The 60,434-nt window shown below is 32.5% G+C and overlaps 2 protein-coding genes across 4 annotated transcripts in view; both read right to left on the bottom strand.

Annotated features, from left to right (window-relative positions):
• Nucleotides 1-13,453: 13,453 nt before the first annotated feature.
• On the bottom strand, nt 13,454-40,483 carry LOC147073426 (lysosomal proton-coupled steroid conjugate and bile acid symporter SLC46A3-like). Of its 3 annotated transcripts, XM_085945105.1 has the most exons (10): nt 40,395-40,483; nt 38,878-39,041; nt 32,098-32,299; nt 30,475-30,768; nt 27,137-27,289; nt 25,975-26,164; nt 23,872-23,970; nt 20,744-20,881; nt 20,018-20,101; nt 13,454-15,034 (listed from the first exon to the last, which is right to left on the bottom strand). In XM_085945105.1, the coding sequence occupies exons 2-10, from the start codon at nt 38,961-38,963 to the stop codon at nt 14,769-14,771; spliced, it is 1,512 nt and encodes a 503-aa protein (XP_085801231.1). In that variant the 5' UTR covers nt 38,964-39,041; nt 40,395-40,483; the 3' UTR covers nt 13,454-14,768. The 3 variants fall into 3 exon arrangements, with proteins under 3 accessions (XP_085801231.1, XP_085801233.1, XP_085801234.1); XM_085945107.1 differs by lacking the exon at nt 38,878-39,041 and having other exon boundaries at nt 40,395-40,470; XM_085945108.1 differs by lacking the exons at nt 13,454-15,034; nt 20,018-20,101; nt 20,744-20,881; nt 23,872-23,970; nt 25,975-26,164 and adding an exon at nt 29,194-29,479 and having other exon boundaries at nt 27,165-27,289.
• Nucleotides 40,484-57,602: 17,119 nt separating this feature from the next.
• LOC147073425 (proton-coupled folate transporter-like) overlaps nt 57,603-60,434 on the bottom strand; it is an 18,083-nt gene continuing 15,251 nt past the window's right edge. Inside the window, exon 9 of the mRNA XM_085945137.1 lies at nt 57,603-59,221. Coding sequence (XP_085801263.1) covers nt 58,896-59,221 — 326 coding nt within the window. The 3' untranslated portion in view covers nt 57,603-58,895. The remainder of the gene's footprint in view (nt 59,222-60,434) is intronic.

The following is a 60,434-nucleotide window of genomic DNA, read 5'->3' as shown; positions in this document are numbered from 1 at the left end:
ATTTACGCACAAATCAACACCAGAATTGCTCCAATCAGCCTCAAGCAATATTATAAATCAATCAAAATTAGAGGTTCGCCGCGTGGCTTTCCCCTCCTCCTGTTGAGGTTAATGCGGTAATATTATATGTTACGCATAATGTCTAAGGATCGACCTATGCAATTATATATTTAAATTAAACATAAAGCTTAATATTGAAAAGTATTTGCCTGCTATATTGTATACGATGCGATCTGTCGTTTATTATTATAGGTATTTTTTTCTCTTCAAACGCGTGCCATGCAAAATCATCTCGCGTGCTACTGGTGGCTCGCATGCAATAGGTTCGCCACCACTGCCCTAGTATAATGTCATAATTATTCATTACATCACTACTTAATGGCGAAAACAAATTATATCGATGGAATACGAAATTTATTATTCATTTGTTTCTGCTAGAGACCTGCCGGAAAATAGACACGTCAATCACTAGAGAATGTTTTTGAGCCTAATTGACACTAATTTAAAGTTTAAGTATCCACAGCTGTAGAATAGTCCATTTTAAAACCAGTTATGGTGTCGGTTATAGTTATTTTGAATAGAGATAAATGTGCTAAATTATGGTTTTGAGAACGAAACATTTAAGGTTTTTGATGCTGTCTATTAATATAACATAATACTTATCATTTTATATGTGATAACTTAAGTGTGATATTAATCGAACGCCATTTTATCAGTCGGCAAATAACTTTGAATTTAACTGTAATGGTGTAAAGTAGTAATGGTAGAAATTAAGCCATTTGCTATGAACCAATGCTTTGACGCCAGGTCATAACACCCAACAAATATATAGATGTCTCAACGTTCTCAAATACAACCTACGAGTATATTTAATTTGGGTTTCGTTTACGTAGCAAACTTTAATGCATATTATGATACAGGCGTAGGTACCCATGTGTAATAACATATTATTTAACACTCAAGAATCAAGTTTAGTAGAGCATCAAGGCAACTCACTTCAAATTGCAAATCTGCCACTAACTAAACTAACTAAATCGAAATGCTTTTTGGTGATATGAAGCGCCTAGTTTCAAAAGCCCCTAAAACGATTTTAGGTAGTTCTGAGAAAAATGAGAAAAACTATTTTAGGTAGTTTTTAAAAAAAATAAGATAAAATCATATCTATTAAATCTGTGAACAATATGTATTTATTTTTTAATTCGTTACATTCTAAGGAGTATTTTGGCTTTCCATTTTATGGGTATTTGAAAAGCACACCCAACCATTTTAGCACGTTTTGAAATTTACTAATTTTCGATCATACATATTGGCGTTTTTTGGCGTTTTTTAAAGTTCAATCTTTGACCATCATATTGGTAACAAAAATATCCATGTAAATACAAATCTAACTTAAAATTTTTCAAAAACCATTTTAGGGGCTTTTGAAACTAGGCGCTTCATATGTTTTAAAAGGAAAAATATTGTTAATACACTACACCGCAGCACAGATTAATACATTAGAAATTAAAAATAAGATTTTATTGTATAATATTATTAGCATGTTAATCAAAGCCGAAGAAAAATGCGCCACAGGCGAATTCTTTGGCGTAGAGAATTATATTGTGTATGTTTGTAAAAAGACTATGTAAATTATTCGGTGTCTTACTAAAAGTGTCTGAAGATCATCATACAAATATGGCTAACTGAGACAAATCGTACGCGAGCTACTATAGTTCATGAGTCTCGGTTTGCAACAACTGATTTAGTGATAAGTATCGCAGTTGAAATCACAAACGCTGTCAAACTGAAACATTCTGCGATAACATTTGAACAGCCTGTTATTATATAGGACAGGGTATTTTGTAAGCACCTAGCTTCAAATCCCTCTGAAACGGTTGTGGAAATTTTGAGTTAGATAATATGTATTTAGATAGATATTTTTGTTAGCTATATGATGGCTAAAGATTGAGCTTTAAAAAACGCCAAAAAACGCCAATATGTATGATCAAAAATTAGGGTAAATTTCAAAATCCGCTAAAATGGTCAGGTGTGCTTTTTAATACCCATGAAATAGATAAATAAGTTAATCGCGCTGGCGCGAATCCAGTGGTTACAGATTCGAGTTCTGTCGGATGTATTTTTTACGTATCCGAGGTGTTTTTTAAATGATGTATATTCAATAAATTTTATGTTGTAAACATAATAATAACAACCACATTTTTTTTTCTCCAATAAAAATAACAACGAGACGCCTTTGGCGATTTCTTCATGCATTACTATAATATGTGAGTTTCAGAACACTCTAAAATGATAGGTAAGTTTGAAAGTCCCCTAAAATAAAAATCATTTGATTTTTAATTTATTCTCTTGGTGAAACATGCTAAAAGTGAGTAAAAGATATTAAACAAAATACTCTTAAGAACGTATGAATCAAATAAATTTAATCGATATGAGTTTTTCTCAGTTTTCTCTCAAAACTAGGTAAAATCGATTTAGGGAGTTTTGGAACTAGGTGCTTCGTATGTCCAATGTGTACACTTATAGAAACTACGTATGGCTTTAATATTATGAGATATATGAGGCATATGAGATAGTATTGAATAAGGAAGATACATTTTATTAAAATCATATACAAATTGGAATTAATTTATTGTCCTCTAATTACTGTCTTCAGTCGAAGGATGGCTAAATAATTATAGTACAATTTCCTATCCTGCGCCAGCTGTATTCATATTCATATATCAGCCTTTAAATGATTTCTTGGCGAGTTTATCAGAAGAGTACCCCAATTTTTCAAAACAATCTATTATTGTTTTACTTTCTTTTTCTACAACTTATTATGCGAAGCGGGATTTTCTTTTTATGCTGCAGCGAAGTCAAAGTGTAGGAATAGGCTCGACGCCACACCAGATATTAGAATGCAATTTACCAATATTGCGTCTGATATCAAGAAGATAAATGCAATTCAAGGACTCAAAATCATCAAAGTCATTAAGTACTTTATTTATTCATATTTTTATGTTTATATTTAAAAAATAATTACTAAATAAATAATGTGTAATAAAAACATTTTTTTTTAATTTTTACTAGTAGGAATTACCCAACCGAAAAAATAAGCTAAGTGTTCCGTTAAAATTTCCCGGGTTTGCGAAGTGTTCTATTGCAGAAAAAGTTTGGGAACGGTATGGTATCGTATCAATAAAGATTGCAGAAAGAACATTATAATGTAAAGCTGGGTACTCATTACTGAGCCATAACTGTAATAATTATTTCGCAAGCCTAATAAATAATTAATTCAAATCTACAGTTGTTTACAGTATCTGGAACGGTTACTGTTACGACTCGCAAATGAGTACCCGGCTTTAGAATTTTATCGCCATTGATTCATATCGCCGTCAACTATGTATTGTTATTTTTTCTGTTAAAATTTGCTCGCTAACGTATAGTAATGATTTACTGCTATATATTGTTACCTACTTGTGCGCATCTATTATATCACAAGACTGCTATCGGCGGCAATTACATGTAAATTGTACGTAAAACATTTCACCGTGGCACAGTTCGCCGTGAGCTTTCTTATCGGAAAGAGATGACCGTATACCATGCGGTCTCCAATTTTATTAGATTCAATATGAACATTAATTCAATTTTCATATCTGATTTTGACAAAATTCATGAATTCAAGAATGAAAACCTAATCTAACCTAAACTAACTAAACCAGTTTATCGGCTATTTTCAAAATTTGTTTGCTGCTGGCTTCCTGTAAAGTGTAAACCGACAATAACCCTGTTTAATTATTTAGACATGAATTTTATCTCAGTGCTATACGACCCAAAGAGGTTGGACGGTCTTCAATATACGACAATATCTTTCCGGTACAACATTTCACGATGAAGTGTGATACGGCAAACTGCATACGTACAAGTTTCCGGACACGATCGGCGGCTATCGAGGGTAGTTTTTCATATTTTCGTATTGAGATGCCTATTATAATTTTTACAATATTAAGTTAGTTGTAATTGATACAATAAGTGATGTGTTTGAACAGCACCTTTCTTGGCTGTGCTAATTTTTAGAGCGAGATAGACAGTTTTGACTATTTAGTTAGACGGCTCACTTATTGTAGCAATTATAATACTTCAATACAAACATAAATGATAAACTACCCTCGATAGCCGCCGACGGTAGTCGTGTAAATTAGGGGAAGTGGATTACTGTAGGAAAATATAATTCTAGAGTGGGAAGATAATATGGAATACACTTAAATAATATGTACTTTTCAATATTTTCTATAATAATATGCATGACATATTGGTAATGGTTGAGGGCACTCTGTGGGTGTTGTATTTCTTGCATTGTATGGCCTGATATTCATAAACTCATAAATCAAAACTGACTTCAAATTCTTGGTGTATGATGATTGACTTTTGAATATCTTATTAGTCTTTTCTGCTGTTATTGATGTTGTAATAGGGTTTTTTTTAATGAAAACAAAAATTATTTTCCTAGTCTTGGCGTCTGAAAATTCTGCGCATATATTATTTTTCTTACATTAGAAAGTAATATTTATACACATAATTTACCTATCTGAAAATATTATACAAATATAAAGTCGGTACACTATCTAGATATATATTATATATATATATATATATATATATTTATATCCGACCACATTTAGCGGCTCATGTGTGAATAGACGACCTTCGTCGATCACTATTTCACATGTCATATATAATGACATGGATGAGGTAGCAACTTGCTGTCTTTTTCGTTATATTTAAAACATGGTCAGCTATCACTTAACTATAAATATTATGTTTATACCCATAAAAATATCATCTATTTTTAATGTCTCTACATTGATCATTTTGATCAACACACTTGTTCGTTCATGCAACGTTGCCAAATTATCTTGAATTCAGAACACACAGAACTGAGAGCTAGCTTAGTTCAACTAATGTTTACAGCTGTTGTATTGTTATGATGAGAGTTTTTAAGACCATTTTATATTTGAATGTAAATTACAAGATAATAATATTAGAAAAATAAATTAAATTAAATTTTGTGTACTAACATTATATTGTATTTTGACAATTACAAAAAAAATCAAGTTGATATATTATTTTGGAATGAGTTTGTTGCTTTGAAAAATGAAATTTGACTATCGATAAGAAAAATATCTGTTTAGTCGGTATCTTGATAAAATCATGAATAAAAGTATTTAGAAATGATTAAGACGATAGGTATTGTACCTAAATGAATGATTTACATGTGTGGTGTACGGTGTGGTGTACCTTAATTATTAAGTACATGCAAAAAAATAATTCGTCCACACCAGGGATATGTACATACTATTGGAGAAGACAGATGAAGGTGTGAACTGTAATAATTCTAATTAGTTTTTCGGCAATTATAAATATGTCTCCAGTGCCAGTGGCACCCATACTACTAAATAATATTTTGTATGAATAAAATTATCTTGTGAAGTGCATGTAAAAACAATACATAGCATTATGACCACTGTACTGCTTGGGCTTATTTTTTTTCCACTAAACAATGGCTACCTTTTTTTGTTTACTAATAATTGAAAAATTACTCATTTTACGAGATTCTCATTTTATGCCGTGTTTATTCATAAAAACTTTTTAGATTTTAGAACTGTATTAAATTTTATATTTGGCGTTTTTTAAATCATTCTGTTATTATGCCTACTGTTAATCTTTTCGATGCACCCCAACTATTTTATAACTTATTAATATAAATTCTCCACCTAAAAGGTACATATTAATAAAATAACCATACAATTTGAATTTGTGAAATGATACCATCTTATTATTAATTTTTATTTTATGGTTATGTTTTTCACCCTATGATTATTGGTTTTTCTCTTGTGCAGCACAAATTCAAATGATTTTGAATAATTCATTTTTTTGATTTTTTAGATAAATAAAAATGTGTATAACGCGAAATCCAAATCTGTACCTTAGCGCCAACTTGACCCAAGATTTTATAATATTTGTATGTATGTGATGCAATTTTATGTGATATAATAAATTATCTAAATTTGATGATAATTCACATTTGGAATTTTATTTTATAGTTATCTGTAGTGTGTTTCCTGACTAATATAAATGGCTATTTATCCAATACGTAGAAGGGTCGCATGTTACTTTGTTACCATGAAAGGGGGTCGCGATCAATGGTTCATAATAAGCCAACAACTCAATAATTCAAGTGGATTTATTTGAAAATTACAAAAAATACACAGAATACCATTCATTTTATTTCGCCAAACCCAGGGATTCTACAGAATATCATTTGGGGATAATATGGGGAATACTACTGTAGAACATCATACTGCCCTTAACCTCAGTGATAGGTAAAGGGGCACGCCAAACATCCTGGCATGGGGCCCCGGTTCGGGATGTGGGAACCATGGCCAAAGCATAATAAAGCAAAAAAAAAAACTGTCTACGATGAGAATTTTCACATTCAATGACTAGTGTAATTTTGTCAAAGAATGCGGAAATTCATTGTATCAATGACGTTTCAGGTTTTTAAATCATTCGCATCTAAATATGATAACCCAACGCACCATTTAATTTATATTACAAAAAAACATTGTGTGGTAAAATAGTTCCCATATACAATATGGCGTGGTTTCACGTTTGAAGAGATGATTTTGAGAGACTCTTTTTATATAAACATCATTTGAAGAAAATGATTTTATGGTAGTTGGTTAACGACGAAATATAGAAAGAATTCCTGTTATTGTTCCAGATATACCTATAATAATTAAGAATCCAAAGAAATCATATTTCTAAATTAAAATATCGTGATTTAGTGACAACGCTAAATACATACCAGAGGAATACCAAGAGTATTTTCGTGGGCTTTCCAGACAGTGAAGATTATGCCTGTTTTGTACTATTATTTTGTTGATAAATGCAAACCTAAAAAACAACGAAGATCTTAATGTTATCTAGCTTATGTATCTACCTACAGAACCCAAATCATTAAAAAACAAGAGATTATAATATTATTTATCAATAGTTATATTTTTTGTTATTTTAACCAATATGCAATATTTGAAAAAACATGAGAGCCAAAATTTCTTAAAAACCCTAAATACAGTCAAATTTACAGGTACCAAAACAAAACATTTTTCACATCATTTTTCAATAGTGGACGAACTGTAAAATTTTTGTTTTTTCAAGTGAAAAACAAAATACCTTTTTGGTGATGCGTGTGTGTAAGTAAAGTGATTGGTATTATTTTGATTACATATATGTAATTATTTTCGTCGGAAATAATTTTCCAAATTTCCATGTCGCGCCAAGTTGCATTAAATCTATTAACCAATGGTTACGGGTTTAAATCTCGTCGAGTTTCGTATTTGTTTTCAAATATGATTTTTTCTGGTGGGTATATATCTGAGGTATTTTCAAGTTATGTATGTTCAATATATGGAATGTTACATTCTCAAAATCTTGTGAATTATTCATTGAATAAAAGAAATGGTTAATTCAAAGATTTATTGAGTGTATTTATGTATTCATATTGGATCAATACAAGCAAGCAAAAAATAAAACATCTGGTAGGTCGTGCCATTTATTTCAACTTTAATAGTATGCTTATAGTTAAGCACATATCTACTAAAATGTAGTTTATACAATTATTACGCACTTTTTTTGCTATTCAAATCATTTGACGACCTCCGTGGACGAACGGTTAAGATTCTCGTCTACGAATCCGGAGATCGCGTGTTCGAACGCGGCGTGCTAAGTCAATTTTATTTGATTCATATGTGTTATTTTACGTTTAATTACTATAAAATATTATAGTATTGTATACTTGCGGCAAGTTCCGGAGCGGTGGATACTCTCAATATCGTGAAAGACAACAATTCAGAATCGAAATGTTGCTTGAAATGACTTCTAGTCCAAATACTAAACAAAAAAGTATCAAAATACTAAAAGTATTTTGATATCCATTAAAAACCCACTTAGGGTTTTCAAAGTATTTATAATATTACAATTAATAATAAGTATACAAAGTCATAATATTGTTTCACCGAATAAGAACATGTATTCTGTCTTCATCTATACGTATAGTATTTAAGCAAAGGCAAACGGCCTATCTGAATAGTCTTTATAATGGTGTCACTTTATTCAGGTGTAAACAATGGACCCGTCTCCAGCACCTGTACCTACAGTAAAAAATATTTCTTATGCAGTTTACGCAAAGGATATTTTCGCATATCATTGAAATTATAAAATTTCACGCACCGTCTCACCTTCCTATCACCTCTTCCTTGCAGTGGCAACGTCGCACTCTCCGATCAGCTAAAGGCGATTAATAATGAACGGAAATAATCAACGAAGTCACGTTCTATATTCAGGGATAAAAAAGTATATAGGAGCCTATTTACTGCCTTCGAAATTATCACTTACCTTATCAAATTGAGTTATAGGTACCTACGGTACCAGCTCGTCGAGCTGGTCACAACTGCATATAAATCTATACCTGACAATGATCAAGTAAGTGACAAATGAGCCAATAAGTCGAAATGATCAGGTAACTCCGGTAATTTGTGGACGGTTTGATTCACTAACTGCCCTTAGACATACTTATATATATATATCAATGGCGAAGGGTAGAGGTAGGCTGTTAAGAGCATACTTCAGTGAAACGGAAAATAATTTTCAACTATAGCTGCGACGAAACTTTGGACTCGCTGGCAATCGGAGAGCGAAAGTCGAGCTGTGAACACGTCAATTTGTTTCGTGATGGCGATGGGGGTATTAATTCTTAAATCGTGTGAAGATGACTAAAAAACGTTACCCATTTACATGAAAAAGAAAACATGTCAATGAATATATTATTATTGTTACTAATAGATCAATGAAGCTGTCGACGCTCTCGATGCTTTGTCCATCGCTAATCAGAGGGAAATCTGGATCAGGACAGGTGCTATTGCACAAGACGTTGGTTTTCTTCGCGTTGATTTTCAAACCAACGCGAGAGGGTATCTGGGGGTACACATCACGGGAGATGGTATTTTGCAGAAAGAGCTCGCTATCCGAATGGGAATGGCTGGAGCAACATTCAACTCGATGCGAAATGTCTGGGACTCACGATTGTACTCGGTCAAAACCAAATGCCGCCTATTCGACGCTTGCATTCTGACGGTGCTGCTTTACGGTAGCGAATCATGGCACCTTACGAAGGCTCAGAGCAACCGTATACTGAGCTTCGAAAACAGATGTTTGCGACGAATACTGGGTGTGCGGTGGTATGACTTTAGGAGCAACGAGGAGATAAGAGAACGTACCATGCAGCCTCTCATCACACTGAAAGTGAAGAGGCGACGTTGGACCTGGCTCGGCCACGTGCTGCGGATGCCAGAAGAGAACTTTAACCTGGCTTGCCTGTTCTTCAAGCCGACCGGATTCCGGTGTCCTGGAAGGCCGCTAAATACAATCTACAGAGTGTATACGGCGGAGCTACGGGATGCTGGTTTGACCTGGAACGAAGCAAGAAGACTGGCGAGCGACAGGGATTCTTGGAGGCGCCGCGTGGTGTCCATATGCTCCAGCTAAGGGGCGGATATGGGCAAAGAAAGAAGAATAGATCAATGAACAGAACATTAAATGGACGCATGTTGATTTTTTATGACAAATTATGTTTTATTCTGCACGCGTCGTTTGCACAATCTTCGCGTCGCGTAGTTATATTCGTTTTAGACCGTGCCCCAGCTGAAGTATAGCCTTAAGATTCGACATGAATAGTGCACACTAAATTTTGTCAGTCAAACGTATTTATGTTCATTGTTTTCAATGTTTTCTATATTTTAGGGTTTGTTTTAGATAGGGCTTATAAATTTAAAAATAACTAACCAACACCATCTGTAATATGTATTCTTAATTCAACGAAACAAATAAATATGACTGAAAAAGTGTGCATTATTATTTTCTGATAACCCATAGCACAGTACACATTCTCTATTATATTTTGGTTTAGGCATGGTTTAATTTTTTTTAAGTGTGTATTGAGATGGATATTTTTGTTGCCTATATGATGGCCAAAGAGTGACCTTTAAAAAACGACAAAAACCGGCAATACGTATGACTAAAAATTAGGGTAAATTTCAAAGCCCGCTGAAATGGTTGGGTGTGCTTTTCAAATACCCCTAAAATGGAAAGCCAAAATACTCTTTAGAATGTAACGAATTAAAAAATAAATACATAAAATTCACAGATTTAATAGATAAGATTTTTTCTCATTTTCTCAAAACTACCAAAAATCGTTTTTCTCATTTTTCTCAGAACCACCTAACATCGTTTTAGGGGCTTTTAAAACTAGGCGCTTCACACACTTTATTATATTTTGGTTTAGGCATGGTTTAATTATTTTTTTTAAAACTAACCAATACTATTTGCAATTCGGAGTCTTGGTTCAATAAAAACAAATACGTATGACTGACAAAGTTTAGTATGCACTATTTATGTCAGATCTTAATAGCCTACCTCCACTCTTCGCCTCTTCGCCACTGATATATTTATATGTATATATGTTACGCCGAATATGCGAAATTGACTATTACAAGAAATGGGCAAAATTTTGCCTAAATCATGAAAAATGCAAGCCTGTTGCCTTATTCATGAATTAGACAAAATATCTGCTAAGTACGTGAATTCGGCAGTGATTTTTCGGCCCAGTTCATGCAATGGACAAATTAGATAGTAGCGCTACGGTGGTGTTTTTTGCAACTAAACTAAATGTGTCAAATGCTCATGCATTGGTCAAAATTTACGTATATTATCTATGGTCAAAATAGATGGTCGCGCTCCGGTGGTATTTTTTGCAACTTATCAAACTAACCAAATGTGTCAAATGTCATTGATTATAATATAAAAATATACCAATCAATAACTAACTGCAATGACGTTCATATCCATTTACTATGCGCAAAAAAATCTATAACTATAATATGATAACGGAAAATTTTTATTAAAAGGTATTTTTGCGATTTGATTCGTGCTTGGGTATCAATCGTGCAATGGTCGATTGTATGTTTGTGATATATTTAGAACATCTATGTTTGTGATAGTTTATTGACACTTGTTAGCTAACCTCAAAATGGATATTCAGTTGAATAGTTTAATTCAGAATTACAAAACTTAACCTAACCTAACCTAATAATATTAATATTATATTATGTCCAATTATAACTAATAAAACCATCCGTATTAAATTTACTTTTTCTACAGTCATGCTGACAGTTTAAGAATTCCATACCCTGGCGAATTCACGTACTCGGCATATAAATTACCTAATTCATGAATAAGGCAACGGGCTTGACTATTACATGAATTAGCCAAAATTTAGCCCATTTCATGTAATAGTAAATTTCGTACATTTGGCGTAACATATATAATAAACTCACATTTTGGGAAAATGTTAATGTAGTAAAAATGTTCATATAAAAAAGGTAAATCACTACTTCCGGTATACGATGAAGTATATTATATGGGAATGGGACGATTTGGCACCGCGAACTGGCCTCCGCCGATTGGCCTCCGGTAATTGGCCGTCGGTACAATCGGACGCCGGCCCAATTGGGCGCCGACCCAATTCGACGCCGACCCAACTGGCCTCCGGGAGATTGGACGCCGCACAGTTGAATTAAATGCGCAAAGGAATAGACGTACGTTACGATTTGTTGGAGTAAATAAGCAAGTCAGTTTAATATGCTTCTATCTTCTCAGTAGGTGTACCTTATACATTTCGCGCTTGACACATTTTTAATATAGATTGAGAAAAATTATTATGCCTGATGATGTTTATTAAAAGAAAATAATTCTTCCCTCGCTAAAACTTAAAGATGTGCATAATCAATTAATTTATTGTCTATACATGGGTACTTATTTATATTTACAACAAATATTTAAAATAATGTTAGATGTTAGAATGAATATTACATTATATTTCAGCGTTTTATCGACTTAATATTATAATAAAGCTTAAATATGTATATTATTATGCATAAATGCGTATTTTAAGATAGTATGAAATTACAAACAAAATATTAAGTAAGTTATCTGCTAAGTATAAATGTTTCAGTAGTTTGATTGATAAACTACTTAAGTACTGGGTGCCGGACGAAATCCCGAAGGCCGAAATCCCGAATGCTGAAATCCCGAATGGCCGAAATCCCGAAAAATGAAAAAATACAAACATCAATAATTGCGCAATTTTTGCAAGAGAGACAAAAACCCATTTTTTGTGGAAATATAAAAAATGTAAAATACAAACATCAATAATTGCGCAATCGTGAGCGCAATTTTTGTAAGAGAGACAAATCCCATTTTTTCGGAAAATGGGTTTTTCTGATTGCGCAATTTTTTTCAGGAGAGACCATTTTGTAGAACGAATGGATTTTGTGCATTTTACAAAAATTGCGCAATCCACGATTGCACAATTATTGCTGTTTGTATTTTACATTTTTTTTTATATTTCCACAAAAATGGGTTTTTGTGTCTCTTGCAAAAATTGCGCAATTATTGATGTTTGTATTTTTTTTATTTTTCAGGATTTCGGCCTTCGGGATTCCGGCCATTCGGGATTTCAGCGTTCGGGATTTCGATATTCGGGATTTCGGCTTTCGGGATTTAGGCTTTCGGGATTTCGGCCTTCGAGATTTCGTCCGGCACCCAGTACCTAAGTAGTTTATCAATCAAACTACTAAAACATTTATACTTAGCAGATAACTTACTTAATATTTTGTTTGTAATTTCATACTATCTTAAAATACGCATTTATGCATAATAATATACATATTTAAGCTTTATTATAATATTAAGTCGATAAAACGCTGAAATATAATGTAATATTCATTCTAACATCTAACATTATTTTAAATATTTGTTGTAAATATAAATAAGTACCCATGTATAGACAATAAATTAATTGATTATGCACATCTTTAAGTTTTAGCGAGGGAAGAATTATTTTCTTTTAATAAACATCATCAGGCATAATAATTTTTCTCAATCTATATTAAAAATGTGTCAAGCGTGAAATGTATAAGGTACACCTACTGAGAAGATAGAAGCATATTAAACTGACTTGCTTATTTACTCCAACAAATCGTAACGTACGTCTATTCCTTTGCGCATTTAATTCAACTGTGCGGCGTCCAATCTCCCGGAGGCCAGTTGGGTCGGCGTCGAATTGGGTCGGCGTCCAATTGGGCCGGCGTCCGATTGTACCGGCGGCCAATTACCGGAGGCTAATCGGCGGAGGCCAGTTCGCGGTGCCAAATCGTCCTAGACCCATATTATATACCTACTATAGACGGACTTGCCTTAGTTGTAAAGATTGGTCACTATATTGTCCTGGACACACAATATTATTATTGGAAAGTTTTTATTTTTATGAGATAGTATTGAATAAAGAACACAGTTTCACATTCAGTTTCATTGAATGTCATATAATATTTAAAATACAACACAATATATAAAAAAACCAGCTAGGACAAGCATTTTGGTTACTATGCACGATGTATCTATAGATGCACCCATCAAAAATCATATACTTATACATATACTTATAATTATTTTATTTATCCATCTTTTCGCCTCTAACTACCATCGTCTGTCGAAGGTTGGCTACCAAATTGTGCCATATCTTCCTATACTGAGAAAGCCTCAACAAACCTCATCATTATCTAGCGACATCACGAAAGAAAAGCCTCGAGTCTTGTGATGGTCAGTTAGTTTAAAGTTCGTCTTCAGACGTAGGTTACTATGTGCGATTTTTTTAACTGTGAAAACTAGAGATTCAGCTAAATACCAAATTTAAAAACATAATATTTTATTTTTAATGTTTTAATTAATTTTCATAGCCAAATTGCAGTTTTAATAGTACTTTAATTAACACAATAATAAAATTAGAAAAAAGAGTAAAATTTATTTATCACTTTAGATCATTTTTTAATGATTATCCTTAAATAGAATCCTTATTATAAAATGTGTATTAATTGATGGATTTGAACTTGTTTTAGCCACAGTAGGTATAAGCAGTTTTTATCACTACGATATATGTATGTATTTGGACTTGTGTCACTGTTATAATATTGTGTCAAAATTGATTGTTGTCTGTTTTATTATCAGATATTTTTTATAATTAATGAAAAGTGTGGATTTAGGCATGTGCTTTTATATTTATAGAAATGATTCCCAACACCCAGAACCACAAGATCCCGCATGAATTCACTAAACTTTGCGAAAAAATGTATAACCTGAAACGTTTTTCGCAGTATTTTGAAAATCCTGGATACCAGACTGGACGGTCGGAGGTCGTCTTGTAGACCCAGACTACGGTGGTTGGACGGTGTGAACAAAACTGCTAAAGTGTCCGGGTTACACACCTGGAGGACACTGGTCCTGGATAGGAGGAGATGGATAAAGTTCTTGGAGAAGATCCTGGGTTGTTGGGCCACTTATGATATATGTTTATTATTATTATTACTCCATTAATATCAATAACTTGTATATCCGAAGTGTAGGCAATATATTTTTTTTAAATTAAATTATTACTCTATTGACCACAGTTCGTTAAGCACGCGTGTAAGCCAGGTAAAGCTTTCCTGAGAGTTTATAAAATGTTTTAATGATTCGGCAAACAAAAGAGGTTGGGGATTTGTTGATTGGTCGATTGATGTCTATTATATTATTATTACAGTTATGTACTTCGATTTGTGTCACTATGTTTATAATCCTTAATGCGTATTATAGTTTGTAATCTTATTATTGATAGGCAAACACAGTTCGTTCGTATTTGATTTTTGTTCTGTAACCTCAGTCTTGATTGGTTCTTTATTCACCAATCCATAGCAAATTAACGGTAAAATATTTGCTGTGATACTGACTAACATAAAACTGCTTGGTAGTAATGTGAGAGTCATATTATAAACGTAATTAACCAAAGGTATCATGACGAAGGACATACATTTCGCCAGAACAGCTGTAATGCACGTTATTTTGCCTGAAAGTAAAAAGTAATACATGTTTATTATTATAAAGAACTTATCAATAATTAACGTAATTTACCAGATGCTAAGTCATATTTTTAGAGATTCTTGATGATCTGCAGAAAATGCAAGAAATTGCTGAAGTTAATCTCAACAAATGTTTCCATAATTTATATTAGTATTAATTAACTTTTGAAGATATCATAGGTACCAATTTTTACAACGTTTTTATTAGCTCGTATTCTTGTTTGTCCGGTGGTTGTTTGTCCAGTACAAATATTGCAATAGATTTTTAACTAACTTCCCGACTGGCTAGATATTTGAAATTTTTAGAATATATCAGAACATGATGCCAATGCATTCTTTTAATATTTTTAGCCATCTTTAAGCAGAATTGAATTCATTTTCAGTTAATTCTGTTTTGTATGGAAAGTTATTTCAGAAAAAAAGTAAAAGACTATTATTAGTTGTGGTCCTAGCAACTAAATTATTAATATATACGTGCGTTACTATGGAAATCAAAATGAAATGTCAAAATGACATTTCAGTATTCTATATTTGTTTGTTTTTTATTTACTTCATATCAAGTACAAGTTTGAGCATATTGAGCATAATAATTCAACAGAAAATTTAAAAACGTTGTAGGTATATCAAAAGTTCTTTTTATCTTGTAATTATTATAAATGGAAATTAGCTCAAATATATCGGAAATTATAATATGTATTTCAGACAGCAAATGTAAATACCTATATGGAAGAATTTCTGGAAAAAAGTGTGCTGCAATGCTACAGAGAGATTGATTTGGACGTCTGAATAAACAATTGAATATTGACCTATCTATACAATACTATGACTGATGCGTTTTTTTTTTTTTTTTTTTGTGATTTTACCGAGGCTTTGACTGCGACTCGCTGTCATATCGCCTCTTCTCTTCTAGAAGGGGATCCTTCGATCAGGTCCTCACTCCTATTCTGTTAAATGGCTTTATACTTATTTTGTCTAGCTCTTCCGTCTTTCTTTCTTTCTTCTTTAGACGCCAGTGTTTTATGCACCAGAATCGCTCTCCTCCGTATCCATCCCTTCTGTATTTTCGATACATCGTGTAATCATTGAATTTCAGATAGTCTAATTCAGACCTCAGCCAAGTCTCTGAGATTAATGCTATTGAAATTTTTTGTCTTATTAAGTAGAGTTCTATATCATCCTTTTTTTGCTTCATACTTCTGGCATTCCATTGTAAAATCCTAATTTGTTTTTTATTCTCCATTTTGCTCCAGAACCTCCCCTAGAATTTCCTTTAAGTGTCGTTTTCCCAGTACTAAACGTATGAATTCAAACATGTAGGTACCATAAATTCAAACTCCACTAAGAATTAAAGTGTGACACACTTCAATATTTATGTTTTGTTGTCAAATCAAAACAAAGGGACGGAAGCAATTCTCAGCATTTTCTCAATGATAACCTAGATCAATAGTGTATATTATGTTTTTTTTTAAATTGAGACAATGTCTCTTGTAACGTATGGACTGCATTTGTATAAATAGCAAGGACGAGCCAAAACTCGTTACTCATCTCGAATCCATCACTCGGCTCACTACTCATCTTGAGTCCAGTCTCTCGGCTATATCAACATCTCGGTACATCGGCAGTCAGTTCAATAATATAGTCAATCTCATCAGTACATCCGTACCGACGATTATGACATTACTCTCATCTTTATCAGTGTACTTATTTATTTATTCTTATATCGAAAAATAAACTCTACAACTACATTCTTCAACTACATCCAAACAACTAATACATGTTATCTCCTCACTTTTCATCATCTCCAACACGTGAACAATGCGCTACGGAGAGATTGGGTAGCGCGCAGGAATAAAAACAAATGAATAGCTAAATATTATGGTGATGTCACTATGCTTAAAGACCTAGAATTACATCCTCTTTTATTTTTACAACATTTTTTATTAGCTCGTATTCTTGTTTGTCCAGTACAAATCTTGCAATAGATTTTCCACTAACTTCCCGACTAGCTAGACATTTGAAACTTTCAGAATATATCAGAACACGATGCCAATGCATTCTTTTAATACTTTTAGCCATCTTTAAGTAGAATTGAATTAATTTTCAGTTAATTCTGTTTTGTATAAAAAGTTATTTCGGAAAAATCCGTAAAAAGTAAAACTATTATTGGTTGCTAAGTGGGTCCTAGCAACTAAATTACTAATATTAATATATACGTGCGTTACTATGGAAATCAATATGACATTTCAGTATTATTTCTATCAAGAACATTTTTTTTTTGATCGTTTAAGCTAGTCAAGTCAAGTTTATAAGATTTAACAGAAAATTTAAAAACTTATATAAAAAGTTATTTTTATCTTGTAATTATTATTATTTATTTTCAGCTGTCTTAAACAGTCAAATACATGAAAATCTTAAATTGACACACATTGATAATTAGATTTTTACATTAAAATATCTAAACCATTTCAGAAGCAGATAGAGAGCACTATTTTGAATGTAGAAGTATTGTGAGAAGGAAAAACAGAAAAGAAAGCTTTCAATTCATCTCAATAGTGCCAAAGATATTTATAGTATCTGTTATGACAAGTCAATCCGCAAAAAACACATGGCGTAATAATATAATCCTGCAAAAACTATGTGACGTAGAAGACTTGATATAAAGTCGCACTGTAGCTGAACATATTATGTATACCATTATCCAGTGTTACCGACGATATAATATATCGTCGGTAACACTAGATGATGTATGGATATATATTATATATAAACACAATTTAATCAAATTTTATCATTGACAGTACGTGGCCATTAAGTACTGAGAACAATAAAGGCAGTAAGGAGATGGATTGATATAGTAGTCGATCCAGAGTAGCTCACATTATTTTGTACGACGCCATGGATATATTATTTATTTATGATCATAATGTTATATCGCTATTAATAATTAATTAGTAAATAATTAAATATTTGTTTTACCTTGCCCACTCTACACGCAATTTTGTTAGATACGCAATTCATTGTTTATTTATCATAAGTCGGCAGAGAAAATACATTTTAAAAGTTCTGAAGGAGAAAAGTTGTTCTGCTGATACAATCACATGCATGCAAGTAGGTCGGTGGTACTGTTATATACACTCATAATACATCACACCTATTTAATTTACAATGCTATTTGATTATAGCATCATATAAACTTTAAGCTTTTAAAGTAATATAATATAAACATTTATGCACCCACTTGAACGTGTCAACTTAAGAAATATTCAAAGTGATCTCACAGCGTTCAAGTCACCATTTAAAAGCAGTAAATTAACTAAAATAACATCTTAAAGCACACCTGCAGCAATAAATAAGATAATATATGTATCCTTTTATACAAATAACACTTCAAAGTGCTATTAAGGAAATCTCTTGATAGATACACCTTTCTCACCCTCTTTTAAATTACTGACACGAGTTAAGAAATTCACTTAACTGTTATTATTTACGAGTTCATGCAATCTGTTCCCACCTATTTGGGGTAAACACCTGCACGTAACTATGTTGATTTAAACAGATGACATCAAATATTACTTACGAGCCTCTGTCCAATACTTGAAGTAAAGCAATTTGTTATCTACATTAATTGCACAAATGTGCATCTTTTTGGGTTATATATATTCAGATCTTACACACTCTTTAACCTTTTTGACCCGAACTAGAAAACTCACTAACCATTATTAGTGTTATTTATTGTTGATGTAAGCAGATGTAATAATAAACACCTGCACAGTCGAATAATGTCATAAATGTTATTTCTTGTTAATGTAAAAGCATATATCATAACGGACACGTGCAGTCTGTTCAAGTCAAAAACCCATTAAAGAGAATAGTATAAAACCTCAGGGAATGTTACCCCTGTTTGTCTTTAGTCTCCAACCATAGTACTGTACCTAACTTATGTCTGTCAAACACTTTGTACTAAAATTATTACTGAAATAAATAGTAATGTTTTACTTCACGTAAAACACTATTTTCTCCGCTGTGTTCACAATCAATTACAAACGCCTACCGCTCAAGCAATCCTAAGAAGGTAAATCTCCTGACAAAACTACCTTCAAGACGTACAGTCTATAACCGTACAAGAAAACTGTGAAGAATTACATCAAGGAGATTCACAGAGTGTCCCAATTCTGGTAAGAAACTTAAGGAAGGTTAATATCATCAAACCATACAGGACCTGCCAACCCAGATCTCCTACTCCATTAAGCTACTCATCACTGGGACATAACAGTACGATAGGTTTTAAAATTCTTTGGAACGAATAAACCATAATACGACTTAATAATTACAAGATAAAAAGAACTTTTTATATACAACGTCTTTAAATTTTCTGTTGTATCATATAAACTTGACTTGCTAGCTTATACGATCAAAAAAAATTGTACTTGATAAAAATAATACTGAAATGTCATTTTGATTTCCATAGTAACGCACGTATAATATATTAATAATTTTGTTGCTAGGACCCCAGACCCCTAGCAACCAATAATAGTGGGTTGGATTACGGATTTCTTCCGAAATACCTTTTCATACAATACAGAATTAACTGAAAATGAAATCAATTCTACTTAAAGATGGCTAAAAGTATAAAAAATGCATTGGCATCGTGTTCTGATATATTCTAAAAGTTTCAAATGTCTAGCTAGTCGGGAAGTTATTTAAAAATCGATTGCAAGATTTGTACCGGACAAATAAGAATACGAGCTAATAAAAACGTTGTAAAAATAAAACTTTTTGACATTATAGAAATCATTGTCACATAAACTTACATTGAATCCAAGTGACAGTATATGCGACGTTCGTTTGTTTCTTTTTTAATCTCGTGTGCAATGAGTGGATATCAAAATAATGCGTTTTGAATTTGGAATATAAAGACACATATATATCGGAAAATATACCTTACATATAAAAAATACAAATATAAATACCTTGTTCAGAAGCAATTATCTGTCTGTTTAAAACTGGTCGCTCTGCTATTTTAACTCCACTTTTTAGAATGGCGACGATGGAAACTGAGAAATATAACAAAAAAAAATACTAAGAGAAAAAAGATTTATGTTCGATGTACTAATCCATTATAATGTATAATATATTCAATACATTTAATAACTTGCCAGTGGTAAAATGATCAAAAGGTTCGTTTCCAATTCGAATTTTAATAGACGTACCTACCACATATCACATCCTTGAAACTAACCTATCGCAAGTATAATATGTTACGTGTTTTAAATTTAGTTGGTGGTCTTTTGTTCATAATATTTATATAAAGTCTTCCATACACTACACAAAAGATAAAATTATGACTGTTTTGCTGTGACATTTAAACATTAAATTTTTTATGCATATTGCAAAATTCCTCGTTTCTAAATTTAGTTTAATATTACATTTAAAAAAATGTGGTGAGTATAGTTGATATTCTCTGATTTTTTGAATTGCTGTAACAATATATACTGGGGGGGGGGAGTGTGTGCGATATGTTTTGGAAAATAATTAACCTAATTCTGAAAAATCTTCAGTAAGTAGTAAGTACATTAAATATATCATACTATTCAATAAATACAAATAATTTATGATATGAACAGTAGTAATTAGTTTAACTATTTTTAACTTATTTTTTATTTAACTATTACATAACTGCTCATAACATGACTTACATGCAAATATCATCCATCTTTGAAAACTGAGCATAAAGGCGATTGCTCCTGCTAATTGAGAAATGGATCCTATCATCCCAATAACTTCGTCTCTCAGTTTAAATTTATGTTTCAGTAACTTCACTATCAAGATTGTACCTGGAAAGATTTAAAATTGGTTTTCACATAGGTAACTAATTGACGCAAATAAATATACATTACCTTACCACACCGATCAACTGTGACTTTTTGGGAGGGTAATAATTGAATAAATAAATATTATACAAATGTGACATCCAGACAGCTGTTAGTCAATTGAATTTGTTTATACTGTGTTCTGCTCAATGACATTATTGGTTCTGCTATATGTTTATCACATTCAGAATTATGAATGCCACAACATTGTTTTATATTTAGTCGACAATTGAGGTAAAAACACCCTCATTTATGATGATACGATAATTAGTATTGTTTTGGATGAAAAATGTATCGCATTCTTAACATATGTAACTAATTCTGAGATCATAATCGTATATTTCCATTCAACGGAAAACATATCTATTCTAATTGAAACATTTAACTTTCTGATTCCTTATCTTTAATATTATATTATATTTAAACAAATAGTGCAGGATCCCATAGACTTGTCGTATACATAATATGCGGAACGCATTCTGACAATTGGAATAGGTTTTAGGGGTCACCAAGATATATAATGTCGATGTTGCCAGGCGATATTAGTGGTCAAATTTTTTTTTATTGAGGTTTTAATTTTTTTTTCTTATAACCCACCAAAAATTGTTCTGAGTTCTTCAATAAAACCAAGACGGAATCAGGGATTGATTGAAAATGCAATAATTGTACCATGCCATCGGCATGGTCGTAGAACGGTTCTTCCCGTTTAAAAAATAAAAATAGCGGGTAGTGCAATGTGTTCAAAATTATCGATTCTTAGGACCCTTCTTGGCTTAAATTATTTTATTTAGTAGCATTTTTGTATATAATCACCTAAATTGGTTTCTTTACTATATCTATGCATATGACATTCGTTTTAGTATTATGGTTAATCCATAAACAGTGTAGGTTGCATATATAGGTAGGTGAATAAATTAAATAACGATAACCACTAACCACACTAAGTACACATTTATTAAAAAAAAAAAGAAACAACAAGTCAAGTGTTAAAACTCCGTTAATAAGTATCATGATCACAGTTTTTACAAACACTACTTACACATTTGCACAATGATATACATGTCAAAGCCGATTTCTTATAACTACGTGATAATGTACGGCAGTTAGAATTACATTTGCATGGTTTAATTAAATAATTTGGTAGAGGTTCATTCGTCATTTGTCTTGGATACGAATTATTTTCTCGTAACTCATAGTCAAGTTGTAGGACATCAAGTGGCTCAAATAGTGGAACAGATGAGCTTTTCCATAAATAAAGAAGAAAATTAAGAAAATGAAACCTTTAAACAGTGTAAATACAATGAATCATATGTGCATATCACTCTTGACAAATTTAAACTAAATCCAATATTTTGGGAAATAAATTTATGCCGAAGCTCATTCGCTATTGTTTTTTGTTTATATAATAAGTAAGTGCAAACTTTTTCCAGGTCTTGAAACTGCTGTGGTCTCCAACAAACCATTTCCTAAAGCTGAAAGTGCATCCTGAACAAAATTAATTGACGAGATGGTTAAAGCTTGTTTCTTTGTACATATGCAGTCACTAGTGGTGTCGCAGCCGGTTAAACAATGTAATGCTGGTATAATATTACAAATATTTTCGCCAAGAGATTCAGCTGCCAAATGGCATTCTAAAACATGGAATTTCTTCTGAGATCCATCAAACCATAATCCATGGCAACCAATCGTTGCAAGTTTATTCCAGAAATGAATGCCTAAAATTAAAACATCTGTATCGGGACTCTGATAATCTCCAAATTTTGCATTTTTACAGCATGAAATATATGACGGAATATTCTAGACTCCTGAGTATGCTTCTAAATGATTTTGATTTAAAATCAATGGCGTCAGTGAAAATTGATCCCTGCAATTTAAACCATTGTGTGGGGTCGTCAAATCCACCATAATGTACAGCTCACTTTTTCCGTTGATTTTTGCAAATGTGGGAGCATTTTTGCAAATACATTTAACAAGCTGTAATTTATTTTGAGGGCTTACAAAAAAATCTTTGCAATTAATCCACCACATACCTACTACATACACTAAGGGACAATCTCCAAGGCTTAGATATTATAAGCATTTACACTGTTTAAGGGCTTCAGCACAAGTTTATTTATGGAAAAGCTCATCTGATCCACTATTGAGCCTATTGATTTCCTACAACTTCTAACAATTATGAGAAAATAATTTGTATCCAAGACAAATGACGTATGAACCTCTGTCAAATTATTTGGTTAAGCCATGCAAATGTAATTCTGACTGCCGTACATTATCACGTAGTTATAAGAAATCGGCTTTGACACGAATATCATTGCGAAGTATTGTTTGTAAAAACTGTGATCATGATACCTAAAGCAGTTTGAACACTTGACTTCTTGTTTCTTTATTTTAATAAATGTGTAGGTACTTAGTGTGGTTAGTGGTTATCGTTATTTCATTTATTCACCTACATATATATGCAACCTACACTGTTTCTGGATTAACCATAATACTAAAACGAATGTCATATGCATAGATATAGTAAAGAAACCAATTTAGGTGATTATATACAAAAATGCTACCAAATAAAATAATTTAAGCCAAGAAGGGTCCTAAGAATCGATAATTTTGAACACATTGCACTACCCGCTATTTTTATTTTTTCAAACAGGACGGACCGTTCTACGTCCATGCCGATAGCATGGTACAATTATTGCATTTTCAATCAATCCCTGATTCGTTCATGGTTTTATTGAAGAACTCGGAACAATTTTTGGTGGGTTATAAGAAAAAAAAATTAAAACCTCAATAAAAAAAAACTGACCACTAATATCGCCTGGCAACATCGACTTTATATATCTTTGTGACCCCCAAAACCTATTCCAATTGTCAGAATGCGTTCCGAATATTATGTATACGAAAAGTCTATGGGATCCTGCACTAAAAGCAAATACACAGTGAGTTAGTTTTCTTACCGATTACGTTAATTATGCTTCTATACGCTAAAAGTATTCCGAATTCCATTTCAGTCCAATCAAATTGTTTTCTAAGATACATGTATGTGATTGGTAGCTCTGTTAAAAGAAAAACATGAAATTATTCAATTAAATTATATAGAAAGAATGGAGTCCTACAATAATTATAAATGACAAAATTAAGTATTGTGTTAAGTATGGTGGCCAATAGTCTTTTACAGGTCAAAAATCCAGATCACCTACGGATCTAAAAAATATAAAATTGTAGGTGAACACAAAACATATGATAACGCTAACATTGGAGATAAATACATAAATAGATTTATAATTTAATTACTTTGTTTGTTAAATGAATAATACACACGATTTAATAATGTATAATTCTTTATTAAACATACTTATATATCAGAACAAACTTGTACCAATATGTTTTTTTTTTCAAAATATTATAATGTATTTGAGGAGTTAAAAAGAAAGTTTAATGCCAGCGCTCCATTGGCGAGCCAAAAGTCCTAGGACAATAAATCGTCCGATTTGTCTATGCTCTGCTACTGATCAACGAACGAATAAAAAAGTCAAGCTGTCAAAATTCAAAAGTATCGATCAAAAGTATAGATAATCCTATAATTTTGTGTTATTTATATGTAGACTTGCATAAAATAATATAGCAGTGAAAACAACACAAGTTTTACGTTTTCTTTTATGAATGTCATAAATACAAATAAAAAAATAATTGGTAAATCTCTTATCTTCTAATGCGTAAATTAACAAATAGTGATCGATGGACGAAGTCTGGCAGCTCGGAGAGTAAAATATCAAACATGTTTGAAATCCAACGAGTCTGGTCTGCGGATTAAAAAGTCCGCATATCTAGGGTGCTCCACGCGAAAAAAAATCCAAAGAAGGTAAATCGTCTGACTTGCGTGCCAATGGAGCGCCGGCATAAGAGACAAACTGTCGTATGCATGAGATTCCCAAAAACCTTATAGGCTATATACTGCACGTTTGTATGCATGAGTAAAAACGTAATTAGCTGTTAAGTGACGTCACGAATGTGACATATCATGTGTCATGGTGTTCGTATTATAAAATTTCATTCCCCGATAAATAATTCAAAATTTTGAAATTGTAAATGTGTCTGAAAGTGTGCGAACGGTACCATATAAATTTGATAATTATACATGAATAATTATTATGAAATTTAAATAATTTATCAGCTATTTTATCACATGTATTTCATAATTATTCTACTGTACGAAAGGTTGTATTGCCAGTAAACTTTTCCATTTGGTGGCAACACTGAATACATTTGGTGGCAATACTGAATATTATTATGACTAACTTCACTTCAATTATTGAGATCTCAAAAGAGAATAAGAATAAATGACAGAAAATGCAAATGATTTAAGACAATAATATGTAATGATCTCTGTATAATATTATCATTTATACCAATCACCGTATGATACTATTGATGTTTCCAGTGTATTTGAGAGTTGTGCCTCGTTTATTACAGTTATATTACAATAATTAACTAGGTAGGTAGGTGGTACCGTAATATTTTGAAGAACGCAGAATGCTTACAATTGTATATTTTAATGCCAGATACAGCAGTAGATACATATTTTTGCGGTGGTTTAGCGGAGATATTTTATCGTAATCTTACGTAAGTCCATCTTATGTCTCCATGAGAAATATTGCAAGCGAAATAGGCGAAATAAGCGAGGCTTTTATCAGTTACCTACTATCTAAATTATAGACTAGGGATCAAAATTATACGTATTTTGTAAACAGCACGACTAGGAACTGTTTTTAAAGTTCGCAAATGTTTTACAGAATCTACAAAACGAATAAGGGCCTCAACCAAATGTTTTTTGCAATGAATGCAAAATTAAAATGACATTTGAAAGTGACAGCAAGCTGAGGCAGCCATTTTTAATGGCGCGTGACGTCAGATCGCTTACGTCACAAAGAGTGTTATTAGCTATTCGATGGAAAATCGGTTAAATAGCTTATAAAGAATTTGGGAATCTCATACATACGGCCCAAAGACCACGCACCACAGTCAATAAAAATAGAAGAATAAGAAAGGACTGTACCCACCTCCCATAATAGCAGAATTGGAGCACGGTACAATTACCATGAGTAAGATATTTTTTCTCTTATTGCCATCCCTCTTTTTGAACACACACTTCAATGCCTGGAAAGGAAGGGTTACGTCCAAAAGATTTGGAACCTTTTCAGATACATTTATGTCATGCACTTTCCACATGGCATAGATCAATGAGGACACCTGTAATTTAAGTATGTGAAAAACCTTTAAAATTCATTAGCCAAATTAAAATTAAAATCCACTTTTTAAAATATGATCTTATGACTATTATTCAGAGCTATAATAAAATCAATGAATCAAATTTCACGATGACACCTGTAATCTATGTGAAAAACCTTTAAAGCGCATTAGTCAAATTAGTAAGAGCTATAATAACATCAATGGATGAAATTTCATTTCAAATCTATATTACTAGATAATATAATGCTGTACATAATATTATCATTCAGGGGCGCGTCAAGCGGGGGTGTCAAATGTGCAAAGCCTGACGGCAGGATTGACGGAGCGGAATTGCTAAGAACTAGTCACCAAAAAATGAACCGAGTCATAAAGGTAAAATATTTCAAGAAAAAATAATTTATATCATGAGCTTGTTACACGGATAATACAAAAGTCACCTGCAGCCCAATTTTCTTTAATATCATTTAAAATAATTTGACAAATTTTGGCGACCGTCCTCTATTGATACGTCACATCGATCGTACGAAGTTAAAAAATATGTCATCTTTTTTGTTTTGAATATTTTCACTTTTGGCATATTTCCACGAAAAACTATGTTTTTTTTAATTTGGGGGAGGGGGGGCGCATTTTTGGGGTAGCACCGGGGCGACGGACACCTTTGGTGCTTTCCTGCAAACATTGCAATAGAGTCAAAGAGTCATAGAGTCAAAAACAAGATCTCGACCTTGATAATTGTTTACGATTTGGGATTATCATCTTACACTCCTGACTTTGAAAAGTTAGTAAGTGAAATGCAATGTCAAAGATCACACTAATAGCTTGTGTTATTTTGAATATTTATTTTTTATTCTTTATTGTATTTTCTCTATTAAATCTCAAATGCACCCGCTACCGCAAAAAAGTAAAGAACCCCTGAATAGATGTTGAATGTAAAAGAATATTAATATATAATTTACATAAGTAAATACCTACCTCTAATGTCAATGATATAGAAAAAAGTCCAGTAAATCCGAGAGTTCTATATAAAACAGGGCCAAGAGCACTTCCAATGACCGTAGACGTAGTTATAGCAGCAGTGTTTGATCCCACTACAGTTGTGACACATCGACCAGTTTTATAACATATCTGTAATTAATAAAAAAGACTCCTTATTTTAATCTAATTTTACGGGTATCTTATAATCCTTTTAGTACCCTTAGTATTTTCTTTAATCGCAATTGATCGTTTTTACAATCTACTTTTTCTTCAATAGCGCTAAAGCTCAATAGAAGCCTTGTCAATTCTCCACCTTCACGACAATGGACCAACCATTGTTTCAATATTTCGTCTTCTTCTTATTGTGCCATCCCCTAGCGGATGTCGGCCACCATCAAGCGATCTTAGCTTTGTCATCTGCTACCCGGAACAGTTCAGTGGAACTGCACTCATTGGTACAATGTTCTTAAGCCATGAAATACAGCGTCGTTCTCTACTACGCTTACCATTGATTTTTCCTTGAATGACAAGTTGGGGAATGCTGTACTTTTGTCCTCTCATAACGTGGCCGAGGTACTGTAGTTTTCTGGTTTTGATGCTACCCAGAACTTCTCGCTTCTTTCCCATTCGATTAAGAACTTCAACATTTATTTTGTCACCCGGTCAGTCCAAGGAATTGTGAGGTTGCTTTAATAAAGCCACATCTAGAAAGATTCAACACTCCGTGATATCTCTTGGTTTAACGTCCATACTTCCGTACCATAGAAAAGAATTGAGATCACATAACAACGTACCATACGCAGTCTCAGACCTAGGTTAATACACTGGACGCTAAAGACGCGCCTAGGTCTCGATTGCTAAGGAAGCATCTCATTTTGAGAAAGGCTCTCATTGCGATCTCAATTCTGGTTTTTATTTCCTGTGACTAGTCCCATTTCTCATTGACCGATGTATCTTAATATTTAATATGGGTCACACGTTCAATTGGTTTGCTGTCGCTGCACTTGTGTTGGTGTTTGGTGTCGCTATTTTTGATACTAGTAATAGTTTTGTTTTCTTAAGGTTCATTTTTAAACGATAAAAATTACTGACCTAATTAACCATTTCTACCAGTTGATTCAAACTCTTTAAGCTATCAGCAATCGGCACAGTGTCATCGGCATACCGTATGGCGTATATTGTTAATAGGTTTCCCATTAACTAAAATGCCCACCGATTCACCTTCTAAGGCTTCCTTAAATATTTCCCCAACGTAATCTTTATTTTCCTTTGGATATATTCATCCTTGGAATTCTATCGAGCATGTCTTTTGCTAAGCAAAAGTCACCTATCTGTTATTAGTATCTAAAGGGGACCGTAAACGAGCATCAAAAATTCCAGATTGCCGATAAAATTACCAACAAAATGGTGAAACTATTGCCTAGTTGCTGGGCAATGTATGACCCCACATCAGTGTCGGGCAAGTGAGGCCGATGTATTTTGTGCGTACACGTGAATTAAGTTAAATGAACAACGGCCGACAATGAAGTTTCTGCAGCATGACGTATCGTCCTAAATAATCACATAAAAAAAATAAAAATAAAAGAAGGATTTAGAATTCATGGGTGGCCAACCTTTTCAGCAGCCGGGTCAGATTCTAAAAATAAGATTTCCTACCGGGCCGCAAAACCATTTTTTTATAATGCAAAACAAAAAAGAAATATATATTATTAAAATAAAATAAAAACAGAATCAAACATATTTATTAGATTAGACTTTTTTTAAATAATAAAAAATAAACAAAATAATAAATTTTAGCGAGAAGTTTGATTTTGTGTGGCACAACTAAGTGCATCAATATTGATATCGAGTGAGGTTGTTCCTACACGCAAACAGTTTTCCAAATGCACATCAGTGATTCGTGTTCTCACTCCGGATGTGACATTCTTCATTCGACTAAAAAGCTGTTCACACGTGTAAGTGTATCCAAATAGCGAAGTCATCATTAGAGCATGTTTGTAAAATGCAGGACATTTCTCCTTGTCCTATGTTCTGTAAAACTCTTCCAAACCAACCTGATGGAATTTCTTCTTTAACTGTTCATCTCAACATAGTTCACAATGTTCCCTTTGTAAATTTCCTGGTAATAAATTCACGTCTACAGAGAATGGCGTAACAAATGCACCAAAAAGCACACCGTGCTTTTTAAAATCTTGAGCCAATATCGAATCTCAATTTGCGAAATTAGCACATCTTGCGGTAGCATTTGATATTATTATTATTTTCTCACTGCTCCACGGGCCACAAGTTGACACCCGGCGGGCCGCAGGTTGGCCACCCATGATTTAGATCCAGGCCCAACTTAAACAAACGTGAAACAATAAGTATGTAAACCTGGAATTAGTTCTTGATAATTATTTATTTAAAAACTTTACAAGAAAGAATTAGTGCGAAGAAAAATAAAGTAGAGATACAGTAGTTATGAAGAAAGCAAGACTGATTACTACAATTATTGTAGTGATAGATAGTATTATACTATCTATCACTTTTCGATTTTCGGCAACTGAATACTCAGACAGGAGTTAAATAAATGTATTTATTCAGGGTGTTCAACTCTTCAATTGCTCACGTCGTTCCAGATCCAGACGTTTGTGCAGCTTTGACAGTTGGCCTTTTCATATTTGGGTCATTATACAGTTTGGCTTCCACGTTCCATAGCTCGGGGCGTAAATAAACCTCATTAATAAACTTCAATGCCCTGTCATTTGTCCATTTATTCATTGTACGTAGTGTGAAATTATGATTAGTAATAACACCATAATAATATTAGTAACGACACAGTGAAAAATTATAATAATGTATTGTGGAATCGGCTGTCACTACAATGTTTTTGTTGTTGCTAGGGCTGAGGTCAAACAGAGACGCACATATAAAGTAGAGCGAAAATGAAACAGATTTATTTAGCAAGTATTGCCGTATTTTCGATAGCGTTCGATATTCGATATATCGACCAACCATGCTGCCAGAAAGCATGGGCAATGGATAAAAAGTTTCGGCAACGTAGACTACTATTGTCGTGTTTTGGGGAACTATTAACGCCAACACAATTGCCATATCATATTGCCGTAAAAAGTTTACATAGAAAGTCGCGGATCTTTATACTTATACATTGTACAGTTCTACATACTCTTTCATCATATTTTACTACTCCATATTTGCTTCGCAGGATTCACTTCACAGTTTACCGTGAGAAGTTGTATTAGAAAAAAATAGCCGTATAGTATCGAGATCGAATTCATGTCGAAATAAACCACTTAAAAATAGAGCTAGCGAATTGCATTTATTTATTAACTTACATCTCCCAGGTAACTGTACGCTGCCATAGCAAGAAGTGTAAAATTTCCTCCAATAGCCATCGGAATTACTTCAATATATATCATCCATATGGTGGAAACCCTGGGGAAAGCCTGCATTATTAGCAAACTAAGGCTAGTCACAATAGCTCCGAGGATTGGTAGTATGACGAGAGGTTTCCTTCTTCCACTACTGTCACTCCAAGGTCCCACAAAAACGAGGATTGTACTCGTTATAAATCCTCCAATGAACCCGCTGGTGATCGCCAACGACGAGACGATTGTCTGAGCCTCCGTCTGGAAATAAAAATTGGGAAATGTTTTCACGTTAAATAGTACTAGTAACTTCTTACTTATATGGTTAAATTTAACTTTTACCATAGCGTACAGTAAATAAAAAAAAATGTTTTCCTTCCTGAGTGGATCAAATGGGAATGAAGGTTATATTAACTGACAATATCTAAACTTAACTAACAGTACAATAAAAGTTTAAAATTAAACGTGGATTTAATGACTTCATGAAATCACACCAGTGGGTCTTGATTTGAGTTTCCCCATCTCCACCCGCCATGCATATGCAGCCGCGTTTTGTGCACGGCCGCCTTCCATGGCATTATAAACGTGTCAGAATGAAAAGATTTTAGTGCCACACTTCCTTGTCCCGAAGCGATGCTGCACGGGACTGATGTAGTAACCATTCACCAAGAAAGAGTTTTAGAAAATAAAAAGAATCTTCACTTCCTCTGTCGTCATTTATTTATCTTTAATGACATGAAGTGTCCTCTGTAGTACTCGTGTACTGAAACTCTGCCAAAACAGAGGAGTCAGGAGTTGATTATATACACACCTCGGCTATCGACGGCTAAAGTTGTGTTGCCAACCGTACTATAATTATAGTATGTGTAAGTACTATAATTTTGGTAAGCGTAGGTACTATGTATAGGTATAGAACGCCCAAAATACCATAATTTTGAATATCGGAAACGTACGCAAATAATACTAAAATTTCGATATTTCCGTACTATAATTATAATGTTGCAAAGTACTATAATTTTGCGATAGAAGAAAATTTTACGAACCAAGAAAAAAAGCTTTTGACTTTTAAAATTAAATTTATTGAATTCACCGTTAAGAATTCTTAATCAGAAGAGGTAAAATGAGATTTTCGAGCGCTCCGGTTCATAAACTTTTCTATTTCGAGCGCTGTTTCAATATCATAATGGTGCCAAGTAGACTACGATAGTAAGGCATGTAAAAAAACAATCTGTCACGATATATAGATAAGCAGCTATTAATACTTCACTTTGGAATTATTATTTAGTAGAAAAGTCCTATAAAATTTGAGTACAACCGTTTAGCTACAGTCGAGTAAGTAATCAAATCACAATGAACGTAAAATGGCAGCCATTACGTGTGTCAGAAAATCAGGTGGCCAACTGAATGATGTTAATATTATTAATTGTCAAGTTTACCAACGCGTCATAACAGAAATAACGAATAAATAAGACTCCTTCTATTAATAGTACACATTTTTTGTTGCAGGTACTACATAGTAAAAGAATAAAGTATTTAAAAATAAAACGTAATTAGGTACTCACTCTAAAGATTTTATTATGGTCTACCTACTTCTATTCTGGCTTTGACGGGCCCCTCTGATCTTAAGCACATATCCTCGGAGTATCCTAAATTCACCAAACAGGCCCTCTGCAGGAAGAGATTGTTGAAACCGATCACACTCATGGCAATAGAAGTCATCACTCCCATCCACATGGGTTCGAGGGTGATTTGGGACCATAATGAACTTTTTTCCACTTTGGTTTTTTTATTGCTGAAAAATAATAAAATTTATTTATAACGTCAGAAAGATAGATTATTACACCAACTAGATAAGAGGTTGAAAATCGCTCAATAATTTTATATACATTACGTAGAAAATCTATGCAGGAAAATCGGATTTTAGACATAGTGGCTCTGAAGTACTGAGTTTTTAATTACTCCATAGAATAGCAACATTTTAGTAGGTAAGTGGATTAAAAAGTAATATACCTAGTTAATTAAATAATGCAATGAAATATGTTATGCACTTGTTTTGGCGTTTGATGGTAGCTATACACTGGACTGATTTTCTCGTCGATGTGATCAGCATATTATGAAAATGTTCATCTTAAATCGATTTAGTTACATCGCGGATGTGTCCAGTCTTTAAACAGTCCGTTAATTTAAAGTTAATTAATAATGTCGTATACATATAACTTAAGTGTCAAGCTATAACATCGGGCTACATGTAAATTGTACGTATACAGTTAATCGTGCGCCGCAGTACGTGAAACATGAATAATTCGTATAACATTTTATCAAATGACGAGTTCTTCGTTGAACATTTCACCGTGGAATACATTTGTACGTATCTTACAAAATGTGGCGACAATTTGCAAATAGTACTGTTCCAAATAGATTAACCCTAACCTAACTTAACCTAGCAAAGACGCTCTCATAAAATTCGCCACATGTTGCATGTAGCATACGTACAAAAAATATACTCCACGGTGAAATGTTCAACGAAGAACTCGTCATTTGATTAAATGTTACATGAACTCATATTTCACGTACTGGGGCGCACGAATAAGTGTCCTGCGGTGAACTGTTTATGTACAAATTTCCGGATACCATAACATCGTGGATATCAGGTTCGAATTCTGGGTCTGGAAAATATACATATTGTTTTTCAATTTGTGTTTGCGTCAGAGTATAAAGTATAGGTTGAGCAAGTAAGTGGCTAATATCCATTTTTCGTAAAAATCTGTTAATTCAAACCTCTACTCCCTGGAGGCATATATGATCATATTAGGATCGGACATGGTATAAAAAAATATAACTTAAGTGTCGCTATATTATAGCTTAACGCCGTGGGTCCCAGATTAGAAGCCTAGGTCTGGAAAATACACATATTGTTTTTCAATGTATGTTTGAGCCAGACTTTCTCAACCTAATAAGTTGAAAGATTGGCTAACATCCATTCCTCGTAAAAATAACTCACTCCCTGGAGGCCCGTAACATGATGATCTTATTAGGATCAGACATGGTTTAAAAAGTACCTATTTTACAACGTTTTTCTTAGCGCGTATTCTTATTTGTCCGGTGGTTGTTTGTCCGGTATAAATCTTGCAATCGATTTTTAACTAACTTCCCGACTAGCTAGACATTTGAAACTTTTGGAATATATCAGAACACGATGCCAATGCATTTTTTAAATACTTTTAGCCATCTTTAAGTAGAATTGATTTCATTTTCAGTTAATTCTGTTTAGTATGAAAAGTTATTTCGACATCATTATTGGTTGCTAGGGTTCTGGGGTCCTAGCTACTAAATTATTAATATATAATTATGTGCGTTACTATGGAAATCAATATGGCATGTCAAAATGACATTTCAGTATTATTTCTATCAAGTACAATTTTTTTGATCGTTTAAGCTAGTCAAGTCAAGTTTATATGATTCAACAGAAAATTTAAAAACGTTGTATATAAAAGTTTTTTTTTTATCTTGTAATTATGTACAAATAGCCGACCCGGCGAACTGCATCAATAATCTTGTGTTAACTTATTAGCTGAATTATATTAAGTTTTTTTATTAAGTTAAAATGAATACTCAAAATGAATAAGATAATAAGAATAATTCAATAAATCTGCAAAAATCAAATCAAAATGAGAAGTATTTTAATTACATTGAACTGTACACACTGTACACCCACGATGCCCGCGTGGATTAAACGCCTGTCTATAGTTTCGAGGGTCCGAGGTTCGAATCCTGGGTCTGACAAGTTCACATATTGTTTTTCAATTTGTGCATGAGTCAAAGTATTGTCCTAATACGTTGAGCAAGTAGCTGACATCCATTTTTCAGTTAGATAGTTGGTTGCCTCGTCTTCGTTTGTTACACAGTCGATAGATTTGAAGGAATGCAGTGGACCAACGATTTGATTTTGAGTTGTGAAGTTTAAGTGATCCACATCTTTGTTCTTTGCCGCAAGACTACTTGTTCACTCAACCAATTGTGATTTTTGTGGTTAGCAATAATGTTCGGTAACACTTTGTTGATGACTTCGTCCTTAGTTGAGACAAAATTGCAAAAATTCAGCGGAAACGAAATCAATCTGTTCGATTCATCGACAGGAACACGGCCGTTACCGATAGTCAGCAATTGCTTCGAGAAATCTTCGGCAGATGGATCGTTTAGCAATGCAATTCGCATGTTTGTCGTCAGCTGAAGTTTTTTCACAGCGCCACAGAGTCGATGATTTGAGGCAAGCATTTATTTCATCGGCAGCGGCCGATCTTGGAATGACTGGTAGTGTTTGGCGGAAATCGCCAGATAGTAGAATCATTGCGCCTCCAAAACTTCTTGAGTCATTACGCAGATCTTTCATAGTTTGATTGAGTGCTTTCAATGCGCGTTTGTGCGCCATTGTGCATTCATCCCAGGTGATGATTTTACTTGCTTACAAAACTTTGGCCATTACTGAGTGTTTTGCAATGTTACATGTCAGTTTTTCAAGGGCAATTTCAACTTTGAATGAGGCGTTCGGCATCCTTCTAGCAACGTGGCCGCTATCCCAAAAGAAGCAACTGCTACAGCATTTTCAGATCTCACACGAACAGTAGCCAAAATCAATGACATGAGGAATGTCTTCCCAGTTTCACCGGGCGCGTCAAGAAAAAATTAGCCACCATTTCCATCATTAATTGCCTACATTAATGTAGCGTACACTTCTTTCTGTTGGAAGTTAAAAAGTGGTACATTCGTTCGAACTGATTGGTTCAATGCGTCTCGATCATATTCACGTTCACGTTCCAATTCTCGATTGAAAGCGTCGTTCATTCCACGATGTGGCGTTGGCATTCCTAACTTGACTAACAAACTGCCGCACATGAGGTAACACATGTATTCGATCAAAAGCAAAGTCTGGTTATGTATCTCCTCATTCGCCTAGAGATAGGGATTCCCTGAACTGACACGAATTCGATGTAAAATGTCTTCTGACATGTCATCTTTGTACTTGTTCTACAGTTCAGGTGGATTCGATGGGAAGCATGTCGAAATAATGATAGCAAATAATGTGCGTATCTGATTTGGAGAAGCAGAAACAATTGCTTCAACGATTGTCATATCCCAATGAGTATCGTTTTCAAGCAAATTGAGCTGTTGACATGAAGCACGAAATATTGGGCACACTACACCATTGACAGTTAGACATTTCGACTATCATTCATTCTTTTGTTTGTTTGTTTCTTGTTTATTGTTTCTGTCATGTATCAGAGATGGCGTTGTATACGGATTTAAATTTTTTGTCATGTTCTTTTATTTTCGAATGCGCGAGGTTCATTGTTCAAAATGTCAAAATGTATGAGAAAATGAATTTTCTTCATAATTTATTTTTTCCGTGATTTATCCGATGTTTTAATAGTTATTCTGCTATTCGGGGTGGAGACAAATCTAACAAATTAAAGATTATAAAAATCGGTCCAGCCGTTCTTGAGTTATAAATGGTGTAACTAACCCGACTTTGTTTTATATATATATAGATTATCTCAACTGAAAAACTAAAAATTTACACCAACTAGATTAATGGTTGACAAATCGAGGTTAACGAATCAAATATGAGCGTTTCGTACGTGCGCGTGGTTCTTTAGAAATAATAAATTTGAATATTGCCTGTCTCCTCTTCAAATATACTTTTTTATGTTTTTCAGTATGTTTGTTTGGTCTTATTATCATTTTTCACTCTCTCTCTCTCTTAAACTCTTTAAAATGCTACCAAGAAATTAATGACATCATTAACGTATATTGTATTAGGATAGCTACAACATAAAACCTAAAGGAAACTATTTTTTATGTGAAGGATCATGCGATCCTAGTAGTTGATTAATAATATATATAGATAAATTGTTTTAATTCAAATGTCAATCAATATATTTTCTTCATTTGATATTAACACGGGCATCATTGAAATTCAATTGATATGAAAATCTGGAGAAAGAAAAATCTAGTCTGAATTCACAACACAGGTAGGTGGGTGCTATAAAAGATGTACATAATGATTATCAATATTCTAGTATTATTCTGTTATTATTTATGCTGAAAATAATGTGTTATTTCCAATCTGCCCTCCTCCATCTAACACAGTAATTCCTGATAAGGACTCCGCGAAAACCTAAGAGCCTGTCCACATGGCGTGCTCTTGCGCGCGCAAAGCGCGCGAGTACCAAAAATATGTTGCGCCCAGGTGACACGTTTTACGCGCCAGTATCAAAAATGCTTTACGCTCAGTATTCAACATGGAAACCGAGGAAACTGTGACTTGCGTACCGTCGATGGTCATACAAGATGATCTAATGCAGCGATCACCAATTTTTTTAAAGGGTCAACATGTAAATATTTTACGCCATTCGGTCCAAAAATCTTGGATATTTATGTACCTACCGAGCCTACTTAAATAAAAAGTAAAAAATACACTGTCACCAATTTATTGAACAAACTGTTATTTTAATAATAATAATAATATTAATAAGTAAATTTAATTGAAATACATCTCTAGGTACTGAGAGTTACTATTACTTTAACTATAATTCATTGTTAGAGCACCTAATTTTTTCTACGAGCTCTTCCCAGCTTGTGCGTTTTATATTTATATTAGAATAATCAGAAGATTCCATGTCCCATATAGCCTTTCTTTATATCCCTTTTATCAATAAATAATTCTGTATCGAAGTATTCACGCTCCATTTTGAAAAAAAAAGTATATGTTAAAACTAGCCGACAAAGCACGTTGGCGATCGCGTTGTTAATTGGCGGCATACTACTTCGACTCGCGCACGACACGCGCAAGGTCGAGAGTCTGGCGTTTGCCCAGCGCATTCCGCGCGAGATTCGTCACGCGCGAGCGCTTGTGGACAGCTGAATTGGGTCACATGTACACGGAGAACGCGCGATTTGTCACTCGCGCGTAAAAACGCGCCATATGGACAGGCTCTAAGGTTCCGCCAGCTACGCCAAAGACGGCGAGAAATCATAAAACTTTGTAAATAATGTAAACCAGAATCTGTTTTAAAGACCGTAATATGTGACAGCTAGCTAATGGCCTTGGGCTAGATTTTTCAAAATGCTTCAAGGCTTCTGCCAACCAAAAATAGTTAGGAAACATATAGACATATTATGTATAAATCTCTAAAAAACAATATTAATTACTGTGCAAGTTATATTTGGCTCTTCTACGTTTAAAAATTGCGTCTCCAGGATCACCATATTATATCAAACAGGTTAATGTAATATTATAGTTGAGTGCATACATTTTAGGGAACCATTTATAAAAAAATATTTTATTTTCAACAACATCAAACAGAAATTCATGAATAATCAAGATGTTAATAAAATGAAAGCGAAACTTGAAACATCAAAAAATAAAGTACCTAGGTTTGATTCTGATGCTTTTCAAAGACATGTATACTATTTTCAATAAAGGATGCTTCTTAAATCTTGCGTGTATTTTGTGAATAAATGATATAAATACATGCTACCTATTCTCCGTTGAATGTATTTTTTATAATTAGCAAGTAAATAGTTCTACTTTCTCTAATTAGCCTCAAGGATTTTTCCCAGTTAAAAGAATAAATACAATTTAATTATAGCTATAGAAACTTTGGAAAAATAAAACATTTCGACTACTTAATCTGCAAACCGGCTGACTCAATTTGGGCAAACTGTTCAGGAAGGATAAAAAACATCATAATTTAACTATCGAGAGGAATTTAATAATTCCAAAAATAAAGGCTACACTATGATTTTTTACAACGTTATAGCTTCCTTTTTATATATAAAGAAAAATTATATAAAGAGCGGAGTTCTTCCATTTACGATATTGAAAATTTGGCATCTGCAGTTGGGTATTTTGTGTGAAGAACGATAATGCATTTATTTATAGGTTTAGGAGTTTAAAATTACGTGTAAGCATAGAAAACATGCTTTATAACCAAATTCCATCAAAATATCATTTCTGGTAAAAAGTGCAGTTGGCTGGTTTGCAGGTTAAGCAGTCAATTTGATACTTTGGTTTCATAACAAAATTATATATATTACTTTATCACTCTAAATTGAAATAGATATATTCAAATATAATAAATTAAAATATATTTTTCTCTCCACCCAGTGCTATTTATATACCATATCATTATTTATTTAAATAATAAATAATATTATATACTTGCACACAATCTAGGGTGGGTAATATTCTACAAGTATATTAATTTATAGATTAAAATACAAATATTATTATGTTTGCAATGCTGCAAACAATAAAGAAAATTGCATGAAGATTATAATATGTACTTTTTATAGAGTAAAGTCACTAACCTGTCAAACACGTGTAATGTTTTTACCTCCTCCTCTGTACACCTTTCTCCCATTTTGTCAAGAATAATGTTCCTGTTTGCACTCATTATTTTGCGACTGATTTGTTGAAGAGTTCGCGATTATTTCAAAAGATGTTATTAATTCATCGTACCTAATACGCTTTCCTGACAAAAAACAATTATTGGAATTAGACAAACATGTTATGTAAATGTGAACAAATAATAATAAAAAAGAATTACTATGCATTTATTTATCACTTATATTGAAAATAGTAATAAAGACTTCGTACCATTTCACGCTGTATACAGGGATTTCAAACTAAGATTGAATAAGCCCGGTTAACCGGATAACCGCACGTTCTTATAATATCAGAAAACCGGATAATATTATTCGATTTACTCAATACATTCTAGAGCTATTTAACGCTTTAAATTAATTATGTATACATGGTTATTATGATTGATGGTTGACAACTCACCTTAAAATTGAGTAGATAAAAAAATGTCCTAAACTAAATAATAAGGTGGTTTCCGATTATAGGTTTACCTCTTAGGTTTTATGTTTAACCAACTTTTTTGAACTACAAGTTTCTGAAAAGTCAATTTCCGACCATGTCTGATCCTCCACACAGTGAAAGTTTGTATTAACAGATTTTTGTTATTACGAGAAATGGATGTCAGTCACTTGCTCAACTTATTAGATCCATACCCTGACTCAAACATAAATTGAAAAACAATTTGTGTATTTGTCAGACCCAGGATTCAAACCTGGGACCCACGGTGCTATAGGCCGACGCTTAAGCTACGCGGCAATCGTGTGTATATTAATTCCCATTATATCCAAATATCAATACCAAGCTATAATTGTAACTGATGCGAAACTAACTTAAAATTATTATAGTATAATAAGGAGAATATTGGGTTATACATCTTCAAGTATACTTATAGTAACATTTGAGTTTTAGAAGTTGTGGCTTATTCAATCAATATATACGTATTGAAAATTGAATATATCAGTTTCATTAATTCAGCTGACTTGAAAAACTGAGCTTGCTTTTAAATAAATTAAAACATATTTTTAAAGGTTTACTTAGGGAGATCGACTACTAGATCCGCCTGATTTGAATATTGATGATATCATATTATGATTAATGGAAATGGGACGAATATCCATTGCAAAGAACTTGACAATTTACGTTGGGACGAAATAATGCCAGCCGACGTAAGACTGCCAATTCGCAGATGCCTCAAATCTAGACCAACCCCTAATTTACCTGAAGAGAGTTTGCAGCTACTTCAGGTTGATTTCGGACCCATAAAACGAACCCTGATGATTCAAATGCTGAAAGAAAGTATATCCGCTAATACCTCCGATAAAATTTCATTACGAGAAGGGGTCCTGGCATCCTGCACTACCGAAAAAACTCAACTAAAAATCTAGTCCTATCCCCACCGGGATTCAAACCAAAGTGAGATTGAGATTCAGTTACCTGAAGGTCAATTAGTTATAATTTTTACCTTTCACAGACGAGAAAAATCGACACCACGCAAAATTTCACTACCCGTCGCTTTCAACATGCCATCACGGCCGAACGCTTGTAGGTACTGCCGTAATTTAATTATTATCTCTATATTTTCCATTTGGTTTATTACTTGAAACATGTGTATTCAATTTTTACCTATTATATTTTTCATATTATTAATTTCCCTTATTACCGAAGTATCTCCTTACTTTATATTGAACTAATATATCTAATTGATTGTAGGATATATTAATATATCTTATTTTAATTGTTATTTACATTAAAAATATTTAAAAATGCAAAATATAAAATATCTTTCGGCTTAACCGGATAACCGGCAACCGATTAGTTCAAAGAAACCGCTGATTTGATTGGATTTTACAACGTTTTTATTAACTCGTATTCTTGTTTTTCCGGTGGTTGTTTGTCCAGTACAAATCTTGCAATCGATTTTTAACTAGCTTCCCGACTAGCTAGACATTTGAAACTTTTAGAATATATCAGAACTCGATGCTAATGCATTCTTTTAATACTTTTAGCCATCTTTAAGTAGAATTGAATTCATTTTCAGTTAATTCTGTTTTATATGAAAAGTTATTTCGGAAGTAAAACATTATTATTGGTTACTAGGGGTCTGGGGTCCTAGCAACTAAATTATTAATATATACGTGCGTTACTATGGAAATCAGTATTTCTATCAAGTAAATTTTTTTTTGATTGTTTAAGTTAGTCAAGTCAAGTTTATATGATTCAACGGAAAATTTAAAAACGTTGTATATAAATAGTTCTTTTTATCTTGTAATTATTTCCGGTTAATTGGAAGCCCTAATATACTACCACAATGATTCACTAAATCACTACTGGCGGAAATAAATTATTTTAATGAAATACTTACTAAATTTATTATTCAGTTGTTTCTGCTAGAGACTTGGCTGAAAAAAGACACGCCAATCATTATAGAATATGTTTTTCAGCTTAATCAACTCTAATTTAAAGTTTTAGTGTCTACAGTTTTAGCATTCATAGTCCATCTGAAAACCAGTTATGGTTTAGAACGTAGGTAATAGTTGTTTTCAAGAGGGATAGGTCTAAGTGCTAAATTATGGTTATGAGAAAGAAGCGTTTAAGGTTTTTGATGCTGTTTATATATTATACATAATATCACTTTATATGTGACAACTTTACTGTGATTTTAATGGAAAGTCATTTTGCAAGTCGCCCACTAACTTTGAATTTAGTTGTCAAATCGAAATACTTTTTGATGATTATGTTGTTAAAAGAAAAGATATTGTTAAAACAGAACACCTCAGCACAGATTAATAAATTAACAATTAAGAAATTATTGTATAATATTATTATGTTGATCAAAGCTGAAGAAAAATGGCTAACTGAAACAAATCATACGCAAGCTGCTATAATTCGTGAGTGACGGTTTGCAACCACTGTTTTAGTCATCATTGTAGCAGTTGAAATCACAAACACTGTCAAACTGAAACATTCTGTGATAACATTTGAACAGCCTGTAATTATACAGGGCAGAGTATTTTGTATGTTAACTGTGTACACCTATAAAAACTACATATGGCTAATATTGAATATGAGATAGTAATGAATAAGGAACACAATTTTCGTGCATATTTTTTATTTACGACAGAACGTATAAAAAAATAACGAGCTAAGACATACTTTTGTTTACTATACATCCATCAAAAATCATATTCAAATACACTTGGAATTTTTTATTAATCTATTTTTCTCATTTTATTACTGCCTTCTGTAGAAAGATAGCGACAAAATTATATTACATGTTCTTATCCTAGACAAGCTGTATCGTATCAACAACTTACAACTAACAACGTATCATTTGTGTTGAGTATTCTTGAATATGCCAGCATTATTTGGAGTCCTAATAGGGTCCTTCCACATAATTAAGTTAGATCGAGTCCACAATAGATATCTTAGATTTCTTTACTTAAAGACATACGGATTCTTTCCTTATGATAAAGATAATAAAATAAATTATCTGACTCGTTTTCTTCTGGGTATGCTATCAATGTAATCCCTGTCCACCCGAAGAGTGATTGCTCTTTTAAAGCATTTCTTTTTACTTCTTCGTGGGTTCATTTACAATCCGTATATACTGGCAATTTTCATGTTCCCACAAATATCACTCGTAACCAATGAATGTCATTGCTCGTAACACTACGGTCTTCATGATACCTCGTCGCAGAACAGATGTGATGTTTCTTGATGCTGTGTATTGTGCGATTAAATTATTTTTTATTAACTACTAGCTGAAGTACCCGGCTTCGCATAGGGTCGCTTCGTGGATACATTTATCTTAGATATTTAAAAATTACAATAAGTTATTATCTTTTTAATATTAAAATATCCTTGTAATACAATATGGCAATATGAAAGTAATTCTAATAGGAGTAAAGGTCAAACAAAAGAACACTAAATTAAAATCGAATCTTAAATATGCAAACGTTATTAATAGTATTAATATGTAGAAAAAAATTCAAAATTGGATGGAACAAACAAACAGCAAACTTTGTATTTTGTATAATACTGATTTAGAAACCTTCGCAGGTGTGCATACAACCACTTACCAAAATTTCATCGCAATCGGATGAATGGTATAGGAACGCATACGGGACAGACAGACAGACAGACAGACATACAGATAGACAGACATTCATTTTTACATATAAGTATAGCTTATACTCTTCGCGCAGGTGCAAGCAATAAGTTGACCAAGTTTTATCGCAATCGGATGAACGGTATGGCAGCGCATAAAATACGAACAAACAAACAAACAGACAAACAAATATTGATTTTTATATATTAGATGTCATGTTTGTGGACGTGTTAAATAGGTTAGATTTATAATTGTATTTATCATTTTACTCTAATATCTACATAAGCATATACTGTCTTTTCTACTTTCTTGTTATACTGGTTATTTTTTGTAATTCAGTCATTTTTATAATTTTTTATAAATTATGGATTATGGTGCATTGGCCAATCGCTGTAATGCCGTAATACTCTTTCTAAATAAATAAAGTTTTCAACATTTGTCCACTTATGTTGGTTACGTATCCTCTACGAAAACTTGCTGCATTAAACCTTGGGATAAAATGTATAACCTGGGCATGAAAAAAAAATCCTCGGTTTAACCGGATAACCGGTTAACTATGTCGCTAACCGGGCTATATTCTTCTTCCGGTTAATTGGGAGCCCTAATACATTATCATGATGATTCATTAATAACTACTCAGTGGCGAAATTATGTTTTTATAATGCAATACGAAATGTATTATTTATTCATTTGTTTCTGTTTAAAGTTGTCTACAGTTTTAGCATAGTCCATCTCAAAACCAGTTATATGGTGTACCTATATGTGGAACAGTCGGTTTGAAGAGAGACATAAATGCTAAATTATAGTTTTGAGAAACAAGCGTTTAGAGTTTTTGATGCTTTTTGTATATAAAACATAATGGTATCCAATATTACTTTAAATGTGACAAATTTACTTTGTTTTTTTTATGAAATAAGAAGGAAATAAATTGTCAAGTAGTCGTGGTAGAAATTAATCCATTCGCTATGAACCAATATTTTGACGCCAGGTTATAATAACACACAAAAAAATATAAAGATGTCTCAATGTTTTAAATTATTACCTCGAATATTCAGCGCTCGAAATGGACCGGAACGCACCGGAATGCAACGTCTCTTCGTTGAAAAATTAAATATTGCATTTTGGTTCGTGAATTTTATTATTAAAGGGTTTAATTAAGGGCGGACGTGCTCAGCGTGGGTCAAAATGGAGCTTTTTTCTATTTTCAAAGCATGATCCTGGACATATATTACACGTTGTAGATAATCTATTTGTATAATTTTGAAGCTTTATTATCCTTTATATTTATTTTAAACATTTGATGACTGCATAAAGTATTTTTATTACATAAAATAGTATTCTTTTAAACCTCTCGCTCTAATGTTATAGAATATAGTCATATTTCGGTACAAAACTGTGAAGTGGTGTTAAGATTTTTTACATTTATTAATTTTTAAACGCATTTATAAAACCATTTGTATATTTTATGACGAGATAATTTTAGTAAAATATTTACGATAAAAAATTATATTGATAATCATCATCACCAGCCTGAATCTATTCACTGCTGGATGAAGGCCTCGCTAATCTCCAAGCTGATTCCATTTCTCTCGTTTCTGTGCATTGCGTTGCCAAGTTTTTTCGCAGAAATTTATCATTTCATCGATCCAGCGGCCTCTAGGTCTACGTTGCGGATGTTTTTTATCTCTTGGATACCACTGGATAACTAAATTTGTCCAACGATTGTCCTTTCTTCGAGCCATGTTCCAGCCCATTTCCATTTGAGGTTTTTAGCAAACTCTATCACATCATTAATACTTGTCTGTTCCCTTATCCACTCATTCGTTTTTTTGTCCTTTTGCGTTATGCCCAGCATGCACCTTTCCATACCACGTTGTGCTACTCTAAGTTTCTGGATCTCTCTTTTACTTAGGTTCAATGTTTCACACGCATGTGGTTACGGGAAGTACACACTGGTTGAACACTCTGCACTTTAGGCATTTTTGAAGAAATTATTCAGGCGGTCAAAAGCACTCCAGCCTAGCTTTACTCTGCGAACAATTTCATCAAATATACATCCATCTATAGAGACTTATTGTGCCAGATAGATGTAGTTTTTCACCTGTTCGAGCTGAATGCCATTGATGAGGATCTCTTTTTGGCCCGCAAAGCAGTTGAACATGATTTTATTCTTTGATACATTTATTTTCAAGCCTACTTTATTGCTTACTCCAGCGAGTTACTGCATTCTGCTTTGGAGGCCTAATGAGTCTTACTAACTCTAAGTCTAAATACTATGTATTGTTATCGGCAAAGCGTAGATGACTCACGTATTCTCCATTTATGGGGACCCGTGTCATTCCAGTCAAGTTGTCTAAATAAGTCTTCAAATGTAGCTGTAAATAGTTTAGGTGAGATTGTATCACCTTGTCGGACTCCTGGTTTATGGAGATGTTGTTGCGCTACTGTATATCTTATTGAAAATATTTATATAGCGCCCAGGGATTCCTTGATTTCTGAGTGCATCGAGTATTTCTTTATGGAATCGAACGCTTTCTCATAGTCTATAAAACCCATGGATAGCGGCAGCTTGTATTCCTGTTACCGCTCTGATTTCTCTGATGACTTGGATAATATGGTCCATAGTGCTGTATCCTCCTCTAAAGCTCGTTATCCTGGCTGGTTCTCGTCTAGTACATATTGCAGACGGTTTGAGAGAATTTTATCTTAGTGGATTATTGGATTTGCATCCTTCTGCTTCTATGGTAGGTATGGCATTTGCATCTTTATGCTATGCATATCTTGGACTAGGACTTTCATCTCTCTGCCACTAATAGATAAAGTCTTTAGCATGACGATTCTTAAAAAAACTCATTTTCCCCAAAAATGGAGTTGCATCCGTCTGCCTCTGAGGTACAGATATTATGTCACCGTGTATTGGTATGTATTTTATTTAATTAATTACTTCAGTAACTAAACACTTTACTGACATCATGGTATTCGTAATTTACAATATTATTCGATTTTAAAACCAGTGTATTTGATGTCTAAAAAGAACACTTTAGAACAGGGGAGGGCAAACTGCGGCCCGCGGGCCGCATGTGGCCCGCCGGGTATTTTTTTGCGGCCCGCCATCATTAATTGTACTTCTGATTACGAATAACTTTTTTTATATATTTTTTAAAAAATATTGACAATAGATAAAAATTTGAAGAATTTGTTGTTTCGTTAATGTATTATCTCAGTACGTCTTCCTTGCGTCTCGTCTCATACTATGTAACCACTATTTTCTATGTTGAACATCGTGACACATTTAAATACTTTTAACTCTGCGTTGCAAGGAAAAAAAATATATGCCCACGATATGGTGAAGAGTTTGAATGGATTTCAATTAAAACTCAAGTTGTTCCTTCGACAAATATCGAATAAGAACGTGGACCACTTTCCAACTTTGAAGTTGCTGAATATACCAGAATATAAATTTGAAGAATATGGTAAAATTATTAAAGCTCTGAATGACGATTTTTTACAAAGATTTGGTGACTTCCGAAAAATTGTGACAAGTTTAGCAACAGTACGCAGTCAATAGATATTGCTAGTGTACTGACAGAGCTACAACTTGAGATTATTGGTCTGCAGTGTGATACTGATTTAAGAGAATTGCATCGACGTGAAGATATATCCAAATTGTACAATGCCCTTAATTCAGACAAATTCGAACCACTTAAAGATTATGCAAGAAAAATGTTCGTTGTTTTTGGATCAACCTATATATGTGAACAAACATTTTCGATCATGAACCTCAATAAAAATTCTTTACGATCAAATATCTCCGATGCCCTTTTACAAGCAGTTTTGAAAATATCAACCATAAAATTAACACGTGAATTTGAAAAAATGTACAACACTTTCATTCTTCTCATTAATATTTTTGTAATGTTTATTTTTCGTGATAATAAATAGTGTATATCTAAAAATGGTATTTTACTTGCGGCCCGCCGCTCATTTTGAATTCTTGAATTTGGCCCTCTATCCAAAAAGTTTGCCCGCCCCTGCTTTAGAACACGTAACACAGCGCCTATATATTATTTTCGTGCTAGCAATAATAAATAACTTTCGCCTTTATGGTTCTAAGATATCAGGATGTTGTTGTGTTATAAAAACAACCCAAAAACTGTGAAAAAATTGATTTAAAAGATGATACATTACGTAGAAATTTACAGATTTAGGATAGACTCTAGCGAAATTTTTAGTCAGAGGATTAAAAAATATTATAGTTAATTAAATAATGCGATGTAATGTGTTATGAAGTTTTTCTGCATTTTGATGGTAGCTATAAATACTGTTGACATATTTGGTTATTTTAAAACTTCCTCACTGGTAACGTGGTCAGCCCAGGAAAATGTTCATCTTATCTCGGTCACGTCACACCTCGAACGGGTTCAGTGTTCTAATAGTCTATTCATTTTGCGTCAATTAATTTTTTTCTTCGACCATGTCCGATCCTAATAGAATCACATGGGCCTCCATAGAGTATAGGTTTGTATTAACAGTTTTTTTTTTACGAGAAATGGATGTCAGCCACTTGCTCAACCTATAAGGTCCATACCCTGACTCACACACAAATTGAAAAACAATATGTGTATTTGCCAGACCCAGGATTCGAACCTGGCACCCACGGCGTTATAGTCCAACGCTTAAGCCCCGCGGCCACCGTGGGTGAATTACCATTTATCATAGCAACATAATATAATCCATTTACCTAGCCCAGGGGTCGGGCTCGCGAGCCGCATGTGGCTCTTTGGGTATGTGCGTGCGGCTCTTTGCTAAATTCCCAATTTTTACAAAAAGCTTTGCAAAATTCATATTTTTTTTTATCATTGATTTGTACACTTATTATAATATTATATAATGGCATTATCGCGAGCCAAATTTTTCCTGCGTCATAATGGTTGATGCAAAAAGGTATGATTGTTGTTGTTTTAAATCTGCCCATTGCAAAAGTCGACAAATCAAATTTTTCTCCATTTGATATAATTGACACGAGCGCTTGTGAAATAGAATTTTATTAGTGGATAACAAGGTAACAAGCAAATAATTATTGAGCTCAAAATTTGTAGGTTTTGCCACCAAAATTGAGGATTTGGAGAGAGAAAAATGCAATTTAATTTCACAACACAAGTGGGACGCTCTAAAAGATCTACATAGAGTAGATACTACGATTTTTAATACCTATTATGGAATAGCTTTCCGAACTCATATTCGAGTCTACATAATAATATGTATGTGAACTATAAATGTCATTGATGTGAACAATCATTTTCAAACATGAACAATATAAATAGCATTTCGAGAAGCCAGATAACCGATGAGAATTTTTTGGAGTCGCGCCTGAAATTAAAAACTACAAGTTATATACCAAACATACACACTCTCCAAAGAAATGCAAAGTTCACATCCGATTTAAGGAATGCGTAAAAAATGTATGGAATTCATAATCTGTAAAAAATATATTTATAATGTCAACAATAAAAACATATAATATTAAGTATTTACGTTAGTTTTATTCGGGAAATCTTCTTCACTTATTAAATAAACAATTATAAAATGTAATTAATTCATTTAATTAAATCATATTTATAAAAATATACGTATGGCTCTCAAATTTTTTTTAACCTTTGTGCCACTCATATTTGGCTCTTTTAGTTCAAGAGTTTGCCGACCCCTGACCTAGCCGAACCTAAACAAGCATACAATGCGTTTTGAAAACAACGATTCCGACCCCAATCCTTTTCAAGCAATTTTAAATTTTGTTGTATATTATATTATAATATACCAGAAACAAATATCAGGTGGCACTTCCACCTGTCAACATCTGAACTCGTCCTCTGGGACTGCCAACCGAGCGGAGCTGTTGTCAAGGTTCGTCCACACACTGGTGCAATTGGTCACGATATGAAACAAGGCCAACTTTGAAGCATTTGAAAAGTTAATTCGTAATTCGTTCGTCAATTAATAATATCATGTAAATATATCTATATACGATTATATCAACTAAAAAACTAAAGATTTTGATTTAAACTAATTTTAGTGAATGCGACCAGCTTCCATTTTCAGTGACGTCCCTAGACAAAATGCCGCCCCTGCACAGCGCCAAAATGCCACCACATTTTTTTATACAATATTTTTCATCATCCGCGAACGTGTCCTTTCTGGTCACCAAAGACTTCGAAAGGCAACGGAAGTAAACTAGACATTTCGAACAAAAAATACAGTCCTGTTAAACCTTTTATGTTAATTAATACATTTTGTTTCCAACTAGTGAGCTGAATTTTTAATGGAAAGATATTTTCGCTATTACTAATTTTAAGTAGGTAGCTATTTGTATATATACCAAATGATTATCTTCGATTTGCCGCCCTTCTAGTAACTGCCGCCCCCAAGCGACACTCAATCTGCCTACCCTCAAGGGACGTTACTGTCCATTTTAGCTGCCTTAGTTTTGGAAGGGTATTTTGTGATGAAAAATTGGCCAGGGTTGATCTTTTTATCTTCAATTGATTGCTTTAGCCGATCCATGGTACCAGGGACACGTCAAGGGCGGCTACCGCCCGGATGCCATCCCAATGTTATTGTTTACGCACATTTTTTTTTAAATAAATGTCAAGGAAGAATTAAATAAATAAATTATTGTATTGTCATCAAAACATTTAAGAAAACTTATGACATATTTTATCCATTAAATAATATAACATTCTGAATTATGAGCGTACATAAGTGAAACGGCAAATAATTTTCAACTATAGGTGCGACGAAATTTTGGACTGGCTGCCAATCGGAGGGCGAAAGTCGAGCTGTGAACACGTCAATTTGTTTTGTGATGGCGTCGGGGAATTAATTCTTAAATCGTGTAAAGATGACTAAAAAACGTTAGGTACCCATTTACTTGAAAAAGAAAACATGTCAATGAATATATAATTATTATTACAAATATAACAATAAACATAACAGTAAATGGACGCATTTTATGACAAATTGTGTTTTGTTCTGCACGTGTTGTTTGCACATTCTTCGCGTCGCGCAGTCACGATCGTTTTAGACCGTGCCCCAGCTGAAGTATATAGCCTTAAAATTTTAAGCATTTTAAATTGATATAGGTACTCGTATATATGTATATATTGATGGAACATGGAAGTACAACTTATAAAAGAATATTCAATTATTAGATATGTGTCGCTAGATTTCAAAATCAACCAAGTCCACCTTTAGGTATTTTTGATTTTTTTGTGAATTGTTGAAGAACTACTGCTTTCTAACATTTCTGTATTAGGCTGCGCGCAAACGGCAAAGCGAAGTTTCGGATTCATCCGCCAAACGACGTTTGCGTTTTATTTGCGTTTTATTTGCGAGCCGATTGCGTTTTAAATGCGTTTCAAATGCGTCAATATTTCGACAATGCTGTCCAAGAGAAAACACGGTTTTCAAGGGGATTCATAAACGCCTTTTTTTGAAACTGCACCCTGCTGCGAGAGTATTTATCTTTCATTACAGTGGCGTACAAGGGTAAATAAATCAATATAAAATCAGTACGTAATATTGCATTATACCTACATTTATTTTCCCACTATTGCTTCTTTTGGAGCTGGACTGTTTTATATCGAAAGCGTTTTGAAAATTACCTATTGTTGAGCCTATTATATACCATCATCATCAATACTATCGACCGAGGGTACTTGATGGAGTTTGAATTTAAATTCTAATTGATTTAAGTTTTGTACTATTATTATTTATTAATACAATAAAAAAAGATTATAAGTTAATACACGAAGAAAGGGTAAAAACCTTATTACCTAGATACCTACTAAGTAAAGGATTAAGTACAAAAACATAATATTTTGAATAATTTGAATATTTGCAGTATTCTAAAAACCTGTTGTAAATACTATTAATACATTCGGTAGGTAAGCAGTTTTACAAAATATAATAAAAAGTTGTGACACAGCACAGCTATGAGAAGAAGTATTTCACGAGAAGAAAGGCTCGCCATATCTATACGGTAAATTAAACTATTATTATTTATTTTGTAGTATGTACTTATTTAATTAATTTTTTTATTAGTTGACACTGTCATCTTCTATAGATACACTAAAATGGAAACGGGTACTAATAATAATATATTGAAGTGAGAATAATGAATACCCACCTACTACTATTGATAGGTATGTGCTTGTGTACTTGTATCGGTACAAGTATATTTATATTAATTATTGTTTTTTTGTTATAATATATTAGTTGCGATTAATTGACAATAAAATTTTGATAATTTATCTATTTAGCCGCTACAGTACCATATTATTCAATTACATATTCAAAAAAAGTTGGTAGTTATGAATTCAAAACACCTTTCATAAAAAATAGATTGAAATATTAGTAGGTATACCATCATCAATACTATCAACCGAGGGTACTTGATGGAATTTGAATTTAAATTCTAATTGATTTAAGTTTTGTACTATTATTATTTATTAATACAATAAAAAAAGATTATAAGTTAATACACGAAGAAAGGGTAAAAACCTTATTACCTAGATACCTACTAAGTAAATGATGAAGTATAAAAACATAATATTTTGAATAATTTGAATATTTGCAGTGTTTCTAAAAAAACCCGTTGTAAATACGATTAATACATTCGGTAGGTAAGCGTATTAAAATGTCATTTCTCGTAAACAATAGTTTTCTCGTTGTGCAATATGTTGGGAGTTTAATAATATTAACTAATGAGAGATGTCACCAACTGTAACTACTCACTAAATAAAAAAAAAACGAATAAACAATGTTAAGGTATAGTTCGTAATATGCAAATTTAAATAATTTTTGATGAATACCTATATACCTATACCGAAAATATTTATATAAGTACCTATAGATACGTATTGAATTACCCACCTACCTATTCATATTATATGAAATACATATTTAAAATAACACCATTCTTTTGGGAAGAATACAAGTAGGTATGCATTTGGTTATATTCGATATTAAATAAGTATGTATCTTTAATAGAATCATGCCTCCTTTTTAGTAGTAGAATCTTTATGTAGGTATCGAATCTATAAAATATTTTTATTAAATTTAATCTGTTTTTAAGCGTGAAGGCTCGCCATAACTATAAGGTAAACTAAACCATTATTATTTATTTTGTAGTAAGTATGTACTTCTTTAATTATTTTTTTTATTAGTTGACACTTTTATCTTCTATAGATACACTAAAATGGAAACGGGTGCCAATAATAACATATTGAAGTGAGAATAATGAATACCTTCCTACTACTATCGATAGGTATGTTCCTGTGTACTTGTGTAGGTACATGCATATTTATATTAATTATTGTTTTCGTGTTATAATATATTATTTGCGATTAATTGATAACAAAATTTAGATAATTTATCTATTCACCCGCTACAGTAAAATCTATAAAATATTTTAATTAAATTATATCTGTTGCTCTACATTGCATGAACGCCACTGAAGCAATGGAGTAATTAATTATGTCATACAATACGTGCCATGAATATACTACCTACCACATGTTCTTTTAAATCTTCCCATTTAGGCCAGGACCGAACTTTTGAAAGCTGAAATTTATGGGGGCGCGTATTAAGAAATATTACTGATTAACCACATAATTATGTTCAGAAAGGCCTAATAAATTTTATTTACCAATGACAAACTCATGACCGGATGAGTGGGTATTTTTCATTAAAAACTTGGGTATAATGTAAAGGTTTAAGCCTACGCAATCTGCACCTAGCACATTGTCATATATAATAATATGAAGAATGTTAAATCTCAGTCGGTTCCATGACAAAACAGGACAGTGACAAAACAGAACATGACAAAACAGAACACCTGGAGAAAACCTGGCTGTTCTGTTTTATCATGTTCTGTATTGTTATTGTTGTCGAAGTCATGATGAATTGTTTGCAACCAGAAAGATTCACTTGAATGATTAATGCTTATTTGGACTATGTCTGCATTTGCGTATAGCTAACAAAAATCCGCATGAAAGTCATTAAAAATAATTTCTACACTATGAAAATATCATCAAATTAAAAAACGCTTTCGATATAATATAACAGAATTCTATTCCAAATCAAGCAATAGTGGAAAAAATAAATATAGGAAAAATGGTAAAAAAGAAATACTTAATAATTATGTAGGTAATGTTTACATATTATATTTTTATATTTTATTTATCTTAGTTCGCCACTGGCGACAAAAAAAAGGTTTTTTTTAATTCTTCGGATAGTGCAATAAATAAATTCTTACATAATAACACTAACGGTGAAAACAAAAAGTACTAATATCCATAATAGCTATAAGTTGGCGAACACAATAAGGCACATATTGTATGACATAATTTATAACTTTAGTCCGAAAAAATTAAAAAAATCTTCCTTCTTTCTTAATTAGTGTCATCAAGAATTTCACAGTGGCGTTAATGCAATGGGGAAAACAGATATAATTTAATTAAAATATTTTATAGGTTTTTTGTATATAATTTGTTAGAACAATGTAATATATTATTATACCTATTGTATCTTTTATTAAATAAACATTTAAAACATATTATTCATAAACATTTGAAATATCTCCCCTTAAAATCTGTTCATATTTCCAATAGAATATTATTGCTTAGAATTCAATAGCTACATATTAAAAAGATAGCTATTGTAATGAGACTATATCAGGTAATTTCGTGTTAGTGTACCTACTAATATTTCAATCTATTTTTTATGAAAGGTTTTTTGAATTCATAACTACCAACTTTTTTTGAATATGTAATTGAATAATATGGTACTGTAGCGGCTAAATAGATAAATTATCAAAATTGTATTGTCAATTAATCGCAACTAATATATTATAACAAAAAAACAATAATTAATACAAATATACTTGTACCGATACAAGTACACAAGCACATACCTATCAATAGTAGTAGGTGGGTATTCATTATTCTCACTTCAATATATTATTATTAGTACCCGTTTCCATTTTAGTGTATCTATAGAAGATGACAGTGTCAACTAATAAAAAAATTAATTAAATAAGTACATACTACAAAATAAATAATAATAGTTTAGTTTACCGTATAGATATGGCGAGCCTTTCTTCTCGTGAAATACTTCTTCTCATACCTGTGCTGTGTCACAACTTTTTATTATATTTTGTAAAACTGCTTACCTACCGAATGTATTAATAGTATTTACAACAGGTTTTTAGAATACTGCAATAATATTCAAATTATTCAAAATATTATGTTTTTGTACTTAATCCTTTACTTAGTAGGTATCTAGGTAATAAGGTTTTTACCCTTTCTTCGTGTATTAACTTATAATCTTTTTTTATTGTATTAATAAATAATAATAGTACAAAACTTAAATCAATTAGAATTTAAATTCAAACTCCATCAAGTACCCTCGGTTGATAGTATTGATGATGGTATACCTACTAATATTTCAATCTATTTTTTATGAAAGGTGTTTTGAATTCATAACTACCAACTTTTTTTGAATATGTTATTGAATAATATGGTACTGTAGCGGCTAAATAGATAAATTATCAAAATTTTATTGTCAATTAATCGCAACTAATATATTATAACAAAAAAACAATAATTAATACAAATATACTTGTACCGATACAAGTACACAAGCACATACCTATCAATAGTAGTAGGTGGGTATTCATTATTCTCACTTCAATATATTATTATTAGTACCCGTTTCCATTTTAGTGTATCTATAGAAGATGACAGTGTCAACTAATAAAAAAATTAATTAAATAAGTACATACTACAAAATAAATAATAATAGTTTAGTTTACCGTATAGATATGGCGAGCCTTTCTTCTCGTGAAATACTTCTTCTCATAGCTGTGCTGTGTCACAACTTTTTATTATATTTTTTAAAACTGCTTACCTACCGAATGTATTAATAGTATTTACAACAGGTTTTTAGAATACTGCAAATATTCAAATTATTCAAAATATTATGTTTTTGTACTTAATCCTTTACTTAGTAGGTATCTAGGTAATAAGGTTTTTACCCTTTCTTCGTGTATTAACTTATAATCTTTTTTTATTGTATTAATAAATAATAATAGTACAAAACTTAAATCAATTAGAATTTAAATTCAAACTCCATCAAGTACCCTCGGTCGATAGTATTGATGATGATGGTATATAATAGGCTCAACAATAGGTAATTTTCAAAACGCTTTCGATATAAAACAGTCCAGCTCCAAAAGAAGCAATAGTGGGAAAATAAATGTAGGTATAATGCAATATTACGTACTGATTTTATATTGATTTATTTACCCTTGTACGCCACTGTAATGAAAGATAAATACTCTCGCAGCAGGGTGCAGTTTCAAAAAAAGGCGTTTATGAATCCCCTTGAAAACCGTGTTTTCTCTTGGACAGCATTGTCGAAATATTGACGCATTTGACACGCATTTAAAACGCAATCGGCTCGCAAATAAAACGCAAATAAAACGCAAACGTCGTTTGGCGGATGAATCCGAAACTTCGCTTTGCCGTGTGCGCGCAGCCTTATTATCGGAATGTGGAACTTATTAATATTAAATATTTTATAATTAAAATAATATAAACTTTCACCCTTGTGACTATGTACTTGAGAAAACAAAAAGCTGTTTTTATCATATTCATACATCATGGACATGGCTGATTTTGAAATCTAGCGACACATATATATAAATTGTGCCGCCGAGCGATTTTTTATCATTAAGTTAATTTTGTACTTATACTTAACTGAATAACATATATTTTTCTAATTATATTATTACAAATATTTTTTCCGACTTTTGCTCCCCCTAAATCCTGCCGCTCGAGTGTTTCGCACCCCTAACACCTCCGCTTGATGCGCCCATTCATGGAACATTCACCATATTCTCTTCACCTGGCACCATCTTTTTTGCAGTCTACAAACTCATATTAATATGACACGGTTTAGTAGAGGTCTGAAGATGATGTCCGAAGGATCTTGATTTATTCTCCAATTCAAAACCGAAAGAATTATATCGTCACTAATTTAAAAAAAATGGAATAAAGTGGGAAGAAATCTTAAATAATTATTGAAAATAACATATTTTGTATTAAACTTAATAAAACATTTTTTTATATAATTTCTAAAATTCTTAATATATCACATCATTAATAAAATTATGGGATTACTTAATATATTTAGGTTTGCTCTTACATTAAGAATATAAATATTAATATTGATCATTCGTAAGTACTAAGTAAACAGTATGATTAAAATGTATATTTGGTCGTTGGTATGTGCTATATTATTAACGATATAAGTATATTTAAATTGTATATTTCAACATGAAATGCAGTGATTTCCAAATAGATTCCTCGAACTATTGAGGTTCCTTGAAACTATTTTGGTATCATTTTGAAAGTTTATTTTGATTTGATATCGCTCCATAGTCAGGGTTTAATTAATGTAATATTTGGGGGTCCCTATAAAAAATAACCTTTTCGTTTTTTTGTTATTAAATCACTCATTCTTCCATACAAAAGGAACATAAAATTCTAATGGCACATGAAGATAATCTATTTTGGTCAATAATGTTGAATACATAATGTGTATTGCAAAATTAACTACCTATGCAATTAGTTAAAGATATGTATATATCAGTGGCGAAGGGTGGAGGTAGGCTGTTATGATCTGATATAAATATTGCACACTAAACTTTGTCAGTCAAATATATTTGTTTTCATTTAAATAAGACTGCTATTAGTAGATAGTGTTTGTTATTTTTTTTAATTCAATTAAATCGTGTCTAATCCAAGCCATAGTGGATAATAGTCAAAAAAATATTCGTTTATCTATAAACTATCAAAATTATATCATTAAACCATACATAATTTCAGATATTTTAGAGATATGAGATTTTTTGTCGATTATGATTTGGATAGGCAGGGCTTAATGAATTAAAAGAAACTAACCAACACTATCTGTAATATTATGTATGTATTCTTAATTCAACGAAAATAAATAAGTATGACAAAAAACGTGTGCACTATTTTTGTTGGATCGCCCATAACATATCTAAACTATTATGGTTTGGTTTAGGCAGGGTTTAATTGAATTTTAAAAATTAGCAAGCACCATATGCAAATTGTATTATTAGTTCGATGAAAACAAATACGTATGACTGATAGTTTGCACTATTTATGTCGAATATTAACAGCCTACCTCCACCCCTCGCCACTGGTTATATACACGGTTATAGCCACTGGTTACATACATATTGAGAAAAAATATCAAATAGATTCAAATACTTAAGGTGGGTACTACTTAGAATTAGGCTCTTACTTTCTAGAAATTTTCACAATTATTGAGTTTTTGACTTTTCTATGTCCTTATGAATTAACTCCTAAAAGTGTTGAATCTTATCCACTAACTATTGAATATATCTATTTACATAATTTTGAAAACACAAAAATATATTATACTTTTATTACTAAGATTTTTTCTATTGGTTATAATATATTGTCTCAGAAGTATTTTCAAAATTATGTATTTTCAATAATTATAATGTACATTCTTAAATATTGTGAATCATTAGTTGAATAAAAAAATAGTTAATAATTATCCACTAATGATTAATTAATAACTGACCCACGAATTTCATAGATTGTTTTAGCCTCGGAGTCCATACAGATTTGAAGGGCCCCGAATAGCGAGAGTTATTTAATAATTCGTACTTATAGAAAAATTGTAGTAGCAAGCAATGGAGAGATACCTACTCTACTTCATACTGTTTTTATTTTTTTTGGTTTTTTCGCAAAGTATTTATAATAGTATGTCCACTGACGTTATTTATTTATTGTTTCATTGGGTTTACATTAGTTTTGTGCAATATTGTGTAACTTATTATGTTTTAAAGTGTATGTGTTACGCCGAATGTGCGAAATTGACTATTACATGAAATGGGCAAAATTTTGCCTAAATCATGAAAAATGCAAGCCCGTTGCCTTGTTCATGAATTAGGCAAAATATCTACTAAGTGCTTGAATTCGGCAGTAATTTTTCTGACTAGTTAATGCGTTGGGCAAATTAGATAGTAGCGCTACAGTGGTGTTTTTTGCAACTAAACGAAACGTGTCAAATGCTCATGCATTGGTCAAAATAGATGGTTGCGCTCCGGTGGTGTTTTTTGCAACTAACCAAATGTGTCAAATGTCATTGATTATATAAAAATATACCGATCAATAACTACAATGACGTTAATATCCATTTACTATGCCCAAAAAAATCTAGAACTTACTATAATATGATAACGGAAGAATTTTATTAAAAGGTCCTTTCGCGATTTGATTCGTGCTTGGGTATCAATTGTGCAATGGTCGATTGTTTGTTTGTGATAGTATGATTTGATAGTTTGTTGACACTTGTTAGCTAACCTCAAAATGGACATTCAGTTGAATTCAGAATTACAAAACCTAACCTAATAATAATAATATTATATTATGTCCAATTATAACTACTAAAACCATCCGTATTAAATTTACTTTTTCTATTGTCATGTTGACAGTTTAAGAATCATGCCCTGGCGAATTCACACACTCGGCAGATAATTTACCTAAATCATGAATAAGGCAACGGGCTTGATTATTACATGAAATAGGCAAAATTTTACCCATTTCATGTAATAGTCAATTTCGCACATTCGGCGTAACATATGCAATAAAAGTGCAATATATAATTTTCTCCCTGGACGTTAATGTGTGTCAGTAATGTAAGGATTTTCCGAGATTTTACAATTTTATAATATTGTTATAGATGAGTACATTGAATTGTTTCATTATTGTTTTCTGTTAGACAGTTATCCTTACTATTTATGTTATTATTATTCTGGTTATTCTCACGTATACACAATACGTTCGTATAAGTTGTTAATTTTTTTTCTGGGCCTTCATCCTCAGTTGGTTTTTTTTCCACCAATACATAGCAAATTAGCTGGAAAATACTTGCTGCGGCAGTGACTACCATAAAACAACTCGGTAGCGATGTTAGAGTCACATTATAAATGTAATTGACTAGGGGTATTATCACAAAAGACAAGCACTTATCCAGGACTGCTGTTATGCAGTTTATCTTCCCTGAAAAAAATATTAAATAATTACATTTCAACTTCAATTTTACATTAAAATAATTTATTTCCGCCAGTAGTGATTTAATGCATAAATATGGTAGTATATTAGGGCTTCCAATTAACCGGAAATAATTATAAAATAAAAAGAACTTTTTATATAAAACGTTTTTAAATTTTCTGTTGAATCATATAAACTTGACTTGACAAGCTTTAACGATCAAAAAAAATTGTACTTGATAGAAATACTGAATAATGAAATGTAATTTCATATTGATTTCCATAGTAACGCACGTATATATTATTTAATAATTTAGTTGCTAGGACCCCCTAAAAACCATTAATGATATCGAAATAACTTTACATATAAAAAAGAATTAACTAAAAATTAATTCAATTCTATCTAAAGATGGCTAAAAGTATTTAAAAAATGCATTGGCATCGTGTTCTGATATATTCTAAAAGTTTCAAATATCTATCTAGTCGGGAAGTTAGTTAAAAATCGATTGCAAGATTTGTATCGGACAAACAACCACCGGACAAATAAGAATACGAGCTAAGAAAAACGTTGTAAAAATGTACATACTTATTTTTATCACGCTATGAATAGAATAGATATAATAATTTACTAGCTATCCGGAACTACTCTGCCGAAGGAAGCAAAAAATGTGGTGTGAGATTTGCTATTTAGCAAAGCAAAATAAAATTTGTACAGTGGAAATGAAACATTTTAGGTTTTTGGCGGTCTCGTTGTAAAGGGACGAGATTAACATAGGGGTGAAGGTGTTGAGATGAAAAGAGACTGGTTAAATACAGGAGAGATGTTAGCGGTCCGAGGCTCGGAGAAAGTGAGTACTGTGCGGTGTGATACTGAGATTTAATATGAGATCTGCCTGAGACTGAGATAACCCATCAACTATGACTCTCTATTTATAGACATGAATATTTGGTAAATTTCGAGAGTCATTGTTGATATAGTTTCCATTTTGGGAAATCTACTGACCGCCGCATCATTGCATCCGCGTTGCGATGATAAAGTCCGAGATATTTGACCCTATTGCACTATGTCACACCTAGAGTTGGGTTTCAGGAATTTTCCTACGGAAATTCTCGAGATTTTCGATCTCAAGAATTGAAATTTTTAATATTTCGGGAAATCCCGGATCTCGAGAATCTTTTCTCGGGATTCGAGATTCGGGATTTCTTTATTATCAAATATTAGT

Source organism: Rhyacophila brunnea, unplaced genomic scaffold, assembly GCF_057557595.1.
Source record: "Rhyacophila brunnea isolate RB1 unplaced genomic scaffold, BYU_Rbru_1.0 scaffold_18, whole genome shotgun sequence".
NCBI lineage: Eukaryota > Metazoa > Arthropoda > Insecta > Trichoptera > Rhyacophilidae > Rhyacophila > Rhyacophila brunnea.
This window is presented reverse-complemented; position numbering and strand designations above follow the sequence as displayed.

Excerpts from the sequence above, each read along its gene's own strand:
- LOC147073426 (XM_085945105.1), bottom strand. The coding sequence starts at position 38,963 with ATGAGTGCAAACAGGAACATTATTCTTGACAAAATGGGAGAAAGGTGT. Across the intron at positions 26,165-27,136 it reads CTATATCATTGACATTAGAG|GTGTCCTCATTGATCTATGC; the intron begins GTAGGTATTTAC and ends CTTAAATTACAG. Across the intron at positions 15,035-20,017 it reads GATAATTGCTTCTGAACAAG|GCAAAATAACGTGCATTACA; the intron begins GTATTTATATTT and ends TTTTACTTTCAG.